General features: G+C 41.5%; 1 protein-coding gene across 7 annotated transcripts; it reads left to right on the forward strand.

Annotated features, from left to right (window-relative positions):
- Positions 1–26,220: 26,220 nt before the first annotated feature.
- pfkpa (phosphofructokinase, platelet a) lies at positions 26,221–48,762 on the forward strand. Of its 7 annotated transcripts, none has more exons than XM_044019195.1 (23): positions 26,221–26,478; positions 29,813–29,886; positions 30,493–30,570; positions 30,742–30,931; positions 31,246–31,411; positions 32,083–32,127; positions 32,250–32,358; positions 32,612–32,707; positions 34,836–34,928; positions 35,217–35,342; positions 36,621–36,685; positions 36,997–37,066; positions 37,981–38,127; positions 39,243–39,313; positions 39,409–39,496; positions 40,183–40,335; positions 42,930–43,094; positions 43,970–44,031; positions 44,824–44,935; positions 45,467–45,566; positions 45,818–45,823; positions 47,070–47,175; positions 47,926–48,762. In XM_044019195.1, the coding sequence occupies exons 1-23, from the start codon at positions 26,385–26,387 to the stop codon at positions 48,080–48,082; spliced, it is 2,373 nt and encodes a 790-aa protein (XP_043875130.1). In that variant the 5' UTR covers positions 26,221–26,384; the 3' UTR covers positions 48,083–48,762. The 7 variants fall into 7 exon arrangements, with proteins under 7 accessions (XP_043875130.1, XP_043875121.1, XP_043875165.1 ...); XM_044019186.1 differs by lacking the exon at positions 32,612–32,707 and adding an exon at positions 33,010–33,105; XM_044019177.1 differs by lacking the exons at positions 32,612–32,707; positions 40,183–40,335 and adding exons at positions 33,010–33,105; positions 41,563–41,715 and having other exon boundaries at positions 26,222–26,478.
- The last annotated feature ends 23,327 nt before the right edge of the window (positions 48,763–72,089 follow it).

Here is a 72,089-nt window from a genome sequence, read left to right on the forward strand (position 1 = left end):
TTTGGACACACTGAAGGTCTAGTGTGTAACAATTAGTGACATCTAATGGTGGGACTGCAGATTGCGTCAGGCAACTACGGTGGCCTCAACACACCAGAAGGGATGCCGTTATTCATTTTTGTGGTAACGAAAACCAAAATGGAAAACCAAATTATTCTAATTTCATAATAAATTGAAGCAGCTGTTGGTAGAATAGCCACAGATTGATAGAATATTTAGTCTCTGCCAATAAACCCTCCCAAATGTTACACACTGGATCTTTAAGTTAGCAGTGTATGTTGTGTTTATAGCTGGTTTCTGTTGCCCCCCAGTGGCCAGGACATTACTGCACACTGAGTGGCTATAAAATATTTAAGGACATTACAGTAGGTGGACGGAGCAAATGTGCAGCTGACCCTGTGTTCAGTCTGGACACACGGTCTTCAGCACTATTGAGTGCCGGCCCACGCCCATCCCTCTCCTTTACGGCCCACTAAAGCTGTGGCAGTTGTAGCGTTAAGTAGCTCTCAGCGATTGTTAGTCGAGCCCTAACTTCTCCCTGGTGCTGAGCTATTGATTTTGCATTAGTTTAACATGAATCTTGTAAATAAGAGGTGAGCGTGGATCCATTGACCCTCACCATTGTACTCCGAGGGAGTCAGTGAGAGAGAGAGAGAGAGAGAGAGAGAGAGCGCTTTAAATATCGGCCGACACAATGAGCGGAGCTTCATTTGAGGCGTAATTATCTTTCCCACTCAAGTGCAGTGAGGGGACAAATGGGAGCGCCAGAGGTGACTGAGATTCTTCACTGGTGGACAACAAAGGTCAAACCTCCCACCGAAAAGACTAGAGAGTGGAAACAAATAAAGTATTATGATGAATAACAATCACAGTTTAGGTTTAAGATAAAAAAAACTGTGATACAGATCAAGTAGCAGGAGTGAACAGTAGAAACTAACACCGATACAAATCCGTCATCATTTATAAAAGTAACACATACAAACACATAAACCGATATATATAAATGTATATTAAGTGGTTTGATGAAGCTGCTGTGCTGTTCCTTCCTCGCGGTGTCTCACAGCTCTCATTAGAGACAAATTTGCTTCATCTTTGTGTTACTGTTGTGTTACCTTACTTCTCAAGTCCAAATGATGTGGCTTAAAGATAGCGTGGGAGATTTTCTGGAGCATTTTTTTTTACCTGTATTGCTTGAAATCCGATTCAAATTGAAATTGTAATAATTATTTTGTTAGGGTTTGTCTCTGTTTCTTTCAAATTTCCCCCGACTGGCAAAGTGTGTCAGAGAGAGAGACTTTATATTTACTATTTTAACAATGTTTATTAATACATTAGACCTCAAGTTTTCTGTCTTGGCTCAGTAAGAAACACAGTTACATGTCAGTAGTTCTGAGATCATTGTGTTCCTTGTTCCGTGTGTCATAAAATGGAAAAAATAAAATACGATTCTGGTCTTTCACGAAAAATCTATTGAAGGAATCGTGCCGAATCATTCAAAAAATATCCTTCCTGAATCGAATCAAAGCCCATGTATTGTGATACATATTGGGAGAGATTCACACCCCCTAAGCACTGCATTTGAAGACTTTTATTGAATGACAGAACAGCTGTGTTTACTGTTTGCTACTGTCTGTTAACAGAAAACAGAGGAGAGGGAATCGGCCTTCTGGGCTTTGTAGTATAAATTATAAATCAATGTCTTTCAGGATCGGTTATGGCCCTCGATCTGATCCAGTAATTCATAAGCGGTGTGGACATAAAACAACAGGCTGGCGCTATGACTCTGGGCTTACTAGCACAGATTTACATCAGGGCTTTAATGGCACCAATAATGTCCCGAACGGCGCCAGGACAGAAACTCATTTCATCCATTTCAAGAGGAACAAAAAAGCCCTGACGCAGTTTCATCCATCTGTTGAAGTGGCTTTTTCTTATGTACTGAGGAATTTATGGAAAAGACTCCTAACAAGTCTGATTTATGTTTATAGGCTTCTAAACAGACAGGTAGTCAGTGGGGCTCGGGGAGCGCTAAACACGAGTACATAAAAACAGCAGAGAAGGGATTGGATCAGCTCAGCTGAAACGCATTTGTCCTGAAGGAAAGAGCCTCTTCGGCAGCAAAGAGAACAGCGGCAGGCAGAGACAGTATATCTGGGAAATGGAATCCTTTGACCCTTTATTAATCGATAAACACATTGGGTTGCATCAAAGCGTGACACATTTTGGTCTGCTCTCTAATGCCACTGATTAATTTTACCGGGGGTCCTTCGGAGCCGCAGACGGCTGACAGCTAACGATGTAGTAAATACCTCACAGCTGTGGGAAAAACAAGCATCAAAGCGGGCGACGCGCTATCAGCATTTAGATCATGTTTCTTATTCGAAAAATCCCACTGTAATTTTAAACTGTAGCTGCTCGGATGGAAAAAGAGACAAAAGTAGTGTTTCTGTGTTGTTGTTGTTGTTGTTGTCGTTGTTTTCTTAAACACATGCACGGCATAGAAAACATCCCCCGAACATGCTGCCTCTCCCTGCCTGCTGACATCCAAAGCCCCTCTCCTATCTCCTGAATCTGTCGGTCGAGGCATGTAAGTTGGAGGCTGGATGAGATTGAAAGTGAAAGCCTTCCAGTTCTATTTAACCCTGTCCCTCTGATTCAATATGAAGCCTGCCTGTGTGCAGATGATAACTGAGAGCAAAAGGTTGACATCAATAGGACTGACTGACTGTCTGTGCTTGTGTGTGTGTGTGTGTGTGTGTGTGTGTGTGTGTGTTTGAAGTCCAGATGCACACATGCATTTGTATGACTCTGAATTCACAGTTGCCCTTGTGGCTTGGGCTCTAGATGACATTTTCCTTTTTTTTTAACCATTTGATTCATCAAATTAGTATGCACAAATGTTTTTGATTTGACAAACTACAGACATAAATGTATCACAAAGGTGTGACATAGTAAGAGGAAGAGGTGTGGAAAAAAAATATTTAAAAATGGACAGTCTTCAGGATGTGAGAATATATTAAAGGGCCACACGGTGGTGTAGTGGTTAGCACTCTCGCCTTGCAGCGAGAAGAGTTTGCATGTTCTCCCCGTGTGTGCGTGGGTTCTCTCCGGGTTCTCCGGCTTCCTCCCACAGTCCAAAAACATGCAATGTGGGGATTAGGTGAATTGGACACTCTAAATTGACCGTAGGAGTGAGTGTGAGAGTGAATGGTTGTTTGTCTCTAGCTGTGTGTGGCCCTGCGATGGACTGGCTAACTGTCCAGGGTGTATCACCCCAAATGTTAGTTTGCAATGCTGCTCATCAGGTTTTTTAAATTTTTTCCAGCTCGCATTGTTGCCTGGCAGCAAAAAAATCACCCCGGGTTTGTGACCTGGTTGTTCGCAGTGGTAAAAACATGCAGAGATTAGTTGAACGCTCTAATTTGACCCTAGGTGTGAATGTGAGAGTGAACGGTTGTTTGCCTCTGTGTGATGGCCCTGCAATGGACTGTCGACTTTCCTGTGACCCTCATTTGGAGGATTAAGTGGTAGACAATTAACGAATGAATGAACACTTGGTCGATGTTTGTGGTCATGAGCGACGGGGTCATGACTGAACGAGATCACGGGTACAAGCAGCCAAAATGGTTTTGTCAGAAGGGTGGCTGGGGTCTCCCTTAGAGGTGGAAGTATAGAGCTGCTGGTCCAACATACAGTTTCAGTCTTTGACATATTTAAACATTCACAAAAAGGAGTGCAACAGTTCCCTGGTAACAAGTTAGTAACTCAGTTACCTTTTGGGAGAAGTAACTAATAACTAGTGCCCAACACAAATGTAAGTGAACGTAAAAAAGAAAATGATGAAAAAAAAGAATAATCAGAGCACTTACAATACGGCCTTTGCACCAGTTGGTGCTCACGTCCTGACAAAAATATTCTTCATATTTAATTTGTTTATTCATTCATATTAAAGGTACACTGTAAAAAAACAACTGTTGTTTTTACAGTAAAAAACTGGCAGCTGTGGTTGCCAGAATTCTACCGTAATAAATAGGGTAGAACTTGTTCTTACATATGGATATGAGTACTGCTGTTTTTACAGTAAAGGTTGGAGGTTTTTCCATATTCTATCATATAAATAACATTGTTTTTAATTGAAAGTAAAAGTATTAGTTAAGGATAAGTAAAGGAGTTCTCCATGAAATAAAACAGCATTTTTTAACATAAAATTCTACTTTATTCTGTAAAAAAAAACAAAAAAAAAAAACTTGTTTTTACGGTGGCCAGAAGTTTTGGCTCTTATAAATAAATAAATATTAAATAAATATTATGGTATTTTTACGTAAATTAACACAATGGTTAATAAGTTTAACAGTAAGAAAAAAACCCACAAAAGATACAGGTTTGGGATATATCTGTAATTAATACGGCGCAGTTATATAACAGTAGATTAATGTAATTTTTACAAAAAATGACTGTTTCAGCAACTATATATATATTTACGGTATTTCACTGTTACAAAAACTGGAATAAACTCTTTTTAAGTTTACGGTCTTTTTCTGTCATGGTTTGACAGTTTTTCACTGTAAAATCTACGGAGATTTTTTACAGTGTAGATGACATGTGTGCGTGTTACAGTCAAAGCACAGACAGACAGGACTGCAGGCAGAGAACCTGTCTGTCAGTCAGTGAGTGATTAGTCAAACCTGCTACACTAATAATCCTCCTGTAATAGTTTTCTCAGGAGATGGTCTATTTGATTATTGGAATTCATTGGGGTCTTTAATTACATGCAGCAGGCTTTTCCAGGCTAATTTGTGCCTCTGTCCCGTTTTGCATTTCACTGTGGCAAATCATTCCCAGCTCCGCATTAAACATCGCCAACTGCTGACGAAATATTCTCTGCAGCCTCAGGGGAGAACACTTAAGAGTGCATCTAATAATAGACATTTTTTTGTACAACACGTTTTCTGAAACGCCCGTGATTAAATGTGCAAATAAAAGCATTACCTTAGTAAATGTTCTAATTTGCATACATTTCGAAAAACATACCCTGATCATTGAATGGAGCCAGTTTAAAAATTCTTCTATTTACTGACATTTTAATCATTTTTTTTTTGTTTGGTTTTACCCTAACCCTAACTGCATAAATTGGAGAAACACTCAGTTTGAATAATAATGTTCTGGAAATCAGGCTGCAAATGGTTTATTGTATGCATGTATGACTTAACACCTTTGGACAAACTGTCACCATTATGAATGAGAATAAACACAAATATATACGCTGTGTGAGAAAAAATGATCTTGTTTGAAAAAAAAAGAAGGAAAATTAATAACTTAAACTAGAGCAATCATGCTCAATCAGACAAATATATCTGCTTTTAATTGCTATATAATGTGACCATAATAAATCATTTTTTAACACGTACATGTAAATGTACTGCCTCTGTTTTTGTGATACAACAAGGGAAATGATCGTTCAAAGTTAATTAATCCTGCAGTTTTACAATTTTTTTACAACCTTTGCATCCATTAAATATAATCATAAGCATGATTTATCCTTGATTACATGGTAACAACACCACACCAAGACCAGCAACCGTACAGGCTCAAGCTTATGATAATTACATGTTAATAATAATTACGTCTCATTGGAGAAAACACACAAAAACTAGTTTGTTTGGGGTTTTTTTTAACCCAAAATTGCCTTTGATGTGAGATAAAACTGAAGTAAACGTGCATCTCAAAAGGGTCTTATTGAATTGCATGTTCTCCCTATGAGCGCAATTTATATAACTTAGCGGGGAATCAAAAGCCGCTCGACACCCCGAGGAATCAAACAACGCTACGCAGGCTTATCAACCTCATCTGCTTTTGAAATTTTTATAAAAGTCTGCACTTGTTTCTTTTTCATTTACTTTTTCGCCTGGTTTCCAATCACCAAAGCCTCCGAGGCACGCTCTTGTTATGTTGGTTCTTTTTTTCTCTGTCCTGTTTCTCTAATTGTTCAACCACCGCTATTACAGCCATGAATTACTCCTTCTCCTCCCTCCCTCCCCTCCTGGACGTAGATGCTGAAATGATTCCTCTGCCTGCCTCCGCTGATAAGGTGTGGGGGCCTATCTGATGCCGCTTGCTGAGGAAGCACGATTAGATCTGAGCTATAAAGTCACTTCAGTGTTTTTCTGAAATAGCCACGAGGCAAAAAGTTCTCACCATAGGGGAAAAAAAAAAGAAAAAAAAATGTAATCTGTAGGACAAAACGGTCAAACAATCAACCTGACATTGTTGAGTGTGCCACAGGATATCTGGAAATACAGCATTATTTTATTCCCCAGCAATATTTACTCATATCAGTCTGATACAGTCAAATTATATTCTCCTGTTTCGCTTTTGGTTGTTTTTTTAACTCGTATTAGACTTCACTTTAATTAAACATAATTCATTTTGACCAATATCGGACAGATAACAATGCCAAATACAGCTCTTACCGGAAGGAACACTTGTGGAAGGGGACACTACTCCCATTTTTAATGTAGCGCAGAAGCATAATCGCACTATTTGGATTGTTCTTTTGTTTCCTCTCGTGTTATTTAAGTGTGTATGGTACAGTTGTGTGTGGGTGTGTCTTGAACTATCACCTGAAATCTTGCAACTCTGATAATGGATGTAGAATGTTCCTATTTACACGCTCACAAGGCAGCGCTGTAACTCCACAGTTATAATGATTTACAAATTAAAACAAAAAAAAAATCTCTATTTACATCACACAGTGAAGACTTCATCTGTTTTCATTATGTTAGGAGAAAATAATGAAGTGAAAAAGTAATATAATATTATAACCCAGTTCATTTGTTAATATCAGACAGGTATTGATGATGTATACCACATGAACAGTTTATACTATCAAAACGAGATCTGTGTAAATGACGAGTCATCATCAGGTGACAAAAACATGCAAAAGGACCTCTGCAGAGCTGTCAAATGAGACGGTGAACTTATTATAAAATATAGCAAAACACTGGCATTAGCACTGTTTTCAGCTCCTCATCCGTGAATATTTTCATGTAACAAAGACATCATTAAGACCGAATAATGTTGGTCAGTGGACGCAACACATTTTGAAAAAACATCATCATTTTCTCCCCTTTTAGAGACTAAAAGTTTCTTCTTCAAATCTTTCCATCATTTTTTTTCTCTCCTCAAAGCTTGTTGTTTCCTGTGCAGGTGCATCTCCTTCACTAATACATTCAGTGGCTATTGATAAGTGCCACCTGTGTGCAGTCTGACATTAACCACGCTGAGGTGAACGTGTCACTCAGCGACAAACCCGTACAGAATTATTGCCAAAGTCATTTCTCTCCTCCGCACAGCATTTAGCCTGCTTTCACTCATTGTTGTGGCTTTCCACGCCACAAACTTTACAGTTAAGTTAATTCTCACTGCCTAACAACGCCGTATATTACCTGCACAGCCTCCAAACTAGGTATTTAGTGAACGATTCAGCAGCTAAAGTGCTAAACATTTACTTCCTTTAAGGTGTCTGTTTGTCGTCTTGTCAAACATTCAAACCAATTTCCACCAAACACGCTGGAGGAAATGGACCTTGACCTTTAAGGCGCCATCTGCATTTCTCGGCAGTGCAGAACTTTCAAATGTTTCAGGCAAGCGTCTCCCTCTGTAGTCAGTGTTTGTGTGTCGCCCAAAGTGTGACTACTTCCTGTTGAAAACAATTTACGGCACGTTCAGGGAGTTGAAATCATTTTATATTATGTATGAAGTATAAAATAAATACATGTTTTGATTTTGAGAAAATGTATTTATTATTTATTTTTAATTTATAGTATTTTTTTGGTTTAGTACACTTAGGACAGTAGTTATTTAATTAAAAAAAACAAAAAAAAAACATGTTTTGTTCACCCATTCTGTGCAGATAAAAACAAAAGAGGAGGAAACTGGTGGAGGAACCAGTTACCATCTGACCAATAGTCAATCAACCTATCTTATATAGCACCATTTCCTTTTAACCTGCCTTTCAGGACAAGAGTCACTGACTTTTTATTACTTCTTGTGTCAAACTCTTGCAATAACGCTTAACAATAAAGAAAAATGTCTACTGGAGCCAATCCCAGGTGACACAGGTAAATGGTTTGTCTTTATATAACGCTTTTCTAGTCAAGATGACCACTCAACGCTGCTTTTACACACTACAGTTTTGACATTCAACCATTCACACCAATTCTCTCACACTTTCATTCAGCGCACTTTCAAAAAGTTTGTACCCATTCAAACTAGGGATTTTAACTCCCAACCTTCAAGTTGAAAGACGGCTCACTCCTCCACCACTGAGCCACCGTACACCTGAAGGTGAAGTTATAATAATATTATTTCTTGTGGGAGACAAGAAGAGAAGAGACAATGAATGACGGAGACAATAAAAATGATGACGCAGCTATCTGCATTCTTTTCCTGATTGGTCGCCACTCTAGTGACGTCATCGTTCCAAAAGGAAGAAGCTATAGCACTGATGATTGTAATAAAAGCAACACGAGGGCCCTCTGTCCGGCCGTTGTGCTTTATCTGCACAGGTCTCCTTTAACTTTGACGTAGTTCGAGCTTGTATTTGTGCGAGTAGACACACAATGGTGGTCTATCTTGTAGCCGCTGGGGTGGAGCAGCCAGACTTTGACTTCTGGTTCAAGGTTAATGCCTGTTGGCTCACCTCTGAACACACACAGCTGTGATTGATGCATGCTCAGTCGCTACGCCCGAGGGATTAACACTACCCCAATAACGGCAACGTTTACATTCACTGACCTCTCGCGTCACCTTCCCGCTCCGACATGGATTACTGTCACAAACACAGCCATCCATGTTTTGGTTTTTTTACAACTTTTGTTCCACAAGCAGAATACCAATTGTTCTTGTGAATCCTGGAGACAAAACCTTCCAAGACAGCGTCACATTTAGGATTCACAATCGGTGTGAAATCTTCTCGCTGACAGCCGGGTTTTTACTGTGAAACAGACCAATAGTGGCTGATGTGTAAAAAAATAAATGAATATGTTCCAGAAAGAGTCATGGAAGTCTGCGTTTCTCTCACCGCAGTGTACAATACATGTTTTAAAATAAGTAAACGGGGCCCTAGAGCGATGCACATGCTGCATGTGTGCTGCACCACATGAGAGTCGATCACAGGCCATCTGGTCAGGCCGAACCACAGTTCTGCCTCGAGGCAAACTGTGCAAGCAAGTCATTTATAAGTGTCGCAGGTGGTCCCCCGCGTCTTCAAACACTGTAATGAGTAATGAGAGTTGGTCCACTGAGGGTCTGTCTTCCAGCAGGGGCTGCAAATGCAAGGACACCCCATTCACCAGCAGGTAGACGTTTGATAATACAATATGTGAATATGACCAGCAGGCTATGCATTAATGGACACGGTGACCTTCATTTAAGGGATTTTTTTTTTAAATGCCTGTCCCTGTGGTCGTTTTCTCATGCTACTGACGATGAAAATCGAATATTAAAGTAATAATCTGAGGCACTTTGATATAAATCAAGTTTCTCTTGCCAACTTTGCAACTTTATTGTTGCAACGTAATATTGAAATGACCTTTTAAATTTGTTTTTCTTTTCCTAAAAAGCAAATATGATTCTCAGACACTCATGTACTTTATATTTGCAGCCGAAAATGCGACAATGTCCCAGCTATAGTTTATTATACATAAGCTTTCAAGCTGTCACTTATTAAAGTGAAATGTAAAAGTAAAGTAAAGTTTCCATATACAACACATTTATCTAAATGTACATGTTCTGTATTTTATATGGACACCAGTACTCTGATTATTGAATAGAGATGGACATGAATATTACATTATTTGATTGCTTGTTTGATTATAATCCATCAAACAGTTTAATTGAATATTCACAATTTTATAACAATTGGAAAAAGTTTATTACTGCTATTAATAATTGCGTTGATTAAAAGGAATTATTTGTACTCCAACGACTATAGTTTGTGGTCTATCTATCTATATATATCTATATGTATATATATACATATATAAATATGTATATATTACCCAAAGTGGCAAGCATTTAGTAAGTGGACTGCATGTGTGTTGTGATTTAAGACGTTTCTTGAATGCATCTCGAAGCTCCTTCTCAACACACTGTGGACTTTTCAGATGTTTTTACAATTTACCAGGATCACTGAATGCATCTCATTAGCTCCTGCTCTTAGGACAACAGGCTGTTAACCCTGCATTACACTCTCTAGCACTCATACATAGGGGGTTGTCTGGGTACTACGGCTTCCTCCCACAGTCCAAAAACATGCAGATGAGATTAATGGGACGTTCTAAATTAACCATAGGTGTGAGTTTGAGACTGAATTGTATGTTTATGTTGGCCCGGCGAAGGCCTGGCGACCTGTCCACGGTGCACCCCGCCTTTTGCCCTATGTCAGCTGGGTCTGGCTCCAGCCCCGCCTCCCCCATGACCATAATGGGGAGGATATAGCCGTAGAAAATGAATGACTCCAGTCATATTCCTAAAATCCTTGTTACTGATGTCACAGCCTGGCTCATAAGCCATGACAATAAACCATGAACACATTAAACGGAAGTTTAACAGATTTTCATATAGTAATAATATTAAAGCAACGCAAAATGAATATTGTACACAACTAACAACAACTTAACTGGACAGGTGATCCCAGTTGTGTTAATGAACTCCGCCCACATTGCGTTTTTTATGTCCACTATTTAGTACCACCCCGGCTCGCCTCTACATGGTTTGGTTGTTTTTCCATTTCAATATAGTACCTCCTCAACGGGGGCGGGGTCATTTCCTTGCTAAATATTGGAGATTAACCCACGTTTCCGGGATTGTTTGGTCTTTTTTTAACTTTGGCATTGTTCCTGAGATATCATTGTCATGAACACTCGGAAGTTTGGTGTAAAAGGAGGGGAATCACAGTGTTTCCCGTCGTGGGAAATGGAAAAACAAACAGGACTGGAATAGGCCTCGTCGTGGATGAACAGATGAAGAGAGACAGCGTTGCTTTCATCAACAGAATATCCAAGGGTAAGAGGGGACAGTGCCGTTTGACTGACAGCTGATTTCTGACAACTTAATACAGACGCACTGCAGCGTCTCAGGCAGCTTAGCTCTACAGATGGAAAAAAAAGAAAAAGAGAATAGGATTTAGAGGATTATGACAACTTCACCTCTACATTGGCACACTATAACGTCCATTTACAAAACACAAAAGTCTCTTCTGCACTTGTGCCCACACGGTGCTGAAAGTTCTGCTGCATAGATCAGAGAGAGAAACAGAACGGGATCACAGTGTCCTTCCCTCCTCTGCCAGTGTCCCAGCTCCCACTCTTCTATATCCGAGCACCTAAAGACTGCTGTCCCTGGCTAATAATTGCTGACACACCAAAGCCAACATAGCCCAGCGAGCCTTTAATAGTTTTCATTTTTCTTCCTTACAGGATGGCCTCTAAGGTGCCATCATGAATGATCAGTGCACAGCCGCCACTGCAGCAGCTCCCCGCACACACACACACACACACACTTTCTCTCTCTCTCTGATCTTATAGCCATCCCAGACCATCTCTCAGCTCTCTGGCCATTACTCCCTCTGTCTTCCTCACCTCTCATCTCCACCCCATACAGACAATTTATATAAAAGATTTTCCTGCCCACACCTTTCATCACAGCTCCCATTTCCATCACTGGTCCTATTTTCATTACAGGCTTTATTTCACAACATTAAACACTCTCTTTCTCCCACCAAAACCACCACAACATTAATTCATGAACTATTTCTGGGCTGTGATTTATCAGACCCTGACTGAGGTTTTTTGCACAAACATAAAGACAAAATGGTGGCTGGCTAGATTACACTGACCTGAAACGGTTTGAGCGCCTCAATGCTGCTTGAAAACTGACCATTGTAAGACGTTATGAATAGAATGAGTCGGTGGAAGAACTAAGAAGAAAGGCTGAAATAATTCATTTAAATTCTGCATGAATCAAAAAAAAAGTTTGTATTTTATTTTACTTGTGACAAATTATAACCACAAACCATCCTCGTCTGACTCTTTACGATTCTTTACGATGACAACTTGCATCTTGTTTGTCATGATTACTCTGCGTTAATATTCTACCCCCAACCCTCGCAGTCGACCGCCGCTCTGCTTCTCTTTCAAACACTTCATGATCTCACACCATGGCTTCCTCCATCTCCTCCGGCTCTGTCTGCTCATGTTTGGGGCGCTCCAGCTGTCAAATAAAGGGGGAGGCTGGGAAACAAGCGCCAATCTTGTGTGGCTGTTTGTCACCAGTGGGCTTCACGTCTGGCCTGACATAACATAACAAAGAAATGAATCAACACTAATGTTGCTTTTTGGAGACAAACTATGACAGATATCACTGAGATTAGATTGGGCACACACACATATATATATATATATATATATATATATATATAGATACACACACACACGACATGCTTTGTGACTTTCTGGTGTCAGTGCCTAAAAATAACCACAATGGCAGCTTGTGTGAGACTCCACTGTGTCTGTCTGTGAGTAGCCACACAGAAATTGTGACCAAGTCATGAGCATGCTCCGTCAGGCGTGGCTGAGCTAATGGGACAGGCAGTGATGCACCTCCCGTAATTGCTCATATGAAGTTTTACGTCACTCTCCATTCTCCAGTCTCGGAGAATGCCGGGGCATTTTCATGTCCGAGCGCATACACCGCCGTGATTTATCACTCTGCTTATAATTTCCTAATTTCCAATCCACTGGGGGACTTAACTGGAAGTAGCCATTTTTTCCTAAGCACCGACAGGCTCCCTTTTATTTCCGCACAGGGCTAAATGGGAAGAATCTTCCAGTCCATTAAGCAGACTTTCTGTGTCGTAAAAGTTTCTCTGTCTCCCAGCAGCAGCATGCAGCAGTCTGTTTGATCTGCAGGCTGCAGGTTAATAGAAATCAGCCTGCTCATCAGCAGTAGTGGATTGAACTTAACCACCCACCGCCACCCTGTCAATTCAGATTTGGGAAAACCCCACCAACACTGGCCATAGTCTCATTTCCCTTTTGTCAGATAATCAGTATTTCATGACGATCCTTTTCAGGAGTAAAATTGCAATGCCCGACTGTATATCCCCGGCTCCTGAGCCAGGATGGGGAGCTGGGGAGCTGGATTTTTGGGAACAACTGCCAGATGCTGTAAACCCAGAAAGCCTCCGGAAAAAAAATTGATGATGCGGATTTACAGATGTTATCACATCACATTACTGTACCAAACCCAACAGGGTGTCTAATTAAATAAACACTGTTGTGTTCAAACCCAATTTATGGCCCTAAAACAAGGACACAGCCTAGGGGGTACCCTGTTCTTGATGGTACCCCCTAGATGTGCTACTGAGTGGGTTATAGTTGAAGCACTGTCTTTAGACCTTTTTAAAAAAGGTCCATAGCTGCCTGCCTTAGTACACACTGTGTGCGTGTTTGCAGAAGTATTGACATTTAAGAGGTTTCTTGAATGCATCTCGTGTGAAATCTGAAATCTGGGTCTTGGAATGCATGCGTAATACATTTTTATATTCTGCACCATCTCGCAATGACGTTCCATGTCCATTTCAATGAAATGAACGCAAAGTATGAGTAGAAATGGGCCTTTAGCTACACACTCTGTGAACCCCACATTACTTTCACTAGTTCTCCTGCATTGGACTTTAGAATATTCTAACATTTGACAAATAATATGAACATTTAAATAGCATTTTTGCTTGAAAGGCCCATCCTTAATAGGTGTGCCATGCAGGCTTCATCAAAGCTATCCCGTTTCTGACTATTTGCCTTCATATTTCTTAAAAAAATGAGGAGCTCTGTTTGACAGGATGTAGCTAAATTCAGTTTTCACAATTAAATGTCTTTTTGGTAGGGATATATTCCATGAGATGTTTGACTGCACACAAATCAAAGCCTTGATGTGCACAGAGTCAATAACAAAAGGTGTTGCATGTGTTTTTGTTCCAACACTACACCTTTCCTGCTGTGTTGGAAGACTTTTCACTTGCACTCCCAGTGTTTGTCTAACTGTAGGCAACTCCCCATGTGATCAAATTCAAGTCTCCTGAAAATCCCAGAGCCTGATTTAGCATCACACAACATCAGTGTTGCTCAGGAGTTAAAAATGCCTCACCTCATGCAGCATATTCTGCATCTTGATGGCAATAAGGAAATCTTGCGTCTGTATCAAATGTGATGGAACTAAACTGAGACACATGAGTTTATCTGACCCCAGCACTCAAATGACTGGCCCATCAATCGTAGAGGAAACACATAGCTTTATGTAATCCGTCTCTGACGTGTTTTAAAGTGCTCATTAATTCAATACGGAGAGAAAAAGTGAATCTGATTCAAAATGTGTTATTATGTGTAGTGTGTTTACTCACCATTAGCAGATTAATTCAAATAAAGAAGAGCGAGGATGAGAGTAGCATTTGGGATGGGGAAGGGGGGGCGGGACCACTGCGTGTTTGCATGTTGTAATCAGGTGATGATTACAGACCTGATTGAGAGACTTCATTTATCAAACTAAATACATCTCCATAAGCAGTCAGGTGAGGGAACTTTTAATCATCATTTCATCATTAATTCATGATTGATGAGGAAGAGATGCGACGCCACAGTATCCCACTTAAGATACTGGGTTAAAAAAGGAGACTGAAGAATGGTGTGAATAGTAAAGAGGCTAAAAATACCTCCATAGTTGGGAATCTGTTATTCAGGGAAGGGGAAAGTTTTCAGTTTTGGTCAATATGTCACCTTTTTCTCTACAGCACTCCCCCTACAGTTTTGGAGCATATATTTATTGTCTTCAAATCTATCCTCTATCCTCCCAACAGTCATTGCTGATCTGAAGTTTACCCGTCTGTGGCCCCTCACTCGTTTCCTCTTCTTCGCTCCCTATGACAACAGTTTTCTCTGCTTCTTTGTCTGAAATAACTATTGCTGCCATAATCTAGGGCATGTGTGCAGTAGCAGAGAGAGACCAAGACGTAGATAGTTATGGGCAAAGTAGTTTATTACATTAGAATCAGTTCATTAAAATGATTTGTTCAAACTGTATGTAACTTTTCATGAGGATTTTAGAAATGGCCTTGCCAAATTTGGCAGATTAACGTAGGTTTTCAGGCTTTTTAATTCTGACAGTTTAAGCCTCTGAATACCAGGACACACGTTCAGTGTACAAGTGGGCTATGTTCACTGATTCACTGAGCGACTTGTGCTGGGAACGACTCACGTTCGTTCCCAGCGCTCTCTGAAGTCAAAGACAAATGATTATTTCAGTTCAGTTCAGATTGCAAAAGACAAAACACTACTTTGCGAGACCTCCTGATCTTGCAAGGCTGGTTTATGCACCCTAAGCTTGATAGGGGGGGGGAGTGGAGACAGCCACCAATCTCCCCACAACAAGCCATTTAACCATCGCAACGACTCCAAAGCTGTTAACGTAAAGCAGAACTATGCAATATTTTCACCTTTTCGCGATTCGGTAGCTTACACTCACTGCCTCGTACTTGGCCTAAATGGCAAAGAAGCAGCTGAAATAGACACCGTTTTGACTTAAACCTGTCATAAACTGATTGTAATGGTGATGAGAAGTAAAAAAACACCACCATCTGTGCTTATTGTTCTCTAAAAGTCTGGCTTCCACTACTTTTCATGCAGTTCATGCAGAAAAATGATGACTCGACTTGGGCCGTAAAGAAAGAGCATTATTCTGTATCCAAAACAATTAGGAGAGTAGCATTCGCCCCAATATTCTATTGTGTTTTGTCCATGCGGCGGTGCTCTGCGTGTGCCCTTACCAAGGTCTTGTTACTGCTGCATCTTTACAACAGTGTCCAAAAATAAAGTCCCACGGACTCCATTTGGTCTCTGTAACAGCATCAGTTCACTTTAATGGAAAGTGAAAACTTCAAGTCAAAGCTGCTCACCTCTTACCACAGACCTTTTCTTATTCACTATCTTTTCTTCTGAGTTTCAAACAGTTCTGGAAGGTTTGAGGGGGAGGTGATGTAACCTCCTGAAATTGTGTGCACCTATACAATCAAAGTAATCAATAATTACAAATCTTTCATGGTCTGGTTTTCCTTGCCTGGTACAGATGCACTGTTTGGGAAAATAAGCCTTTACTTGCCACTTAAAATAACCCTTTTCCTGAGTTCATTGTCTCAATCATTATTATTAGGTCTTCTTTAACAGGATGTTGATGTTAAGTATTTCAACTGAAGAAATTCACTTTGTTAGTTGAAACAAAGCTGGACTTGAAGTTATCTTGTTACTCTTGTTCTTAAGGTGGTATTTGAACTAAAGTTTATAAGTTAGACTATTTGCACAGAATATTGTCCAATACATGGAACTTCTGGTTTGAAAAACTGTTATTTATTACGACTAAAACAATTATACTGATGACTACATTGTACTGAGTATAACCAGCATTTCTGAAATATTGTGTATCTCCATTCAGCTACACGCAGTATATTTTTAAATTAAAATGTACAGAACAAGACCTTTTTTGACACTTGGCTTGTGTCTAGTCTCAGCTGACAAAATGATTAAAATGATTTATTAATGAACCAGACTTGATTTAAATATCACTTTTCATACAAATATAATAAAATGAACCGCCACCTTAATCCAAACCACTCCCTCAAGGACAAATTTCAGAGGACATTACCATAACTACTGGCCTTAACCAACCCTAAACCCCTAAGTACATTTAAGGGGTAAAAATAAGTGCAAGAGAATAAAATAAGAGTAAAGACTACCAATACTAAAATAACTTAAAATACCAAAAACAGACTAAAAAACAGGGTCCTTAAAGACACAATCTAAAAAAAACTTTTAAAAATAAAGAACATACTGATGTATTTTATTTATTATTTGTTTCCACATGATTTTGAATGTTTACTGAAATGCATCACATTGATCCCTTTATACAAAAACCTGATTATGATATAGAGATATTAAATCTGCACTGTGCTTATAATTCAACGTGTCTTTTAACGCTGTTTACAAAACAAGCGTTGGTCTTACTGTACTGTAGTGCATGACTCTTCAGTGATGGCGTGCGGCTTCATCCACTTTACAAAGACAATAACGTTCTCAGTGCGTTTTAGTTGTAAAGCCCGGGGCCTGCAGTGTCAGCACAAAGGCATTGTTGAGCACAACAAGCCTAGTTCACACACACACACACACACACACACACACACACAGTATATAAGATATAAACATTTTATACAGTCCACTTCTCCGCAGTATTGATAAATGTTCTTCGCATTTTCTGGGTCAATGTGTGACACCAAAGCAGATGCTGTTTTTTGAATATAGGGAACGCTAAATTGCATTTTAATGTGATTCAAAGACTGTGGAGATTTGAAAGGCCCGCATTATCTATATAGATAGATAATATAGAAATGTCTATGATTAGATTTTAGTCGTGTTTTTAAGATAACGTGCACTCCGCAAATGGTCAAGTGTGTGTGAGTGTGTGAGTGAGTGCTCCTCAGGACCTTTTCTGGCATACACACACACACACACAACCTGGTCCGAATGAGGCAGAACCTAATTTTTGCGGAACTCGTTAACTTTAGGGCTAAGATTTAAATTGAGGTTAGGTTAAAGTTACTGGTTATGTTAAAGGTTGGGGTTAACACCAGGAGTATCGATGGTTAAAGTTAGAGTAATGGCCCTTTTCCACTACGGTCTCAGCTTGCCTCGACCACGCCACAGCACGACACAGTTTAGTTTGGTTTTCCACCACAAATAGTACTCAACGTGGGCGGAGTCATTGCTGCATGAAACCCAAATTTTTATGATAACGTACGTTTATGATAAGTACTTTTAACTGATCTACAGTTCGGCATTATTCGGCTTGATTCGTGTCGGACGTCTCTTCCTTTGACATTTTAACCTTTAGTGCTCACACGGCACAGATCTGTGCCACAGGTGCACCCATGGTTAATTGGCGTAGGAATACACAACTCCTTATATAGACATCCTGGGGGGGGGGGCTTTAAAAAAATACATTTTTCCTTCTTCTTACGAGTTGAGTCGAAGTTATGATTCATTTGATATCGTGTTGTTAGTAGTGAGTTAGCAATAATTGTGCAGGAGTCACAAAATAGTCCTTTTTTTCCCCTTTTGTTCATACAAATGAGCCAAGTGAACGTTGAACTGTGACAAATTTCACAAATATAATCCGATTTTAAACATTAGGAGTACTTGGTGTGTTGTTATAGATGATGAAAATGAAAAATGAATGTTTAATCAGATTGTGATGAAAAAAACAAGGATATAAGACGCTTTATATTGCACAATCTTACAGCCTCTTTATATCTGTATATGTATATACAATGCTCTGTGTTAGGATTAGGCCAGTAGTAGTTAAGGTAAGACTAAGTCTCCAGGAAATGCATGTAAGTGAATCGAATATCCTCTGAAGTCATGGAAACCTCACCGAGTGTGTGTGTGTGTGCATGAGTGTGTGAGTGACATATTGCAGGGAAAGCAGACAGGAACACCAGGTGCTGACAAGCAGAGAACTGTGATTGTTCCAGAAGCTTCTCCAACAAGAAGTCACAGCAGATGCTGGAGATGACAGGAGCGGTGTGGGAGCGCCGTGACAAGGCTTCAGCGCACGTCACGACCCAGCTGCAGAACACAGCACCAGACGTGTTGTCTGCAAGCTGTGCCGCTCAGCACCACGGGACCACAAATCTGCACCGATCGGCCCAGCAGCCGTCCCCTGAGGACTTCTCCTACTTAGAGAACCCCTTCAAAATATGATTTAAGAGCAGGGATCAAAAATCACAATTTTGAAACAATGCCGTTACCAAATTGCAAAGGCTGCAATTTAATTTTTCTATTTTCCAAATCACGATATTAATCATGACGAGAACACATTTTTGCATAATGATGCAACTAATTTACAATAACTAACTATATCTAATCAAAATCATTAAATTTAAAGCATATACACATGAATCTTAACATAAAGGTTGGGGGAGTTTGTTTTGGGAGCCATCTGTGGGTTTCAACCCTGAACGTTTTCATAGTAATGTGTAAGTATTAAAAATTAACTTACCCTCAAATAAATCATATCGCAAATCTAATGTTTTTCGAAAAATCACAATTTGATATTTTCCAAAATCAGCTCTGTTTAAGATGCATTCAAATACTGTGTTTTTACAGTGTGTGTATTTATATTTATCTTGAATGTTTAATTACTGTCCCTTACTCCTACTTTTGTTTTCCTGCAAACCTTCAGGGACAAATAAATAAAAATCTGTGAAACCCCAGCATAATTAATAATAAATATGTCTTCTCATTAATTGCTCTTCTTATTCATTGTTTGGTTATTTTTGCAAACACAAAAAAAAAGGTGAATTATTTGACTAGACTGAAAAAAATACAGGACAAAGGCAAACTATCTCGTCTAAAACATATTCTGGTGTCTTGGGATTTAGGGGAGTCCAAGTCATGTGTTACATTTCGGTGAGGTTGTACTACCCTCTAGTGGCGACATCACTCTATTGCAGCAAAGTATAATCTCAAAAATCATTAAGCCTTTTCTAAATGTCCCTCTGCAAATTGGAGCCTAGAATTTTTACCTTCAAAATGTACTTTTCTGTCTCTCACATGTGATTCATGAATGATATTTTTGTGCGTTTCCCCCCGTTTTCCTTCAGCTGATGCTGTGAAAGCCTTGAAGCAAACGGGGATACATTCGGCGTCAGGCAGCTCCGGCCATTATCGTGTCCTAATAGCTTGCTCAATGGTGCAGTGTGTTATGTGGGTTCACTGGTCAGCCAAAGACACACGCCATTAGCCCGAGCAAACGTTGCCTTGCAGTGCCACACAAAGCATACCTTATTTGTATCACATTAGCTTTTTGATGTGGCATAGCATATTATATCAACAGCTGCAATTTATCAAACAATTTTGATTTGCACTGATTTGCTTCACTAGCGGCGTCGCAGCAGCAGCAGCAGCAGCGTCGTCGTCGTCTTCCATTCTTCTCTCTCTGTCCCTCTATAAGAAGCTGCAGCAGCAAATAAATTAAACATGTGTCATTGAGCATGCTAAATGGCTTGCAACACATAATCATCTAAATAATTATGAGGCTGCCATTAAAGTGAGCTAGACGGATGACACATGAGGCGTTACGGAAGCAAAAAAAAAAAAAGAAACTGGGAGGTAATGGTGCAAGGTTTGATATGGAAGAAAAGGGGGGAAATGGCACAGAGTGAGGGGATAAGAAGTAAATGCAGTTTCCTGTGGGATTCATTTTGCATGTCTGCTCTTCTTGGTGTTAAAACGAAAAAAAACAGACTCAAAGTGCTGAGGACAATGGAGTGATTAGCCCAATCAGAAAAAGAAGTGGGGGATTGTGGGTAGGCTGTGGCGCCGCTCAGTCGTCTTTTTGTCCTCCCACATTTCATTAATCAGCAACCTGAAGCCCCCCGAAATCAGTTCAGCGGACTGGCAGCTCGCTCATTTGTTCCCATGTGGCAATCAGAGAGGGAAAGAAATCAGTTCACAACCTTTATGCGATAACCTGACATTATAAACCATCTCTTTGTATTTCTTTTTTCCTCTTCTTCTGAGATCTGCTGTGTACCCGTTGCCAAGTCTGACCTCTATTAACCTCTTAGATGAGGCCTTTTTTTAAACATCTCAATTGAATACTAACAATGGAAATAAATACAACATAAGTAATGTGTAACAGTAATGAGCACTGTTAAGTAGAGCATGTGATCAAGCATCTTAAGATATATTGTATTTAGCCTCAATAATATTCTGCTCACGGGGGATATTATTGGCATTTTTTCATCCTTTATGCAAAATTAAATGACAATGCCCAATAGTTACATTGTTATATGAAAATATAGATGGCAATAAACTTCAAATAGACTGAAATGTGGCAGCAAATGAATCCCATAAATGCTTAAACGGCTTTAATTATATTACTGGCAGTATAAATGTTATAGATAATGCTTTAGATTGCAGTTTAGATCACTGTTGGATTAATTTGAAACTATTGTTCAATTAGAAAGTAATCTATAAGCTGAAATTTGTAAGTCTTGTCAGATACAAATTAGCTTTATTGCAATTTAAAAAAGGACAATATTTATTTCTTCCATTTTCCACGATGATTTATCATTTAAACCTTTAACACGTGTCAGTTTTTAGGGCATCGACTTGCTCCATGTGGCACCTGTGTGAGGCAGCGTTTCTTCTCCTGGGATGGATAAAGATTGAGCCTCATCCCTTGAGGTCACAGACAGTTGCTCAGACCTCATCCCGAAAGAAAGCACCAATCTGAATGACAACCCGCAGCCAATAAACAAACCGTCAGTGTGAGCCGATTGCACAAAACCAGCTCAAAACTGGGATAATTTCCCCTGGGAAACAAGTAGCAACAGAGCAATGCAATAAGGGATAAGGTTTGTGGTGTAAAATTACAAGCAGGAAAGGTAATTTGACAGCAAGCCGGGCGCTGGGTTATGAAACGGTGTCGTGAGTGACCTCTGTTGGGAGGGACCGGTTACAGTCGCTCTCATACACCTTTCATTAATGCCTGAAAGTGTATGAGGAGATTGTCATTTTAGCCGCTGATATACGATACACGCGATAGCTTTTAATAGATATCGCTCATCATATCCATGTCGTTACTTTCTATATTGCATTTGTATGAAATACGATACTTCTTTTTTTGGTTAATTAAGGATAATATCTGCTAATACTGTAAACTCAAGCGGGGGACAAAACCTGACGACTCATGTTATTCCAGCAGAATTAGACACACACTTTACACCATTCACGGCATATAGTGACAACCTAGGGCCATGGTTCTCAAACTGTGGTGCGTGTGCCACCAATGGTACGCAAGCTTCCTCTATGGTGGTACTTAGAGGGAAATCTGAAATACTGTTCTGCTGGCATGTGATCAGAGTGGACCTGGGAAACAAAACACATTTAAAAATAAAATAAATGATAATTAGAGTCGCTTCATCTCGCTCTATCTTAATCTAATTTGACAATACCAGTGTCTTAAGTATATGTGAGGAAGAGGATGATGAGCAGATTATCTTATTGGGAATAAAATCTGTAAAGTCTGTAGTGGATTTGGACATCAGGACGTTAATGATAATGGCACGATATCAAGAGCTAAATATTTTTAAGTGGTGTTTGGATTAAAGAGTTTGAGAACCAGTGAGCGAGGAGCCAATGAGTGTCTACTCTGGTCCAACGGGGGCTGGACTAGAGAAACAAAGACGGGAAACGGGACAAAACTGATATTCCATCATATTCATGATGACGCTTCATAGTATTTCAAAGTAAAAGTGCCTTTTTTTTGACATGGAATGATGTATACTTACTCGAGAACAATGTTATATCATTTGTTCGAGGACCAAACGGCGGCTGAACAATAACATCAACAATGAAAATCACCAAAAGTTATGTACTCCCACACTTGAATACATCTTTTTTCTAGACATCTGCCTCAATCATGTAATTTTTCTACAATATGCTGTAGTTGCACGATTAAGAACGATAAGCTTTATGCATTCAGTGTGTGTTTAAGCTACATTAATCTGTCATGTGAATTAAACTTCCCCTGCCGTTTGAATAGTGCCTTGTGTCTGCACACAGATGACATAACATGACAGATGCAGAGCTTTTACATTATGTGGCGCAAAAGAAAAAAAGAAAAAAACACTGCAGGCAAAAACTGATGAATGAAGATAAAATGCAAAATTAAAGAGGCTGTACTCGCGTGTCCAGCTGGCAGCTCTAGTTTTGACAGTTTCCAGCAAAGTGGACTTCTGAGCAACCCCTGTGGTGGGAAACCATATGATTGCTGTAAACGCCAGAGGGGGAAGAGGGCTTGCTGAAGTACAGGCATTAATCCCCTTTCCCAGAAGCAGGAGATTAAAAGGGAAAACCAGGAACAGGTAAAAATGCAGTGGCGTGTCGTGCAGAAATGATCAAAGTTTACTTTGACACAAATGTGCAGAAAGGTTTTGTTTCACTGATCATTTCTATTTTCCACCAACGCTTATCTCGCAAACAAAGAATATTTGTAACATGAGATGGAAACGTGCATTCAGATGTATTTTCTTACATTTTGGACAATGATTTGCTTCGAACTTTGAAGACCCTTTGCTATTCCGACATGTCTGTGAGCAAGGACGATAAAGACATGGTTTGACAAGTTTGGTGTGGAAGAACTTGACTGTTCTGACCAGAGCCCAGATCTCAACCCCAGGCCTTCTTGTCCAACATTAGTGTCTGACTTGACCTCATAAATGCTCTGCAGGATGAATGGGGATCAATTCCCATAGAAACACTTCAAAATCCTGATGAAAGTCTAAGAAGTGTGGAAGATGTTATAGCTGCAAAAAGGGGAGCAGCTCCATCTTAAAGTCATGTACGATGAATTTCATTATGTCATCACAGGCCCTGTAATGGTCAAGTGTCCAAATACTTTTTTCAATATAGTGTATGGTTGCATGATGGTGATGATGAAAAACAACAAATCCTCTAAAAAGGTTCAAAGACATTAAAGTTAACCTACCGGTCCAGTAGAAACGGAGCCACCACGGCATCACTTTGCAGCCCTTGCTGGGCTTTCAGTTGTCGCCACTGTTCAACCGCAGCACCGATGTTCACTCTGGTCTTGGCGCGCTCTGCATCAACCGTTTACTTGGCAGTAGCGTTCCCAAAAAAACAAAAAACAAAACGTCTTTCAATGCGACCAACACCTGTTGCTGGCACCTTTTCTGCCATAAAGTTGCTGCAATTGAAACGGGTGTAGTACGGACCCAAACGCAGCACAAGACAGTGGGTGAGTCTTTATTAGAACCACAGCAGGGGAAATGGCAAACAGGTAGTCAGGTAGGTAGATGCAGAGAGTTGAACCAAATGGGATGCTCACCAGACAGTCCAGGGAACAGGCAGACAGAAACCAGACACGAGGCAGAAACGTGGTCAGGAACAGGAGGCGAGCTGGAGTATAGGGACGGCTGATTGCAGGAGACGAGGAGCAGCTGCAATCACAGGTGAGTAGTGTTGGCTTGATGAGGAGGTGTGTCTTGGCAGGTATAGAGTGCAGTAGAGTCAGGTGAGTGGAAACTGCTGGATGAACTGTCTCAGTGGGTATATATATACATATATATGTATATATATACAAACTAACGATTATTTTCATAATCGATTAATCGCTTGGGCCATAAAATATCAGAAAACCTTAAAAAATGTTGATTGAGAATGATTGACTTTTAATTATTTTTTTAAGAAATGGAAAAAAATACTCACATTTAATAAGCTTAAACAATCGGAAACTTGTTTAATCATGAGAAAAGCTTCAAACCGATTAATCGATTATCAAAATAGTTGACGATTCATTTAATAATCGATTCATCGATTAATTGTTTCAGCTCTAGATGTAGTATTATCATGGATATATTGGTATTGTATATATAATATATTGTTACAATATAATATAATATAATATAATATAATATAATACATAGTCCATATTGTGTCTTCTATGTATCATCATATATATTATCATGCTGTAATGATAATTTAACAAGCTAGCCAGTAAAAAACACACTATGATCTCCCACCCTACCTTCAATGCAGTCACAATTCACATTTAATGTCTTTGTACTTGCAATTTGTTCTTGTTGCCACTGGATGGAGACAGAGGGACAACATGTTAAGTGTTGCACGTTTCATGTTTTGCTCCATGAAGAAACAAAAGGCTTATTTCTCTAAAAGTTGTTTCATGGATTTGTCAAAATCTATATTAGTGAGCACTACACCTTTACTGCAATAATCCATCCACCTGTTAGCTGTTACAGATCAAAGAGCACAATTATTGCACGGGTGAACTTTGGATTGGCCACAATAAAACTATAAAGTGCACTGTTCTTTCATGCAACACAATGATGCTTTTGAGTTTTAAGGGAGTGCGTTGACTGCAGGAATGTCCACCATAGATGTCACCCTGGTGCTGAATGTTTAGTTCACCAACATGAGCCACCTTCAGTGTCATTTCAGAGAATCAAATCCTTAAAAATGCTCTGTGGAGCTCTCGTTCATTGCCTAATGAAGGTGTGTCTTTAATATAAACTGAACATTTCCACACATTTATCCAATTATCCTGCTATTATATTATAGTCTAGTCTAAACACTGCACACATGTATATACATGTATATATACATGTGCAGTGATGATGATTGGGTGTATATACATATATATGCATATGTATATACACCCAATCATCTCTTCCATTAATTAATATAAGTACATGGAAGTATTATATAACATTTTCTATATATATGTATATATATATATATATACATATATATGTATATATATAGAAATACACACACACACATATAAACAACAAGTGTGTTATTATTCTGATCATCTCTTCTTAAACTAATTTCTTAAACTGCCCTCAGGAGGGCGCCAAAGAGCGGCTACAGCAACATCTAAAAGAAGTCTTTCACAGCCTTGTTTAATTCATCAACACCATTCCCACGGAGAGCATTTCCATTATCTGTGCCATGTTTTAACTTTTAATTATACTGTGATTCATGTGATGAAGTTTTGATTTGGCCTGTGAAACCGAAGCCAAATGTTCACATTCGGGGTGAAAACAGGTGGGCATGATATAAACAGTAGTATAAAGTAGATAACATAAGTCCACAAAACATAGTTGACATAAAATGTACAAAGAATAAATAAATAAATAATTAACTTCAACAAAAGAACCGGCAAATAGATAGGAAAAATATTATATATATATAATAAAATAGAAAACAAATCTATACAATACTATTTTATTGATACTGTGGATGATGGAAGAGTGAATGAAGATTACTAGTAGTAGTAGTAGTGGGAGGTGCCAAACACCAAAATAATTACTAAAGTGGCTCTTACAATTATCATTTTAGCGTTGTTATGGTGGTTTTACCCTTCAACTATAGCTCTGATTCCACCGGTGACGCCCCGCCCTCTCGTCTTCCTCAAGTTCTCCCATTGGTTCAAAAGCAAAGCCGGCCACATTCCCAGAGCTGTGATTGGTTCGCGGCAGCGTCAATCACTCGCTCCTCATGCTGCAAAATCCCACGAATCGATGCGGAACAGAGAAGAAGAGAGAGCGCAGTGGGCATCCAGAGCAAGAGGGGGCGGACAACCGGTGCCCTTAATCATTTAAGCACAAATTACAACCGTCGCAGTCCTGCCGTTCTGTTTTAAAGAACAGGACTGAAGAAAATAGGGTGAAAATGGCGCAACCGGACACTAAGAAGATCTTCTTCGAGAACCTATCGGGAGCTGGCAAAGCCATCGCGGTACTGACGAGCGGAGGAGATGCTCAAGGTAAAAACCGGCCGCACACACTCCAGCAGTCGGCGTGACAGCGCGGACCGTGGCCGAAAATAGTCTGTCCACGGAGACACGTCCTCTCACGTGTAAAGCGATGAAGACGAGTTGTGAAATGAAATCATTACATCACGAGAATTCATTCAGGAAGCCTGGCAGTTAGCATGCTAACAAGACACGTCCAGCTAGCGCGCTAACGGCTCCTCCATCATCATCATCATCATCATCATCATCGTCGTCTCTGTCTTTACGTTTATTGACACAGTGTTCATCAGTGACAGCGGCTTGAAGAGCTGTCAAGGTCGGAGCCGAGCCGAGCCGAGCCGAGCCGTGCCGAGCTCTGCTCTTTTCCTATTAAAACCACGCTTCAGTAATTATAACTTGAGCACGACGGGAGGAGTTTCGGTTCAGTTCACTTGAATTTAGAAAACGACACATTCTTGTTTTTTTGTTGAAGTTGTGTGACGCAGTGACTGACGCTGCACTGCGGCTTGTGCGGGTCGACGCGCACGCCGGTGCGGGGTTGCTGGGGATGGTGATGCAGCCTGGGGTTGCGGTGTGGGCAAGCGGTGGATGCCTGTATCCTGTGTACGTGATGAGCTGCATACAGCATCTCTGAGCCGGCTGTGAGTCAGGGCCCCACGGAGAAAAGCCCTGGTCACGTGTTGAAAGCGACACCAATGGTACACGCCTCCTACCTCAATTACTCAGTGTTGATGCTGGAGACGATTGATTTGTTTCTCTGAAACTCAATGTATGAATTTATATTAAAATGCCGTGGGCATTTTTATTTAAAATTTAGATTTTTGTCTTTTTAATAACATTGACATTTCACTGGTCACTGATTTAGGAGAGGCAGACATTTTGTCAGGTTATTGTTGGAAACCGTTGGAAACTAGAGAAACCACTTTTTAGTTTTCTCTCTCCCAAGTTTGACAATTGTAATACAAAACCTCATCATCGGGCCATAACCTCCAGCATCAATTTTTGAGTGATGCTGCTCACAAACAAACAAACAAACAAACAAACTAACTAATGCAGCCAAAGCACAACAACCATGGTGGAATGAATAATCAAATGAATGTTGGCCGAGTTCCATTTAGGTGCTTTAGTTCCTCCTGACTCATACCAACAGAACCAAACCATTGTTGTAACACCTGCGTTTCCTGCTTAAATGTGTCATTATTTATCTTTTGAATGAAGCCTATTATATTAATTGATCAAACAGTGCCAGTGGGTGGCACAGTGGTTGTCAGTCTTAATCTGCACGTGAACGAAACATGCACGTGTAATCTGTTTTTTTCATCCATGTTCAGAGCACCACCAAAATGGGGTCATTTCTTCCTTAGGCCATATCTACTGCTCTGTACATCCCAAGAAAATGTCATTTAAATATGCCCTTAACCACTTAGAGTATGCTGCCCACAGACAGATAAATGCTTAGGTAATTGTGTTCATAAATAGGCCATACCCTTGCAATTATTCTGATCTATTAGCAGGTCAGACTCACTCCATAAATATGGACAAAAGAAACCGAAACAGAAGAGGAGACACGAGGGCTGAATGGAGGTGGCGATCCCTAAAGGGAGAAGCTGAAAGAAGAAGAAGAAAGAGAAGTGAATTGTTTGTTATTACTGCTGCTGAGGAATAGAAACAGCTCATATACCCACAGAAACAACTTTCCAGTATTTGATAAAGAGGCATGTTGTATGTTGGGAATTCACTTCTAATCCTGTGTGAATTACTCTGGATATTTTGACTTGTCACAGCAGGAAAAGGACAAGTGGAACTGATATCATTATCAGTGACTCTGTTGTGCTAAGCTATTCTCGTAAGTCATGCCAGCATTACAGTGAGTCAGCACAGTACAAATCGATGCAGCAGAAAACAAATGTGCACAAAATACATTCGATTATTTGCCCCCGTAAAGTCGTGCATTGGCATGTGAACATGCCCTCCATGGAAAATGACCCATGCTGTTGTTGTTGTTTTGCTATTATTTCGAGCCATTTTGCACTTTTTATGCAGCAAAGTTGTAGCGTTTCCATGGCACGGGAGAAACGAATCCATCTGCAGTGAACTGGATTGATGTTGAGGAGTTGCTGTTCGTGCATACCTGAACATGTGCAAACACATTCAAACATACACACACAGGTGTGACACCACGGAGATTTTTGTTGATATAGACAGCCTAAATAAAGCGTTATCCCTACCCTTAACCATAACAAGTGAATGCCCAACCTTAACCTAACCACCATTCATATCTAAGCCCTAAACTTAGAACCAAATTTTGGTCTTGAAGTGGAATTCTGGTCCTGACAAGGTCAGTGTTGTCCATGTTTATGCCAGGAAAGGTCCTAAGGAGGTAACACACACACACACACACCACAGAAAGCCAATGAGGCAGTGGCATGCATGATAGGAGCTGGAACATCAGTGTCAGAGTTATTGTGTTGCCTCGGCTTAGTTCTTTCACCTCACCCGGTGCTGGAAAGGGTCAGTCATGCAGACTGAGTTTGGCAAACTTGATGATTGTCTGCTCCAATGAGGACTTTAGATTTCTTTAATAGGTTGTCTCTTGCTGTTTTGTTTTGTTCCCGACTGTGATCACACCAGCCTCGCTGCTGAGCCGCACAGCGTTATATAACATGATGTCACACACTGTGACACTAGGCAGTATGGTGAATAGTGGGAGGGCCTTTGCTTTTTCTGTAACTTTTCTGTTTATAAACATCCCAATGTAGTCTACCTTTACAGTTTGACCTTTCGTGCTGCACGGTGGCTTTCGTTGCCTAGTAACAGGACAGAGTTGCTGTCACGATATGGTAAACTGTGTTTCCCCTTCTCTCGCCTGCACTCAGCCAAGTTTCCTTGTTGTGGGGAAAGGATTAGTCATTCATCTCAAAGTCAGTGTTTGAATACAAACCTGTCATTGACATTCAGGTCACAGAGCTCAGTCCTGTTGGTTGGTTAGATTAATGGTACTAACCGCAGAATAACTGAGAAGCTGTAGGAGGAGCAAGAAAAAACCCTTTGACCAAAAATGGTTGCGTTTCTGTTGGGGAGAGGGGAAAAAAAGTTTGGTCCCAGCCACAGATAAACAGAATGAACACACACACACACACACGCACCTCATCAAATATTATTAATAATATGAATTTTTTTTATTATTATTATTTTTTTTTTTTTCACACCTATGGAGAAGCCTCTCCAATTTCCTTGTGTTTTTACCTGCATAATGACAAATAAAGGCTATTCTTCTTCTATCTGAGTTGCACTGTTTTGCATTATCTTTAACATTGTTGTGCCTCTTTAATTCTCTCTCTTTCAGGGATGAATGCTGCCGTACGTGCTGTGGTTCGAATGGGATTATACGTGGGCGCTAAAGTTTATTTCATTCATGAGGTGAGCCCCGTATTTTGTGATGCATTTTTATTGCCGGAGTCGTTTATTTCCTTTTAAAAGGGAGGAAAACTGGACTTGCAACTAAATAACCACAATATTTGTGCATAATCTTACATTTTAATAAGAAAATGTGAGCAGGGCTTTATCGGATTTGAGATATCTGAGTTAATGACTAGGGTTTTATAATATCTTTCCAGCAGCATTAAGCAGATGTTAGGGGAGCTGTGCTGCTTGCTCATTCTGTGATCCCAGCACATCTGTGCATGTGTTGGTCCTGCTCCCTTACTGTGATGTTACATAACTGAGTGAGGCCTTTGTGTGCATCTCCCCCCCCTCCCACTGAGGTATCACAGTGCTCTGGGTGTTATTTTGCAGTTTTCTTCAGGGGACTGTGTGAGGACAGAGTCATGCACATGCAATCATCAAGTGTCACAAACACATACTGTATTTGTAGCGTTGTTTAGTCGTGCATGCGGCTGAACTGCTCTTTGCATGCAACTGGAGTGCACTTGACCCCAATCCAGCTGTTGTCTCATGTGTTTGTTTGGAAATCTCTTGTATTTATTTACCAAAAGCGTATCTTCTTTTTTTTCTTTTTTCAAACAGGGATATCAGGGTATGGTGGATGGAGGGGAGAACATAAGGGAAGCCAAATGGGAAAGTGTCTCAAGCATGCTGCAAGTGGTGAGTAATTGTCGGCAGCATTCCGTACATACAATGAAATGACTGCAAAAAAGAGTTTTTAGAATAAAAATGAGGCTGTTCATGAGTCTTAAAAAAGCAACCACGTCTTCTAAAGTTAAAGAAGAAAAAAAAGGAGGTGTGATTGAAGATGTGTTGGCGCGTGTCTGTCAGGGCGGGACTGTCATCGGCAGCGCCCGCTGCAAAGATTTCCGCACGCACGAGGGACGCCTGAAGGCCGCTCTGAACCTGGTGCAGCGCGGCATCACCAACCTGTGCGTGATCGGCGGAGATGGCAGTCTGACTGGAGCCAACCTCTTCAGGGAGGAGTGGAGTGGACTGCTGGCGGAGCTTGTGGAGCAAGGTAGACTGTTATTCGTATAAATGATTAGTAAAGGCTTGCCTGTGAGTATTTACTATTTTAAAACTGTTGTGCATAATATTTTAATATAAACAAATGTCTGTTGCATTGAAACCATCATCACGTGGCACAAAGAAGGTGATTAGTTTTATGTGAAGGCAGAAGGCAGGGCTGCAGGGGGTGCCGTGGGGTACACCCTGGACAGGTTGAAAAAGAACCACAAAAATTTACACAGATTTTTTTAAAGATAATATTTGTCAACGAGCTTAGTTTACAGTACAGTGTGTGTGTGTGTGTAACTCTGCTAATCCTGTCAGGCGCGCTGGAGGCCGATGCTGTGCAGCAGTACTCGGCGCTTCACATCGTGGGGATGGTCGGTTCCATCGACAACGACTTCTGCGGCACCGACATGACGATCGGCACGGACTCGGCCTTGCACAGAATCATCGAGGTGGTGGATGCAATTATGACGACCGCACAGAGGTAAAGTGAGAGTGATAGGGGTAAGGATATCAGCGGCAGTGCATACAAATGTAACAGTGCAAAGTCCATGACGTCGTTATAGCATGAAAACAGCAGGTTGAACATGCAAAATGTTTAACTACTTGCAACTCCTAATGGAATTCAAGGTCATGCGCCATAGAACATAGAATATGACTTCATTTAAAGGAATGTAAAGGACTTAAAATAAAACCCTGACCCCATAGCTGGCATTTAAGATATGTTTATTTTCATATCTGGGTCTAGGAACAGAATAAGGAACAATTTCTGACCTTTTCCACTTTCCCTGGCTGAGAGTTCATGTCCAGAATGTAGGTTTATTCTTCTGCAGTTGTGATCATCAGAAAAATACACCTTATATATACCTTATGTATATATATGTATATATATACAGTATATATATATATATATATATATATATATATATATATATATATATATGTATATTCACATATTCTCGGTTGGCAGTTAAGGGGGAACTACACACACGCACACACTTTTGTTGTAAATTACGTTTGCCCCTTAACTGCCGACAGGGACGATGCAAATCTGGATACCAACTTCACCGCCTGTTATGAAGAGATCACTCTTGCTTTGAGTATGTTTTTATTATTATTTCAGTCAAAAATATAATTCTACCTTTTACTTTTCAGTCACCAGAGAACGTTTGTGTTGGAGGTCATGGGCAGACACTGCGGGTAAGAGTGTGTTTTTGTCAACGTATATTCCTGATCCAAAAATGGAGGCATACACCATTATCCCCTGTTTATATATACACACAAAGTTCTGAGTGTGTGTGTGTGTGTGTCTTTTATTCCAGTTACCTAGCCTTGGTGAGCGCCCTGGCCTGCGGGGCAGACTGGGTGCTGATCCCGGAGATGCCGCCAGAGGACGGCTGGGAGGAGAAGATGTGTCAGAAACTGTCTGCGGTAACCCTATCCTACTGTTCCCCCACACCGTAAATCCAATGCAGTATCACAGAAGCGTCCTTCATGTTGGATAACATTTCCTGTTCCACTCGCCAGTGTCACTGTTCCTCATAACGTTTCTGTCTCTCTCCAAGGACGTAATTCCTCTGTCAGAGAAGATGGATGAGGTTGAGAGTGATTAGTCCGCTGTCTCACTGTGTTTTTTGTTTTTCTTCGTCTCCTTCGACAACATTCCCGCCGTTCTATGATTCAGACCCGGTCCAGGGGCTCAAGGCTGAACATAATCATAGTTGCGGAGGGAGCCCTAGACAGACACGGAAAGGCTATAACCTCTAGTTATGTCAAGGATGTGAGTAAAAAGTGTAAAAAAAAAAAAAGGGGAAGCCAGAAGCATGGAGGCCCGACTGATGGAGAGCACGCGTCCAGCCACAGATAAGATAAGCCAGTGATTGTGCGGCGATGACAGACAGCAAGGCCTGCAGGTTATTGTAGATTACGTAGTGTTAACTCGAGCTGGACGATCTGCGCACACACAGCCGCGAGCATCGTCGTCGGCGCCCTGTGCTTCTGCAAAGCCCATGTCACAGCCAACGTCTGAATTTTTCTGTCATGTTGTTTCCCCACCACCACCACCACCCTTCCTCCTTATAGAACCGAGCAGGGATGAAAAGGCTGAATATCATAATTGTAGCCGAAGGGGCGATTGATCGTAACAACAAGCCCATTACCACTGACTATATTAAGGATGTAAGTACAGAGTTTTGTGTGAGTGTGGCCAGTTTGAGCCTGGAGCCCCTCCTGTATGAACTCTACTCCTGTACCGCTGCCCTGGTGTGGCTTTGACTCTGCTGCTGTGTTTCTGGAATGTTTTGTCAGATACACAATGCGCTAGTTTGGTAAGATGGCTTTCACCATGCTGCTGATAATGCTGTGAGACGCCCACACTTAACCTCACCCTCACATGTTCTTTGCTCAGTCAAATGTAATGTATCTCTAACTGCATTCGGGGAGCGCCGTTCACATGCAGCGCGGGTTGTGCTTCTGTCGCGTCCGCTGCAGCTTATTTTATGCATTTCATAAACGGACAATAGATTCCCAGGGCTGCTTTGCCCTCACCCCAGCTTTGCTGTTCAATATCTGCTGTTATTGAAAGAAAAAAGAAAACTAGGTCGTAGTCATCGTCATCGTCTGGCTTGAGTTAAGTCATTTCCCATTCAAGATGCCTCTTCAGTTGACTAACTGGTGTCAGAAGCCTCTTTAGTTCTGACTAACTGGTGTCAGAAGCTTATTGGGCTAGAGGTGAAACGTCTTTCTGAGTATGACTGTGATCTCTATGACTGAGAACCTTCACGTACATGCTGCTACGATGACTTTAGGAATCCCCTACACTTCAACCTGACACACAGACAAGAGAATCTAACTCCCAGCAGCCTGGGTTCTACAGAGATGAAAGAGTCCTCCACAGGGCTCAGCACCAGCTCTTGCATGAGAGGGTGAGGCAGATCTATTTTGACTCTCGGTGACATGAAGAGCTTGCATCACGTCACTCATCTGACGTCCTGGAAGCAGTAAATACAATTGTGAAAAAAAAAAGAAAAGGCACAGGCATTACAACACGGGTATGATGCAAAAACTCTTGGATTACACAAAATACACAAAATAATTGACCTTGTAAGAAAGGACGAAAACACAACGAGCCAGAAGTTCATGAAAAATGAAAGTGAAGAATTTGTCCAAAATAATCCTTGTCACCACAGAGTCGGTGATCAGAAACACTGTGTATCTCACCACAGAAGACAGGAGGACACTGAAACATGAATCTAAGTGTTTTATCTGAATAATGGATGCTTATTTCAGAGTCTGGAAAAAACGGATATTACATATATATATGTGTGTATATATATATGTATATATATGTATATATATGTGTATATATATATATATATATATATACGCGGCTCGATCGAGAATATGCATTTGTGCACACGCCGCTCCATGTGAACAGCCCCTCACACATACACCGCTGAATACATGTTTTGATACAGTCATCGCAAATCTGCTCACAGGGTTTATCGCAGTAGGATATAACATTCCACTCACTGTTTCGTTTTTGTGGTTAGCATTTCCTCTGCTTTCTCCAGTACCTGAATACCTTGTGTGTACTGCAATTCCTGTCTGGGATCCTGTGTGGTGTTAGTAGTTTTTTTTTACAAAGCATAGAGCTTCCAGTAAACATGACTGAAAAATTAGAATGGCTTGCCTGTGCTTTGTCTGTTTCCCCTTTTCTCCAGCTTTTCTCATGTGTCACTTGTTTGTTCATGTGTGTATGGATTTTGTTGCATGTCCCACTGTATTTACAACCAGGAAAAAAAAGATGTGCATGAGATTCATTGGTATCATTTCAAAGTAAGAGTTGTGTGGAGTGAACAGTAATTGCCCTGATCACTGCTAAGACCTGTACACTTCCATCCTCCTAGCTTGTTGTCAAATGTTTGGGTTTCGACACACGAGTGACAATTCTGGGGCATGTGCAGAGAGGAGGGACCCCATCCGCTTTTGACCGCATCTTGGTAAGTGTACAAGCTCAACTCAGTGGCTGCTGTTACTACAAACTCACTGTATTATTTATTGTGCATAGAAATTGAATATGATTTGAAGGGGTGCACCTAATTAAGATGTGATCAATCAATCGTGTGGGATATTTGTGTGTGCGTGTGCATATTGGAGAAAGAGAGCGAGCTGAAATGGCTCCAACTTTTAGACAGTGAGCTGCTTATTTACCTTATTTAAAACTGTGTTGGCAAACAATTATGATGATGCATTCTCTTTTTTTTTTACGTGTGTTTGTGGGGTCACAGGCCAGTCGCATCGGCGTGGAGGCCGTTCTTGCCCTTCTAGAGACCACAGCCAACACGCCGGCCTGTGTGGTCTCTCTGGTCGGAAATCAGTCGGTGCGTGTGCCTCTGATGGAGTGCGTGCAGATGGTAAGTCCTGGACTGGTCCACACACACACACACACACACACACATAATTACTAAAGCATAGACATTGAGGAAAGAGGAAATGTGGAGAGGGCAGACCAACACTCTGAGAGAGGCCGAGTCAATAGGGACGAGGCTGGAGGAGCTTAAGTACAGATTACAAACAGCACAGTCCACTGGGCCTGGAGTGCCACTAACATTCAGTGAAGAGTTGTATGGGTTCGAGAGGCGTTTGTGTCTCGTTAATGATTACCCAAAAAGCTCTAAAGCTCTGGGCAAGGTTGGTAATGGCTGCCAGCATCATGATGATGCAACAGCAGCCCAGTTCTGCAGGAACACACAGGAGCTTTGTTGTTGAATTAATTCTGTGTGATTGAACTGTGGCAGACAGAACTCTTATGTGTTCAGGTTTTTAAATTATTATTATTATTATTGTTATTATTATTATTATTATTATTATTATTATTGTTATTTTCTAAATAACTTTTTTCTTATGTAAACACATCTACATGACCTATATCATGAATGAATAAAGTTGTATATCATCGTCTTGCAGCTAATGCTGTGTGATACACAGGAGAGTTGTAGGTAGGGGAGTCAAGTGTGTGTCAGCTGTACATGTTGTTGTTTGTTCTTTCTGTAAAACCTCCATGTTCAATTTACAATAGCGGGTAAAGCAGATTATTTCACTAAAAGGCGACCAAAATTAAACAATCCAATACCTTGAAAGTACATTTAGATTGCAATGCATTTAAAGAGTGCTGGAAACATTGAGGCTTATGTAAGTACACTACTTTACAACATTAGCCATGACATGTTATATAGTGTAGCTTTAAACTTGACTAATCATTTCATTTTGCCACATGCTGTGATCTGTCACTTGCAAACCTACCGTCCTGCATGCACACTGCTTGTGTGACCTTGAATCTTGAAAATAGTCGCAGGCATAAACAGGCATACGTATTTGAAGCAGAGAAAATAGCCATGAGTAATTGTACAAGTTACAGAAAAATAACAGAGAAGGTGCAGCTAAAAGTCCACAGTTTCAGAGCTTTAATGAGGTATCAGTTAGACGTATAGACCCTCACTTTAAAGATGGTTTTATCACAGAACACAAGGTCCCACATTAGCTCTCTGCTCTGCACACATGGCTCCTATTGTTCCAATTCCTTTCTTGTAACGGACACATAAAAACAAGTCTTTTTACCAGATGAAATTTGACCTTACATAAACCCCCCCCCATAGGAATACAGTGTGTACATTTAATCATGTTTCTCTCAGACTCAGGAGGTCCAGAAGGCCATGGACGGGAAGCGGTTTGAGGAGGCTGTTAAGCTTCGGGGCAGGTATGATTGATTTTCTTTTTAGGACCAAAGCCATCACCTCGCTCGAGATTAAAACATTACTTTGACACTGTCTGCTCTCTGTAGACTTAAAACCTGAGCCGGTTGCTATTCTGGGACTCCATTAGATTGTTGTTGTTTTTTATATCTTTGAGACAGTCGACTGTCTGCAGGAAAAGTACATTCAGAATGAAGAGTATTGTAAACAGCATTAATCTTGTGTTATTATAGTAAAATGCTTATACATTAATACTGGAAATGGAGTGTGTGAATCTGTGTCAACATAACCATGAGGTCCCTGTGCTTCATTGCAGGAGTTTTGAAAACAACTTGAAGACGTACAAACTCTTGGCTCATCGCAAACCGGAGTCGGAGCTGCCAGTTGTAAGTCACCTCACGACATCATGACATTTACTGTGTGTTTTGACAAAGCTGAGGGAAATGTCAAAGGTCCCAGAGACAAACTGCTGACAGTGTCCACCTTGACTGGAGTGCAGGTTTTTTTCATTTTGGAGAGAGTCAAATTAGCCTTTCACAGACGCCGAGATGTTTGATTTTGAAAGAAGCTGTCCTGTGAACGATGACTCGGCCGCTGCAGACCAGATGCGCCGTGTTATTTTCAGACATCCAGCCAGAGAACAAGGCTCCCTCACTGAATGAGTGTTTTTCTGTAAAGAGATGCAACAATATTAAAGCCTGCATCATTCATTCATCCAGAAACAGGAAACAGGTTCTGCCTTTGCACGCGAGGCGCCGCTGCCGGTTGCTTAGTGATATCAGATGACACCTGACTCCCTACCGAGTGATGACTTGTTCAACCCCGCACACGGGAGGCAGTTCACACTGAGGCTCAGTGAGGTGTGGAGGCGCCATGGCAGACGCCATGCTGTGGAGTCGGCCCCGGGCCCCGGCTCCTGCTGTACCTGCGATAATAACCGCTGTAAGCCCAGCGTGCAGCTGAGCGCAGACCGGGAGTCGCTTATTGATTTGCTCTGCAGCGCTTGAACTGTCCAACAACAGACGGGGGGGAAATAAAGTTTAAAATCTGTTGTCAGCGAGGTCGGTTTGCCCAAGGCCGGGCTACATTGGATGTGTGAGCAGCACGAATGCTCGGCGGAACATCTTGCTTTATATTTCGGCTCATGATAACTGATTCTCATTCGTAGCAATCGGTGCACAGCGACATACAGAGTAGCACTAAACGACCCATCTTGTGACAGCTTTTTTACGATGGTACGTATTTTTTGTCAAATGCATCTTCAAGTCACATTTAAACGTACCGTATCCCGCATCCTCAGAGCAACTTCAACGTGGCAGTGCTGAACGTCGGTGCTCCTGCGGCAGGGATGAACGCCGCGGTCCGTTCAGCAGTGAGGGTGGGCATCTCCGAGGGCCACAAGATGTTTGCTGTCAGCGATGGCTTCGAGGGATTCTCCAAAGGACAGGTTGGTACCCCAGCACTACATGTCATTGCAGTCATTACATTTGAAAGGCACCAGAAATGAATCAAATCAGCCCGATTTAAAAAAACATTTGCACTACTGTCTTGTTGTAATCGACAATTGGTTTAGCTTCACGAGAGGCAGACACTGCACAATCTCTGTTAGCGCTGAGGGTAATCTCTCTCGATTGATGTAAGCCAATTTCCCACACTTGACCCCCCCCCTCCTCTGCCCTACTCAGCCAAAGCTGATGCAGTTACAAAAATGAGCAGACAGATGGCAGCAGAGTATTTCTGACAATTGCTCACACATTTAGATTTAGGTGAATTGGGGTCAATATTCACCTGACTCAACACTGAGATATGGAGTGGGAGTCTTTAGGGGACTTTGCTGTGTAAAGGTGTAACTGTGTCAAGGCTGTCACCTGAGACAAGGCTGTTGTGCAGCTCTGTGACTGGTTTAACTGGTTTCACGTTCTTCTCCCTGTCAATCCCCATTGTGACTCTACCTGATAATCTGAGCTGATAATCATCTCAGATTGTTTATCTCGTACTCCTCATTGAATGAACCAACTCTTTCCTCGTATATAAGTTTGCTCTGTTCCGCACACCTGATATCACACACACACACATACACTCTCACTTTATATGAGTGGTCTCAAACTCACAGGCTACATTCACCCCCCAGTTACTTGTATGTAATATCTGGTTATACTTAGTTATTTCTGTCTATTTTGTTATTTATAATTCATTAAATATCATAAACATATTTTATCATAAAATGCACGATGTTCCATACCAAAACACTTTTATTTGGATAAATATCATTATTGCGTACCATGTTTTAATGTTAAAGTCACATCACCCACCCCTACTGAACAGTTTCCTGATATCCATATTTCTTATATGGGGCAAATAAACCAGAAACAATCAGAAATCTAGTTTTAATAGTGAAAAAAGCTTCAAACCGATTCATCGATTATCAAAATAGTTGACAAATCATTTAGTAAGCGATCAATAATCGATGAGTGGAGTCATTGTTTCAGCTCTAAATAAGTCTAACAGTAATCGTTAGATTTCATACATTTTGAGTGCATGTTGCTGTTTTCTCACCCACAGATTAGGGAGTTTAAATGGGCAGATGTTGGAGGATGGACTGGACAGGGTGGCTCCCTACTGGGAACCAAAAGGTAACATTTTTTTTTCCACGTTTTGTCAGTCAGTGTTCATTAGTAAATATAAATCCTGGTATCTGTACATTTAAAAATCTGTTCCCTCTCTTCAGAACTCTTCCTGCAAAGCATGTTGAAAAAATTGCTGAGCAGATGAGAAAGCACAATATAAATGCGCTGCTCATTATCGGGGGATTTGAGGTATGTTTGAAAACACATCGCTCATATTTGTCTGTGCCATTTTACTCATTCTGATTTCATCAGTGTTATCTGAGCAACACTAAAAGAAACAACTTAAGTCTCAAATGTTTTTGACCTATTACAAATGATTACAAATGAACATTGATGTATGTTGTAGTTTACAATGTAATGTTGTTGTTTATTAGCCCATTTTATGTCACCATAAGCTTCCATGCATAGAGCTGTATACAGTCATGCTTCAGTAGAGTGAATGAAAAGTAGCTAAGCTGGTTGATCTTTAGGAAATATGCATTATTCAAAAAAAATGAAATGTAAATGAGCTATAACAAGCATTATTTATATATATATATTTATATTATACTTTGAAACAGATCGCCTGCTTTTTTTTTCCAGTCATTTCACGCTCTCCCAAGTAGATGCTCTCCAGCTTTCATTTTCTTGTAATGTCCGCAAGTTAATGAGTTTCATGTGTTTGCACAGATGTGTGTTTTTAAACCGTGTGCGTGGAGTGGTAACTGTCTGTTTCACTGCCGTCCGTTGTGATAGTTCTGGCTCCTCCCCTTGGCACCCTGTCCACTTTTTGTCTTACCCCTTCTTCCCTGTGGCAAATAGCACCTCCCGAATCAAGCCAGTGTGCCGTTGGTGCCACCCCCTCCGACACTAAAGCCCTTGGCTCTGCCCTGCAGGCCTTCCTGTCACTGCTGGAATTGTTAACGGCGCGCGGGAAATATGACGAGCTCTGTGTGCCCATGGTCATGGTCCCAGCCACTGTCTCCAACAATGTGCCGGGCTCAGACCTCAGCATCGGTGCTGACACGGCTCTGAACGCCATCACTGCTGTAAGTGATGGGGTTGGCAATGCAAATAAATGACCTCAACAACACACACACACACACACACACACACACTTAAGAAGGAATAGCCCAAAATCCATCCAACCAGTCAGTGTTTTGAGAACGGACACACAGGCCCCAACTCAGTCTTTTATTAGTCACCAAAGTAGCAGCGCTCCTCCCGTCCTGCTCAGGTAAGTAAGCGAGCGACAACATGGAGGCATGCTGTGGGATATGCAAGTGTCATGGCTGCCATGTTTGCTTTGCCTGCCCTTCGTTTTCCGACTGTGTTTCTGTGGAAAATGCAGAGTCAGCGGCGTTCAGCTGAGTGGTGTGCTGCATGCAGGTGTGACGCTGTCTTATGTCGTGTGCACGTGCTGCACCGCCACAACGCCAAAACAAAAACATTGGTCAAAAATGAGCTTTTAAAGAGTGATTGCACGGCGCACAAACATGATATTTATATATAATGAACATTTGTATTGTTATTGAATTATTGCCCAGCCCCAACACAGACTAACGGCTTTGAACTGTCAGTTGTTTTTAAATTAAAACAATCAACGACACAATTAGTAAATGGCATGTTCAATATTTTTTAGAATAGGCTTAAAGTAGTTCATGTTTTGATGTTGTCATGGTGATGCTCAGTAACATTTTCAGTCTATTACACGGTCAATATTAAGCTGAACCCTGACTTGTATTAAATGATATAAACCATAAACCACATCACAATTGCAATTTCTAGCTGAAATTTCAGCAGTTATATATTCATTTCCCCCCCAAAATCGTTCAGCAATACTATTAGAAGTATATATAAATCATTATTTTATAAGTCAAAATGATATAAAAGGTATGGAGAATCTGCTCCGTCGTCATCACCTCATCCCGTTGCGTGTGCGGACTCGGTCCGTCCTCGCATCCGGCTGCTGAGGCTCACAAACGGCTGTCCACGTCTGTCTCTATCTCTGTCCATCTTGTCTGTCCTTCCTCTCCTCCACAGTGTCACCGTCCCATTGCCTCTTTCCATCCCATCCTTTCACTTTCCCCTCCATCCCTGTATTCTGTCCTTTTCTGCCAAAGGGAAGCCATAGCTGCTATCACACGGAAAGAGCTGGAATGGCAGGATACTGCTCTATGGCAAAGAGAGAGAGAGCGAGAGAGAGGTTCACTCCTTTCTCTCGTTAGCTGGTCCTCTGGGTGGCTCTAACACATTTTCATATACTGCCGCTTCAGGCGTTTGAGAGTCTCCTGCAGCTGTTTGAGGCTCGTGGTACCTATGAGGAGTTTTGCATCCCGATGTGTATGCTGCCTTCCACCATAAGTAACAATATACCGGGCACAGATCTAAGTATCGGGGCTGACACGGCCCTCAATGCCATCGTGGAGGTAAGGCAGTCAACCGCTGGCACACACAGCTATTCAAGCTTTTGTACATGCTGCTTTTGGCAAAGAGCATGAAAATGACATGTTGTCAGTGGTGATAAAGGTGCAGTGTTTAGAAAAGACTGAGCAGATGTGTGGTCGCCTCTGAATTGAATCTTTAATTCCAGCTCAAAGCTTATCCTGACACCACTTTGGAACGTTAAATGAAACAACCCAAACGTTCGATATTTGGAGGTTATTAAACAAAGCACTCGGCCTCTCAGAAACAACAACAACCTGGAGGTGTGAGTCACTTATGGTGCATTCCATTTGTAGTCGGAACTCGGATTTACAACTTGGAAACTTGGAGCGACCTCACCAACCCTTCTGTCACATTTGTCGCACAATAAATCCGTCGTACACACAGAACGGTTTAATTTCTAACCGCAGACAGTCACTCCCATTTCCAACTCCCGAGTTCCGATGGAAATGGAACGCAGCATTATAATACATCATGAAGATAAAGGATCCAGGTCTTGTGTACTTAAAAGTCTGGATATGTGACCATTCCCCACATCTATGTTGGAGTGTCACTAAATGACTCCAGTGCCCCTTTAACACTGCTGATTATAAAATTCTAGGCTGATGTAACCTAAATAACACTTTATCCAATACTGATACTGATGTTTTGTTTTTAACTATGGTTTTATAAAACTTACTTACTGTACAGTTTTAAACTGCCTTTTTTTCCCCTCTTATTCAACTCCTCGTTCATTTAGAAACAAGGTGTGAACATTTCACTGCCATCTCACTCACCTGATATCAAACTGATGGTTTTTAAATGAGTAAATAAATCAGAATAACATGATTTAAAAAATGCAGCTGTCCTCTTTACATCCAGCATTACTTCAAATCTTTCCTATTTGATGTGCTCTCTCATCCTAATGCAGGACTCCAGTCTCTTTAGCCTGAAAATGCCTGAAATGTTTAAATGCAGTGGTTGGAAACTGAGCATGTCAGCCTTGTTCTGCTGTTGTTCTCATGTGGAATGTCTTCTGGTTTTCTTAACATGACCTCGAATCTTGCCTGCGTAATTCCGTTTGATATTTGACTTAAAACTTGACGGGACGTTTAAGTGGAAAGTAGCGTAAGGCATTAACAAGAGTTGAATGATTCTTAACTTACACTCTCTACTTAACATGTTACTAACATTGTGAGCTTGTATGCGTGTGTGTCAGACCTGTGACCGCATCAAGCAGTCAGCCAGTGGGACCAAGAGACGCGTGTTCATCATCGAGACCATGGGAGGCTACTGTGGCTACCTGGCCACTGTGGGAGGTCTGGCAGCCGGAGCTGATGCCGCGTACATCTATGAGGAGCCGTTCGACATCAGAGACCTGCAGGTGATTCAAAAACACACACAAACTCCAACACTGAAGAGCGATAGGAGTTCATGCATCACGTCATTTCCTTTCTGAAGCTCCAGGCTCTGTCCAACTCTTGCTATTATCACTAGAGGGAGCTCACGCTTGAGATACGTGTGTGAAGTATGACGACTTCCTGTCAAAACTGTTTACGGCAGGTGGTTTTTATAAAATAAATACATGCTTTGTTTAGCACTTATTCTTATTAAATGAAGTACTCGTTTTATTAGTTATTCTTGTCAGACAAGTACACGTTTTGTGTCATCTTTTGTTTTAGTAGTGGATCTAAACTCGTGCAGCTAAAAACAAGAAATGCGGAGAATTCTAAGAATTCTATTATTCTATTCTTTCAATTTCTTTTTTTTTTTTACATGTGGCCCTAATACTCTTCCAATCTTACATTGTACCAATTTCTTTCAACCTGGCTTTCAAAATAAGAGCCACTGACCTGGGCTTTTTATCACCTCTTATTATTAAAAAATATATATATATATATAATATAAATATATATAATATAATATAATATATATATATATATATAAAAAATTATGATTGGTGTGTGGAAATATAAAATTCACATTTTTTTATGCAATTGTTAGTGTTAGCAGTCATTCCACAACTGTGGCTAACAGGAACTAGTCAGACTTCGCACACACAGTGCTGCTTGGTAATAAATATAGCTTAGATTCATTAGTCTTACAAAATATAATACATAGCTTCATGTGTATTATACATATCTTTCATTGTATTGCAACAGTTGTGTATTAACTCGTACATTAGCGGTTACAGGAAGTGGTCACACTAAAGTACATTCTGGTCACTATGAGAACACATGCTGTGTTTTTTCCGCACAGGCCAATGTCGAACATTTGACGGAGAAAATGAAGACGAGCATTCAAAGAGGACTGGTCCTCAGGTGAGAACGTGGCAGCTTAAGAAGTCAAGATTTTACCGCCTCAGTTTGAATTTTATGGGTGAATATATCCAGTCCTCGTATTTTATCGTCATGCAGAGCAGCTTGTACTCAACAGTCGACAGATGCAGTATTATCACCTCAGCAGATGCTATTATTATGAACTCTACCCAGACTGTAATACATTGAATTTATGAATGACTGAATTCATTTTTACTTTGGAGAAATAAAAAAAAAACAAATAAAGGTCAAGAACAGTCATTAACATAAATATTATTTAAACAACACCACTGGGCAGTTGCACTGATTATCATCATACTTATTGAATTTAGTGAAATACACTAAATTCTACACATTAAATATTATACATATATTATATATATTTACTGTATGTTGATTAAAAAACACATGGAATAAACAAAAAAAAATGTATGTAAATAAAGTCACTTCACGTTTAAGCCTAATTATTTATGTTATAGCAGAATGTCACCATCTTTGTTTCTAACAAACAGAACTATCCTTCATTTAGCATCAAAAAAGCCAAATAAATAAACCAGTTTTATCTAAAATGAAAGGTAATAACGGAGTGTATTTAAAGGGGTATTGCCACTCTCCTTGAAAAGTGCAAACATCTTTAAAGAAAACTTCATCAGCCCAGAGAAACGACCTGTGAACAGATTAATTTATAATACTCAAATTGTAAAGATTATGTTGTTGTTTTTTCTAAACTGTTTGGTACATAATGATGCTTTGAAATGCTGAACGAATGTAAACTCAAGACTGTGATGTTTGCAGGAATGAGAACTCCAGCGAAAACTACACAACAGATTTTATCTACCAGCTGTATTCTGAGGAAGGGAAGGGCGTGTTTGACTGCAGGAAGAATGTGCTGGGACACATGCAGCAGGTAAGCCGGCCTCGCGACGCTTCACACTGACTAAATGGTACCAAAGAGATGACGCTGGTTAACCCCGACGCCTTTTAACTGAAACACCACATTCAAAACAAGCTGATACAATGAAAATGAACCATAACCAAGCATTGAAGGGACACTTTCTTCTTATAACGAGATACATTTGAACACATTTGTTTTGATTATCGCGTGACGTTTACATCAGGGAGGGATGAGTTTCCTCTGAGGTTCACAGCTGATCCTTAAAAAGTCTTAAAAGGCATTGAATTCATAAATCTCAAACAAGGCCTTAATACCAGGAAGTAGATATTCTAACTTTTGCACTGGATGTTGAAATAAACATTAAGGCAAATTTCCCTAACTAATGTGTTTTGGGCAGTTTTTTTTGTTTTTTGTTACTTAAATTTTACATTTGTGTGGCATTTAAAAAGTCTTAAAAAGTCTTAAGAAGTCTTAAATTTAACTTGCTTCCAGCAGTGCAGCAGTGTGTGTGTTGAGTGTCTTGATACGTGATTTCTCTCAAAGGGAGGAGCGCCGTCTCCATTCGACCGGAACTTCGGGACTAAGATCTCGGCCAAGGCCATGCAGTGGATTACCAAAAAGCTGACCGAGACGTTCAGACAAGGTAAAGTCACTTTTCTCCAGTGAGGTGACCCATAGTAGCCGATGCCTCCTCCCTGCGGAGACGTGACCGTTGTGAAGTAGACTTTTTTTAAACAGAACTTGTCATGGAGTCACTATGTCTGTTTATTTTTTATGTGTTTTTGTCCCATGTTTTCTTCAGATGATTATTTTATCGTCTAGGTGTGTAAAGTCTATCGATAAAGTAAATATTCCTCTTTCTTTTCTATTTCCTATTCACGTGGATGCCATAAGATGAAGGTAAATCTTTCCTCTTCTTCTTTTTTTTTTCTTCTCCATGCTGGCTCCATGACCATTTACTCCTCGTACATTTAGCTCCATATCCTCCATCTTGTCATCTCCACCTCCCCGTCCACAGAAGCACACGCAGCCTGCCCAGGCACGTTGGGGTGCAGCTACCTTGTGAAAGTGGCCAGGTTTTCCACTTCACGAATCATGTGGACTACTTAGATCGGGAAATATTCAAACATGGGCTGTATGAACGCAGCATAGCTTCTGCTTGTTCCCTCCCCCCGTTTCCTCGTGTGAATGTCTGTGGGAGTCTGTGTTGCTTCAGTGGCTTCAGTTGCATCGGTGCGTTGGTGTAGTAGTTTCTGTGGCCCACTTCAGACCTGGTCTCAGTTGATATGATAACAAGTGTACAGCCATTAAGTGAGTCGGTTAGCCTCTACTCGTGATCAGACTCACTTTACATACAAACACAGAGAAGGGACTGAATTCACTCTCTTGAAATAACCAACAATAGATTATGAATAGTGAACTTTGAGCAGATGACTTAAATAGCTCTTTATACAGTATATGTCTAAGAGATTGGAAATAGGGGTGTGTGTCTTAGATAATACAAAATAATGATTACAAAAAAGTGGAAAATAAGTGTAAAAACATCCCTTCTTGATCTTAAACTAAATAATCTTCATTATCACATGACGCGATATGTGATAATGCTGACACCAAGTCTTCTTTTCCTCCTAAATTCATGTGATTAGTTGTTTGTAAACTTAAACTGGGGCTAATATGAGTGTAGAAGGGTTTGGTTTAAATGACGCAGCAACAAAAAAGTTGCAGCATGACACGTCTGATCTACCCGTGACAGACAACTAATGTAGGGTAACACTGAGAATTCTAAAAAAACAACAACTTTTCATTCACTATGAAACTGCAGGGGACCAGGAGACATCACCCGAGTAGTCCTGAGAGACAACATGGCCGTGCACGTCCCAAACCCCGAGATTAGATCACAAATGTGTCCTCACTGTGTTCACAACTGTACTTGAAGCTGTGCACGTGGAATCAGATCACCTGAGTTGGATCAGGTGAAAGCACCAGGTCTGAATGGAACCGCTGTCATCACCTTTGTGACGTAATCCTCCTGTCAGTCTGTACAGGACCGTTACACACACACACACACACACAGCCCAGTGTCAAGAAGGCAGATAAAGTACAATCCCGTGTCTCCACCTCTGACTCCTGCTGTGTTTCCCTTCAGGCCGAGTGTTCGCCAACACCGAGGACACCTGCTGTCTGTTGGGGATGCGACGCAGGGCTCTGGTCTTCCAGCCAGTTGTACAGCTCACGGACGACACTGACTTCGTGTACGTATCACGCTCACTGACCTACTTCCGACAGGTGTTATATCTCAGGGGTGCGTCTGAAAAGAGCTGCTTTGCATTTCTGCACGCGAGCACGAGTCTACAGTTCCGTCCAAGGGTCCGCGTCAGTCAAGAGTTCTGCATGTGCTTATTCAGTCTCATGTTCCATTTCACTAGTTTGGATTTCTTACCAGGAAATTGCCCTCATTTGCTTGTCCTTGTATTCTTTAAGCACTGATTTGTACATGTGAGTACTGCTGGACTTCCTCATATTTCCTCTGGAAAAAAACAAAACATTGACTGCCCATGTGGCCATTAATATTTCAAAATGATGCATATTTAATGCCACGCATACAGTATTCTTAAATAGATACACGTAATATGGAACATCACACACAAGGACTTTTCATTGATCTCTGGAAAACAAACATTCCACAAACTGTAAACTGAGCAGGCAAAAATCAAGTTATTATAAACTAAATGAGAAAGAAGCAATGAAAGCCCTGCTGAATTAACCAGAAATACATAATGTCAAGTCCAACTCCTTTAAATTAAGACTACTTTGCACGCTTATCTCTTGCGTCAACTTCGGAATAAATGATGAAAATAAGAGATGAAAATGCAAGGCTCGGTCCAAATGTCACGATTCTCCGTTTATGTCAGTTTGCATCAGAATTTGGATGTTTCTAAGTAAAATAAAACAGTTCAGATCCACTGTGCTGATGCTACACTCCCCCCCTCCTCTGTCTGCAGTCACAGGATCCCCAAGGAGCAGTGGTGGCTGAAGCTGCGCCCCCTCATGAAGATCCTGGCCAAGTACAAGACGAGCTACGACGTCTCTGACTCGGGGCAACTGGAGCACGTCGTACACAATCGGCCGAAAGAGTTAGACGCTTCGGTGGCCATGTGAAGGCACGAACAGTGCTGTCCGTGTGTGTGTGTTAGTGTGTGAGGCATCCGTTCTGTGTTCTGTAGAAGAGCTCCAGTAACAACTAACGACGAAAAAAAGTAAAAGCGCGTTCGTTTTCCCCGTCTGTGTCATTTCCTCCTCGAAACCATAAGCAGTGTAAGCCTCCGCAGCGCAGCGAACACACATACATGCTCCCACACGCATGCCGTACACGACTGTCCCGCCACGCACCTCCGTGTACTGCTCCCCCTTGGATGTTTAGTGTCACTGGTGTTTTCAAATTGCACTTTTACCTGTCTGCAGTTGCACAACGACAGAAAAGACACTGTATTCTGTGTAAAACCAACGTGTGTGTGTGTGTGTGTGTGTGTGTGTGTGTGTGTGTGTGTGTGTAAGTACACTTGCCTAGAACCAGTGCAAGATTCAGCATATGATAGAGATGAGACGGAAAAACAGCTCTTCTATCGTTAGAAGTTAAGAGATCTACATGCTGTGCTTCACACAGGAAATAATATTTATCTTTTTAACATTGTTTATTTTTTTGCTTGTAAAGTTGGAATATAGTTTATTAAGTGTCAGCACTCCTGTAATGAAGTAGATGTTTCTCCTACTGCACCAACGAGTTTGATGTGTAAGAGACTAATGTTTCCCGCACATTAAAACCAGACTTGAGAAGTGGACCCCGGTCATTGGTGTGGTTGGATTTGTTTATTTGTTTATTTATTCATTCATTCATTCATGCATTCATGCATTCATGCATTCATTCTCTATTTTCCCATCTGATTGAACTAAACATGATGTTTTCTGTCAAAGATAAATCAGTAAATGAAGTCATCATCATATTGGAATTGTAAATATTATTTACTGCTTCATTTTTCAACCTTGTGATTGAGGTGATGTGCCATTAACACCAAGTCAAACATTAAATGTCAGGGCACTGGATATAATGTTAATTTAATGTGCAATATTTGATTCACACGTGGAAAAAAAATGCTCTTAATTAACAAAATGGGTTCATTTACTTAAAACCGACACCTCACTAAAGTTAAAGTGTCAAGGCTGAATCGGAGTGTATGAAAAAACACATAAACGTGATGTTTTATGTCAAAGATAAATCTGAAAGTGAAGTCATAATCGTATTGTGACGCACTGGGAGTGAAAAGCAGGCGTAAGAGTTGACACAATTGTCATGTTCGTGCTAGTATATTTATTTGCTTAGTATGTGGAGTTACATGTAAAATCTGTTTTTGTGCAAACCACTCAATTGCATAATGTTACATAACAATAATAATAATAATAATAATCATAACGATAATGAGACGGCAATAATTAAATAGTGTATTTTAACTTTTTTGTCCGATTAAAGTTCACACTCCAGTCGATGTAAATTTGTGAATTTGACTCATGAGTCCTTCAATAATCAGGTCTTACACAAGTTCACGTATTGGACTCCTGAGTCCTCTTATTCACACATAATGTGTGAAGGCTGAATCGGAATATATGAACATCTAAGAATATTATGTTTTAATAAGTAATAAGAATAAAGAATAAGATGAGTTAATGTGTTTCTGTTACAGGTGTTTTGTGTTATGCACTACTGTGGTTCAGCTGAGACTTATTGGGGTGGGATTGTCTCGCGAGAAGAGGAGAGACAACGCGAGGTTAATGCGGTTGCTCTCGTGTGTCGTTGTGCGGCTAAAATGCACGGCGTGGTCACGGCCAACAGTGACCGGAGTTAAGTGAAGCTGTGTTTTTGCAAATAAATATACAGACACGCGTTAAATCACAGTATTGTGGGTCTTAAAACCATAAACTTTGTATTTGAATTGAATGGCGATATCACATTCCAGCGCTTTCGTGTTTTTTTTCGGCCAACGTCTCAGAGCAAACACATGGCTACTTAATATGCGGCTGCTGCTGCTGCGAGGCTGCTCACTGCTTCCAGAAGCTGTGTATGTGTTTTCACTGTTGAATGAAGATGAATAAGGAGAAAAGACATTGCAGAAGAACTAAATCGTGACTGTTACGGCGCAAATCTTCAAATCGGCGCTGTACTCCTTGAAGGCAAAGACTTCTGATCATACCAACTTCTGCTATGCTAGCGGCTACGCATTAGCATCTAAGCTAGCGGACTTTATGCTAACACCTTAGCATTTAAGATAACGGACTTTCTCCAGAGTTTATACACAAACGGATTATTTTGCGACTGAAAGAGAGTGGCGGGACATGGAACAGACACAGGAGTGACTTCTGAGATGACGACATGACGCCAGCGATGAAAAGAAAGTACTCCGAACCTCCAACTGTCTACTTATGGGGTGAGTTTACATTAACGTTATGTTAGTGTTCATTCGAAGTCACGTACAGTGATAAAAATGTCTTTTCATGTTAGACAGTCTTTCATTAATCCACTGTGCGTTTGTTGTTGTTTTAAAATGCAAATGTTACACACATCCAAACGTGTGTTTGGTCAGATGATCATAAAGGGAGCATATGAGCATCGACTATTAATATGAAAAACAAACCAACCTGATGTGCTTGAATAATGTGTGAATGACACAGCTTTGTATTGACTGTGATGCTAATGGTTTAGCAACTCTCTGAGCACATCATCATCATTCAGCTCATTCAGTAACACACTGAACCATCCATGAAGTCAGTTCAGAGTGAGATTTTGTCAGGAAGAGCAGGGGCTGTCATATTTGAAATAGACAAATGTAATGATTAATATATGCATGGCCAGGGTATAAAATCTAAAAATGAAATATTACAACTAAAAGTAGTCTCCTGACTAAAATGGACTCTACAACGCTAAAACTGTATTTACTGCAACTGCACTGCAAACTGTTATTTCAAAAAGAAAAGAAACAACAACAGCAAAAAAAGATGATGGGAATATGACTACAGTAGTGTAAGGACAAGAAATGATAACAGAATAAGCCACCCCCACCTTCCTATATATTTTTCAAGTTATTTCATGTATGTCCAGTTTTGTATATATCGTATATGTATTGTTCTGTGTAGCAGTGTCGCTCACAAAATAGTATCTGTGCTCCAGCTTCTGTCAAGAGAAGTAGCACATATGTGTTAGACGTTGATGGAACGCTTTCAGAATCTGTAAATAACTCAAAATGTCCCTACTTGATCCTGGTTTTTCCATGGCTGGTTTACCACTGTGTGATGGAATTGTAAATATGACTTTCTGCTTCATTTTTTTAAACCTCTTGAGTGAGGTGATGTGGCTTTGAGTAAAACATGAAATGTCAGGACATTTTAAATATTTCTGCTTTTCTATTTTCTATTTCTAATATTTCTATTTGATTCATACATGAGGAAGAAAATGGTCTTTAATAACAAAATAGGTTCATAGTTAGTGCTAACCACCAGTGAGGTGGTGACCATGAAAGATTTTCTGAAAGATTAAAGGCTCTGGGCCACTGTGCTTCGAATTAACTAATGGAAAGTTGATGATCAAAAGGACTCAACAAAGTCTTTCATGTCTGGGTGTCTTGCTCTTTTAAGTAGGAGACCTGGGGGACCCTGTTTTTGTGTCTTTGCCCACAGCCATATTGTCTCAGAGGCTGTCCACATTAGAGGGCTTTAAAAATGATTGATGGTGGTTTATTGTAGTGGCATTCGACTTGGTAAAGTAAAGCCAGGCAGAGACAGAAAGAAATCAATAGAAAATTTAAGATTACAATCCATTAGAAATTGTTAAAAAAGAAATAAAAAGATTAAAGTCTGATAAGAGTAAAAATAAGTTAGAAAGAAAAACATGATTAGGTTATATGTGTATGTACATATATATGTGTGTATATATATATATATATATATATATATATATATATATATATATATATACAAATATATATGTATATATACACACATATATATATATATATAGATATATGTATGTATACATATATATATGTGTATATATATATATATGTATATATAAAATATGCAGAATAAATACATACAAATGCAAGAAAATCTTGATGTTTTTGACAATGAGGCTGCTGGTTCCAGTGATAGTGGCTAAAACCTGCTTCCCCTTGTTTGGATACCAGTGACCCCGGTGCTGTCTCAGGCTTATAAGGCATTATTAGATCTATAATGTACTGTGGACCAGCTCCAGGCAGGGATTTAAAGGAACAGGATGTAGGATTTAGCACCTGCTATTAGGGAGCTGTTGCTGCTGAATATAAGCTCCAGCCTCACACTTCCCTTCCCATCATGTAGGGAAACATATGGTAGCATTCAGTCGTCGTTAAAATAAAAAATAAAAAACCTGCTCATTGTGACACCTAATACACGGTGTCCAACATGACGGCCTGCGAAGAGAAAACCCCGTCTTGGTGTATTTTTAAAATGTAACCTTTTTTGGTTTTCATTTCAACATATATACTTATATGTAGGTGTACAGAGGTGGAAATAGTACTGGAATATTCTACTCAAGTAAAAGTACTGTTCTGTACTCAAGTTAAAGTACAAAAGTTTGTTTAAAAATGTACTGTAGTACTATTTTAGTCACTTTGTTTCATTTCATATGTTCTTAAAATGACCAAACGGTTTTGTAACTGCTGTAATGTGGCTGTTAAAACTTGACTCGGTAACCAAACACAGTAGATGACCACATGAGGGCAAAAAAACAAAACAAACCCCACAAACTGCTGTATATTTTTAAATGGCACAAAAGTCTCAATGGAAAGTGCTTAGTTTGTTCAAGGAGCTGATGCTGTTGAGCAACAGTCAATGGTCTGGAAGGAATTAGGCCAATTTTACACACGCGCAGGCATCCAAGAACTGACGTTTAAATCATGAAAAATATGAATGAAAGATGATCACAAAACTCCCAGATGGCTTACTATTCTGCACCTCAGCCAGCAGATGGCGGCAGAGCACCATCTCATGCCCAGTGTGTCCGGGTTCATTGGGTCCACTATGACACGGATTCCCTCCATCACTTTGTGACCACTTCTGCTTTTCACAATTTCAGTGTATTGCGGCTTATTATTAAAGTTGATTAGCTGTGTGAGGCCTCCTGTGTGTGTGTCACTGTGTGTGAGTGCCATAATTAGGAATTAATCTTATCATTTGAAGGAAATTTTCCATTTCTCATGGGCATATTAATTGTGTATAAATGTAATTGGGCTGCTTTTTTTCCCTCTCAGCCCAAATCGACCTCTTTTCTTTCTTAACTGAGAGTAATTACATGCGTATATTCCCGGGCTGAGGCCTTCGCTTGACGACAGTGCAGTGACGTGAAACATTATTTGGAAAAAAAAAAAAAAAGAGCCACCTGAATCACCTTTACTCCCCACAGACCCTCCTAGAATAATTATCATCCTTGACTTAAACCAGTGTTTTTAATTCAGCCTCTATGCCACACGTCTGCACAAAACGACCCCTCGCTTCCCATCGCTGTAATTTCCTCGGCCCCCGGTGGGAACATGCCTCATTGTGGAGGCATTTTCATGTCACTTGCTACTTCTCCCTGAGCATGAAATTAGTAAATCCAATAATTTGGGTTGATTTAAGAATGCAGGGGCAGACTGCAGGGTCATATGCACATAGGTAATCAATACTAATTACCATTTCAATCCCCCCCCCCCTTCCAGAATCACATGTGAATCTCATTGGACTGATTAAAAGCTGCGAATGAAGAGCGATTCTGATTCTCTTCAAACGGCGAGACCACACGCTCTGTAACTTTGTCTTCATTTAATTTTACATCATCTTCACACAAAGCCCCGCAGAGTGTCTGGCAGTAAATCTCCAAAATAGCTTGCACACTTTGACCTTTTTAGATTAAAAGCACATTCGCTCTCTCTGTCCCGGAGTCCCACGCAGTCCAATTTCACTTCTAATGAACCACGGTGGTCAGAAAAAAAAAAAATCTGCTGCAGTGAGAAGAAGTGAAGAGCAGCCGTGCTAAAATAGACCACTGCAAAGGTACTGTGATAACAATAGCAATGAGAGCCAATAAATCCTGGCTGGCTGAGATTGAGAAAGCAATATTTCTTTTCTTTTTTCTCCCCCCCCCAATAAATCACATTCAGAATTAATATTCATGAATAAATAAATCCATGCAAAAAAATAAATGAGCACATAATGCATTCCAGGAGCGAGTGCGAGATGAAAAAGCGGGGAACAGCGGAAGTTATAGATTTCTGGATACAACTCCACTGCAGTCCAAATTGACTGCATTGGAGACATGGACTTTGTTGGTTTGCCAAGTAAACAAGGGATTTGATCCACTTCGCACACACAACGGCGCACGCTGTGGTTTAAAACACGTCCAGTGAGCCGCACTCCAATTTAGGCAGCCCACAATCCGACAATCCAGCAGACCACACGTCTGCGAATCTTCCTTTGACAATTAAGACACCCATGGAGGCATGGAAAGATCTCAATTCCATTATCCTCGGTGCTGTCTCACCCAATCTGTCCACTGAGCCCGAACTCACTTATTAGTACAAGCCTGCTTGTATTTGGTTTGGGAAGTGATTAGTGAAATCCACATAAAAAAAGAAAAAAAAAAGGCAATTTCCGACTCCTTTTCTTCACCCTTTGCTGACTCACACTTCATTGGGAGCAGACAGATCTAAAGAATGGCATTTGAGCACTAATGAAATTCGCTCCGCATCATTTCCGATGTTAATCTCTTTTACGGAGGCAACTTTGAGTCTTTATTTACTCGTTTGTGCGCGTGACAAGCGGTCAGAGTTGACGCGAATTTCAGCGCCGGCCGGTGTGCGCACCCCCGGTTCGACCGCAGCCTGGGAGCATCGGCTGGCAGTCAGCATCCAGACTGCAGCTCCACTTTGATATATTGGAGTTAATATCTTCCTGACATTTCTCAGGACAGATTTTCATCACTGGTTTCATCTGTACTTTTGGGGCTTTGTGATAAATGAGTCAGGACATTCATTTTCCTCCTCTCATCTCTCGCCTCTGTGGAGGAAAGATGTGTGTCTGAGAGTGTGTAGGTGTAAATATGTATCTGCTGTTGATCTGGCGGGGTGTGAATCTTTGCATGTGCTTTGGGGTGCTCATGTACGTGTGTGTGTGTGTGTGTGGAGCCTGGCACCAGCGTACTTATGACACAAAATAGACGGCGCCATTAATGGGGCTGACATTAATTTGACAGAGTGCTCACTAACATGCAAAGTCACACGCAGTTCATAAGAATAATATTAACTCGGCATTAACATGCAAGGCTGTCTGTTGCACCAGATGCCAAGGGTTTTTTGGGTTTCTTTTTTTTTTTTTTTCCCTTTTGGAGAGCGCGCGGCGCTGCAGCCTGCCACTCTGGGCCACGAGTGGATGATGGTTTGAGTTTATGCACGACAAGAAAAAGCCTCATTCTTACTGTGGTGCAGCAGTGCTGCTGCTGCTGCTGCTGCTGCTGCTGTTGCTGCTGACACACTGAAACTCCACTGCTGTGGCTGCAGGGAGACACTCTGCAGCACAATCATCCGTACCAGCATGCTCAAAATAGCTACGAGCGACCGGCACGGTGGACAGGTTGCGCTTTAGGAAGTCGGTTTAGACGTAAAACGCGTTAGCGCCGCACAGAAGGTATGGCTTATTCAACTTGATAAATTGTGAGCATGCCCTTGAGGAGAGCAGCACATACACACACACACACACACACACAAACACACACATTTAAACTGTGTAGCCAGTGGAAAAGCTCAGGGCTATTTAGTCCAGGCCATTAACACTAATCAAAAACCACTTTACCTGATAAGAACTGCAGGGATCATATACCAACTACCGGCACCCACATCCCTCTTTGCTTGTATTGACCAGACCCGGACAAGGTGCCACTAGTAGGAACCATGAAGGTGATGAAGAGATAAGAGGTGCGAGAGAGCTAATTCGTAGCAGAGCCAGTCAGTTGCTGACCCGGACGATTGGAACACGATCTGTCGTAGACTAAACAGGTGAAAAGCACAATTTACTGCGCGGGACGTGGCCTACATGGACCGACACATTAATGCAGGACAGAGAGGAAAAATGTGTCGCTCACACACGTACGCAGGTTTGTGTATGATGGATTGGACATTGACCAAGCCTCATGAAAGATGCAGTTATGCAGATGCACTGCATGATGGGATGTGTTAGTGGATGCAGGCCACAGGGGGCCACCTCCTCCGGGTGACAGAAACCTTCTGGTGTCACACTGACTCACTGAAATACAATCATGCATAATATTCCATCAGCAAAAAAAAAAGGACAATTTTTCACATTTTCCCACCAGGAGGACAAAAGAAAAAGAGGTGAAATGCAGAATCGGTTGACAAAGAAAGTTGGAAATAAAAGCCGCGATCAATAGTTCCATATTATTAACAGATGAGTTATCCACTGAGAGGGCTGCTCATGAGGTGCTTTAACAACAAATGTGAAATCAGTGTTCAAGTTGCATCATTCTGGCTACAAGATCAAATATGTCCATATGCAGATATTTGCCTATTCTGTTCCAGGAAAAAAAACATTTGTATCATGATGAAGAGCACAGATTAAATTTGAATCAAAACATTGCAAAACCTCCCCCAAGCCATGGCCACCTCCACCCCCTTCGCACCCCCTGCCCATGATCTCTCCCTCTGCCCAAAAAAATAAAAAGAGAGCGATGTCTAAGCGGCGTTTTCTAACGTTTCCCCTGATCTCTCGTGCAGAACCATGCAGGATTTTTACACAAATGTAACTGCGTCGGAGTCATTGTGATGGTGAAAAGATTTCTGCAGAGATTGGGAACGGTCTCCACACCAAAAACAGCCTTGCAAGATCAGAGATCTTGTGAAATCTCGAGTCTCACGAGAAACGACTACACACACACACACACATACACACGTCTCCCAGCCTGGTTCAGGCTATTAACGAAAGTGTTATTTTAGACGTTCCGTCGTGGCAGACCTGGTGAAAAAGAAGCAGAGAAAAACGTTGTCGGAGGAAGAGAGGTAGAGGAAATGTCGGACCGGCTTTTTCGGAATGGTGACAAGTGAAAAACAGTTGTAAAACTCCGCTTTAAAATCATTTGTGGCCCAAAACACAACACTGATTGGCTTTTGTGACCTCACGTCACACAGATTCACATGTTTGAAATTTGCAGTTATGCCATATTTGTCTCTATTAGTTACCGAGTTGGCAGGACTTTGGTACTGTGATGCTGCAGATTCTGGCTCCAAATGACATCAAGATGGCAGCATCAGTCCATTATGTTCAACCGCATCTCATCCCCTTTGAGCATGAGTCAGCGTTTTGTCTGTCTGACAGTTCTCAAAATTGACTTTTTCCCCCCCGTACACAGTTTTAAGACACTTTTTTTATTATGATTTTGCTGCTGAATATCTAGATTTCAAGGGACAAGCTTTTCAAATGGTAGCGCTGCAGTCGGACCCTCTGAGACTTTCAGTGTGGAATTAAGGTTTTTGTGAAGCGCATTTAATCAGCGGGTCAGTTTGTTTTGGAGAGGAGGAGAAAATTCAGCTCTCATGAACCGTGAGCAGTGAAGTAAATGGCCAGTTTGAGTCAGAATGATGAATTCGAACCAAAAGGCGTTTTTAGTGCACTTTGATTAAATGCCTTTTCTTTGTCAGCGATCACAGATAAGGTTTATTTATCAGCTAATTTATTCCCGAATTAAACGTGTTCCCAACTCCGACTACAATGAGCGCGAACTTAAAGCTCGTCCGCCATGACACATAATGATTCCCTGCCATTTTATTGTTGTTTTTTCCCCAACAATAATAATACAGATCGACAACATCCTCGAAAGGAAGCTCAAAGAAAAATTTCCCTGAAAGCCTTTTTTTTTTCTTTCATCCCCTCAGCTCAGCGTAGGCTTCTCCACCTACACAACCCACTCAGCCAGGCTGTTTTGTGTCTGCGCTGGTTTGTGATGTATTCACTCTTTCACAGTCCCCAGCGTAGGAATCCTGTCATTTGCCGTGTAGCAGGACGGTCTGCAGCGTGTCAGCACCCACACGGATGCTGGAGGCTGCTGGGCCACAAACCAGGAGAGGAGAGGTCGCGGAGAAGGATCGCGTTGCAGGAAAAAGACAAGGGTGAACGAGCGTGGTGTCCTACTGCAGATTCCCATTGCTTCATGCATGCATAATTCAATTTAATATATCCCCATTTTATATGGCTCTAAATATTCATGAATGATAAAGAGCTCAGGGCAAACTTGTTCAAAACTTGGTGGAATCTGCGGAAACTTGCTCCTTCGCGACATGTGGCTTGGCTGGATTTGTTTTGGTCGGCCCTCTGTGCTTAAACAAGATCAATATCGCAAACATCGCCGTGCGTGCAACACACGGTCGCTGTAGCTACACCGTCACCCGGCGTATGGAATAATGAGTTCGCCGCGTGACACAAAGGCGGATGACGGCATATTTGAACAGTCAAAGAGGGAGCGAGGGGAGAGAAGAAGGAGAGAACATTCCCAAAATTAATTTTCATCTCCAGGGTTCATGCATATTTAATAGAGAGCGCTTGAATATCATAGAGTAATACTAGCCCGGCATGCATACAGAGGCTGGGGCTGCAGAGAGAAAATAAACGACCGTGATCGTTGTCATGAGCAATAACTCTCTGTAGAGCTGAGAAACAAAACAGCCAGAAATGCTTTGATGAAGGGGAGGAGGAGGAGGAGGAGGAAGGGGGTGAAGGAGAGCGAGAGACAGAGAGAGAGAGAGAGAGACGTAGCAAAGCAAAGGGAAGCGAGTTAGACAGAAAGAAGCTGTAGCAGAGGTTAAATACTGGTGGAGTGATGGTCCCCTCGGATACAGCTGCAAAAGCTGCCGCTGTCTTTGTTTTGTAGGGGAGGGAATCAGAGCGAGGGAGTATGGGATACGGGGACGGCGAGGGGGCGGCTGATGACTGAGTGACAGTAGTTGACAAGCCCTGTGGATGACGTCCCAGGAGGCTCTTTGTTGTACCCCCCACTCCTTCAATGAGTAAACACATCACAGAATCGGCACATGCAAGCAAGGAGTGCAAGTGTATACGCTTGTCTCATATGTCTGCGCATGCCGACTCTCACACGTACACAAATCCTTGAAAACATGCTCTTGCAAACAAATACAATTTTTTTTTTTTTTTTTTTGGAGGTTGTCAGCAAGGAACTGAGTGAAAACAAAGCTGCAGCCAGAAAGCGCACCATTACACATTAAGGACATCTGAGTATAACATCAGCACCAGTGTTGCTGATAAGCTTGCAGATTTTTTTACGTCTTGTTTTTACACCCGCGTCCTCCAGGTGGACGCATATGTCTCTCTTTACCTGTTAAAGTCTCCACTGCTGATCCCACATTCATCCCACGTGTGGAAGAAAAAATGAGGCATGAAACAGCGTTGTCATGCTGAACAGAATTTTAATTACCGACCCACTCCTCCCTTCCCTGTGTGTGCACTCCCAATTGGTCTGAAATAACAGCGGGTAAAAAAAAAAAAGAAAAAAGAAGAAGAAGGAGAGAGATACAATGAAAGAAGAGGAGGACTTTCTGAAGAGTTGACAGTGTCATTAACGCACAGCACTATCAGAGCATGCAGGAAAAAGCCAATATCACAGCAGAATATTAGTGGCATGTGGAGCAAATCAGCCACCTGAACGTAGACGGCACAAAATGTCATTCTTTTTATACAAGGGGAAGGAAATGTGGAGAATTACCAAAAGTACTTACAGAGCCAATGTGTGAAGTAACATTTCCATGGGGAATTGGTTTATTGAATGAAAGTGTGTCTGCCTCCACGTAGCTTCTTTGTCTTCTGGCGCGTGTCCTTAGACCTTCAGCTCTGTCGAGACAAACCAGTCCACGTTTTTGCGTTGCTGCCCTGAAGCGTACCAACCTACTCCTGTCCTCAGACAGTTGAGGGTGGTTTTTGGGGCAGGTGATGGCCAGGAACATCTGTGGGGTCTTCAATGACGTGGTGGAGCCTTGATGGTTCTGCTGTTCACTGGTTCCTGTGTCTTACCTTGACCCAAAGCCAAAGACATGTTTGCATGTCTGGGGCCATTCCATGTCTTTATCCATTAACTTCAAAATATGTCATTCTTAAAGCTGACGGAGCATAAATTCAGTCTCCCCATCAGTCCAAAAGTTTGGGTTCATCTGAGCATATGCCCAGTAGTAATTTGACTCCCAATAGATTGTCTGACTTGTATTTAATTGATTTACACGTAGCAGGTTCTGTTGTCTTCTTCAAAAAACCAGGGCCTTCAAACTTCCACGTTGCTGATATCTGAAGCTGTAGACTGACACTGATCTGAGAAACCATGCTTGATTACGATGGCTCTGCCCCAAACCCTCCCTTTTCTCGCTCTGATCCCCAACCCCCCCATGCTGCCCCGGCAAGCTCTCTGACAGCTCAGGGAACACCACTAACTCATCTCAGCCCCCGGAGCTGCGACACCCTGCTTGTTTTATTTCCCACCCGCTAAATTGAGTCGTAAAGACTTGTAAAAATAATGACGGGAGCAGACTGGAGCCGACGGGATGCATATCGCTCTTTACCCCCCCTGCTCTATCTCCCCTACCTTTCGTTTTTCCCATGAGTCCCAGGTGGGCTGTTTGTCAAGCCATTTAAAAGCTGTGACAGGTTAACAAGAGTGAGAGGATATTTATGGAGGGCTGACCTCTGGTTTGGCTAAACTCTGCTGTTTGATGCAGGTGTGTGCCCCCCCCCCATCCAGTCATTCATGAGGGCAGATTTGAGACACGCAGATAGATGTACGAGGCCTGTTCATGCAACATCCTCCTACGTCACAGATCGAAGCATATGGATACAGCAACAACCTAGACCTCTGCTAAGTGTTAGAGATGGACTTAATCCTTGGGCCCAAGCGTGAGAACATACCTCATAAATCCCACTTAGGACAAAAGCGAATCAATCTTTCATATTCCCCCCATCTCTCACTCTTTACTCATTAACCATTTCAGCATTGATTGGTATTCCTGTGGCAGTTAACCCGTGTTTAACAAAGGCACTAAAACGAAGAGGGTGTTAAATTCCGTCAGAAGCGATACAATTCATTAGATGTAATTTGTTGAGTGTGTACCCCATAAATCATACTCTGCTGGGGTGGTAGCACTGCACCACTGTACAGTGTAAGGGTGGCTACAGCAGACTAATGCAACCTATTGTGCAAAGTCCTTTCTCCCTGACACATGCTCCTGCTCTCACCCCGATAGAGCCACAAGAACAGAGAAGGCACGTTATACAACCCTGTTAACATGCATAAAATGAGTCCTGCAGCATTTAATCGTCTCCCTATTGAAGATTTTTTTCACACAGCTATGATTTCTCCTCTCGGAGCATACACAGTCTGAAGACGAAATTGAATGTCCATTAATCTTATTGTTCAGGGGGAAGAGAGATTCCACCAGAGCAGTCTGACAAGTGTGAGGAAGAGTAGGGTAGACTGCTTCTGCTCAAATGGTCCCCTTGTGGACTGATGGAGTGTGCGTTTTTGTTGTAAAGACTGATGTCCAGACCCCGGCTCCTCTCCTGGGATTAAGCCATCCTTCTTGACCGCGCGTGTGTGTGTCTCTGTGTGCGCGGAACATGCCTACCCACAGTCAGGTAGCTCGCACTTTCATCACCTTCAGGATTCGGCCATGTGTGAAGGAGGGACGCACTCGGCCGGTGCCGGTAAAAGCTTTATGTGCTACTCCTGTCACTATGGATCTCTTGTCACTCATCTGCACTGATCAAAAAGGACACCTGACGGTTGTTTCCATGGAGAGGTTTTGAGGTGACGTCCTGCCGCACTGCCCCCGCAACCATGTTGGAGGTCAGTTCCTGTTAGTTACAGCTGACAGCAGTTCATAACTAGGCTAAAATGGAAGCCTTACCTCTAAAAAAAAAAACATGTGTAAAATGCAATGGAGTCAACATTATTTTAATTATTAATACTGCATTTGGGGGTTTTAGTTGATGTGGGTAGTTTTGCACTTTCAGCATCATGGACAGCTCGACATATGCTAGATTTAATTAAGAAATGCTGTTAAAGCTGCAGTAGGCAGAATCGCTTGAAAAAAAGGTTGATTGTTCAGTTTTATCTGCAGGTTATTGAAATACTTGCCTTTTTTTCTAGATTTTTTCTGGTTCTCTGTCCTGAGCTCCTCATCAAATGATCATACACAGACGCATCATTTCAAATGCGACAGGTGAGAGAGATGGGCAATCGCTCTGAATCTCTGAACCTCTCTGATGCTGGTTTTATTGCTTTATTGTTTGACTCTTTAAGATTCCTTTTTTTTTCTTTAGAATTCTTTGCAGCATAGAAGGTTTTTGTTGGTGCTGCAGCTCATTGGTCAAAGGTAAAGGCCCTGTTCAGACCTGGTATTTACATCCGTCCTCAGTGATCCAATAATGCCCAGATTGCGCCACTGTTTCATCCCGACATTAAAATGATGGCTCCCTTTTTAATCAGGAACTGAAATGCCATTTCTCTTTTTGGCATGAGGAGAAACCTCACCCTTCTCTGTAAATACTGCTCATCGTTGAAGAACTAACAGTGCAATCAGCTGACATTAGACAGCTTAAAAAAATATCTCAAGTTAAATAAACCTCAAAGCAATATTGGCATAGAGAATATACCCCTGCAGAGCTCAGAGTCATATACACTGATCAGACATAATATTATGACCACCTACAGGTGAAGTAAGTGACATTAATTACTTTATTACAATGGGACCTGTCAGAGATATACAACATATTAATCAGCAAGTGAGCATTAAGTCCTCCACGAGGTCTCGATAGTGATGGCTAGAAAACTGCTGCTGCTGGGTATTTCTGATTGGCAGTGTTTAAGACTGACTAAAAGTGGTTTAAGGAAGGACAGCTGGTCCATGGGCATTAAAGTGCTTGCTGATTGAAGGATACAGTTGCACAAACTGTTAAAAGGTAAATACTACATCTGAAGGGTGTCACATCCTACTGCATTTAGAGGCCATGTAGCAGCAGGCTGTCCATGCTGACTCATGTCCATCACTTAAAGCACCTTCATCCATCCATCCATCCATTTTTTACTACTTTATCCTCCACAGGAGGGTCGCGGGGGGTGCTGTGCGCTGTGGCGGGGTACACCGTGGACAGTTTGCCACATTTAGAGACAAACAACCATTCAACCATTTCACTCTCACACCTACGGTCAATTTATAATGACCAAAAAAACTTTTACCAGTAGTAAAACTAGAAGCACAGGAGTTTGAATATAAAGGCTACGTGAGGAAACGCCTTTGAGAACTGAGGCTCATCCTTCTTTGCTGAAATGTTTTCATCGTCAATACCAGTGTTTAGGTGCTGATCTGGGAGGACCAGCATTGGACCCTGCAGCAGCATCCATTTTGTTTTCCCCTCTATACTCACCTGCCACTTCATTAGGTATTAAATGTGGTATTCTGATGCCGTGGCTCATCTGCTTCAAACTTTGATACGTACAGTACATTCAGAGATGGTTTTCTGCAGACCTTGATTGATACGAGTGGTCAAGTTGCTACCATCATTCTCCTCTGACCTCATCACTGTATATTTAAAAAGAATATTGGACCCTTCGCTGTACAACCTAGACATAGTTGAGAGCAGATCATCTCAGAAATAGATAAGATTGTACACATTCAAAGTCACTCTTTTACCTATTCTGATGTCTGCGTGCCTAAATGCTATGATCTGCCTTGTGATTAGCTGATTAGTTGAATTTTTACAGAAAAAAAAAGCCTGACGAGAGTATATTTTTAGTAATACGATGTCACAAGGTCTGTTTTTGTCTCATGTGCATGACGGCAAACATCACTCACATTGTTGTTATTGGCAAGTCATTAAGTGAAGTCATGTGCTTTTGTCATTTGCCCACTGGCTTGTAGGCTACAACACACAAAAAAACAAAAAACGCCAGTGTTTATTTAAGGTAAGCGATCCAATGCTTATTACCCTCCAGCTACAGTGTGCACTGTTTTGCACTGAGGTGATGATCAGGATCAAAGACACGACACAATTTACTGTGCTCCAATAACAAACCCTGTGTTTGCAGACAGACCTTATCACACTGTTGACTACGGTATCCTGCAGCAACACCACAGGGATGTTTCTCAGGTTATTGTTGTCCCCTGTTTTACTCTGGATATTCAATTTGGAAAAAGACAGAAAAAAACCCAACTATCTGGACTTCCACAATGGCGGCTGGCAGACTGGTTAAGCAGATTTGTGGGACGCCAACAAAGCCTTGAAATATGGTAGGAGGGGGAGTAAAAACAGGAAGAAAGGAAGACTGTCAACTCCGGAGCCTTTCATTGGTCCCACAGAGACAGACAGGTCTTATAGTTAGCATCAGCGAGTGAATAGTCGGCTGTGTGCTCCTTTCTTCACTCGAAGAAAGCAGCACACATGTGCGATCTGGAAATAGAAAATAGAGTATCATCCTGAACTCCAGGAACACTATTCAAAAGACCTTGTAATATTTTCGGCACTCGAAAATCTTTGATTTAATCTAGAAGTAACTCTTTTCATCCTGTTACCATGGAAACAAGTGAAGTTGGGGCAGGGGAGAATAGGCAGGGGGCCTGATAAGGGGAGGAATAGAGAGGAGTGTAAGGAAGGAGGTGTGTGTGTGTGGGGGGGGTGTTGATGAAGGAGGGGTAGTTTCATTTAGGAATTGAGGCAAGGGATGAAGGGATGAGGATTAGCTGTCACGATGAAGAAAAGGTGTCTGTCTGTGGCTTTCTCTTCATGTCTCTGTGGTTTTTCAGACTCCCTCCCCATCACCTCCATGTCCTTGACAAGCCTGCTCACAAAAAAGGTATTTATCCGCTTCCATTCCATTAATTACCATCCAATTAGCTACTCCCACACTGGAAGTGTCGCAATACTACACAGTGTCAACTCAGTTTACTTGGCAAGTCCTGACACCTTCATGTTTTTTTTTTTTTTTCTCCCCCTTTTCAGTCTCACAGTGATGGGGCAAAAAGAAAGTTGTCACAAAGAATCCGTTTGGGTGCGCTAATGCGTCCATTAAAACTGTATTCATCGCCTTCCTTGTACATTAGATGCGGTTGCATTACTGAGTTGGAAGATTTGTCACTAAATAGCTAGTTTAGCTAATTGGGAAGGCAGCGTAGCTTTGTGTATTTGATGTTTCTCGCCTGACATCTTTTAATATCAGTGATACAGGCTTATTAACACACACACTCCTCTTGGACTTCCTTCATTCAAACGCCTCCAAGAGGAAGGAGGGGCTGACAGACTCGGAGACAGCCTGGCTAATTGGTTCGCTTTGAAAATGGCCCATGTGGGCTTTGGACAAGAACGAGTATGTGGCGTCGCCGCCGACTTGTTAGCGTGGAATTAGCCCGTAAGAGTGAAAATAGTCCAACCGCCTCCAGCCACTCGCCGTCACATGAGTGTATCGCACCCCCGTCTTCGACGAGCACAAAAACAAACGCAAGTGCTGACACAAACGCTGACGCACACATGTGCACGAGACACATTAATGCAGCCCCGACTGCTCGCACACATAGTTATGCACACTCTAACTCATTAAGCCTATAGCCAGAGACTAAATACCCCTAAAGCTTTTTAGCTGTGTGCTTTGCACTCACAACAAATCAAATTTGAGTTTCTCATAACGAGCTCCCACTCTCCAGAATCTTAACCCCGGTTGAAAAAAAACCCATCCTCGTGGGTAACAAGCACATTTGCTGGATGAATGCAGACAGTAAGCATGTTAATGTGTGTACAGCCGGGTCCATGATGATGATAGTGTGTACTCGTGTGCATGTGTGAAAGTGGGTCCATAGAGGAGGGGGTTGGTGTTCAGGGCTGAGAGGCTGAGTCTGCAGCACATCATCCCACACACCAAGCACTGCGCCTGGGGTTGTTGATGAGTTCTTTAGCCATGCTGTGTGGACCCCCCTCTTGGACTAGGAGTATGCTGACAGAGCAGCTGCTCACACACACACACACACACACACACACACACACACACAGAAGTCTTGCCATTTTCCTCTTTGATCAGGCAGACGTATAGTGTGCGAGTTCGGGAAAGATAAGACATTGATGTGTAAGGTGATTACAAGCAGACTGTCAGCTTTTATTCCGATATAGGTCATTGTCAGTTGTATTGCACTTCAAATAAGTGTATTAGCATCAGCCCTATAAAATAATAATAAAAGGAAAAAAAAAAACTCTTCTTCTGTCTTTCCATTAAATGCACCATATTAATAGCTTATTATAGTCGCCATCACTTTACTCTGTTTGTGGAACTCGGCTTTGAACTTCATCAGTTGTCAGTTCGAAGCTCGGAGATGACTGGCAATGCGTGATGTGAGTGACGAGTGAAGAAAGCTCGGGGCGTCTTTGTGCAAAGTATGTACCTCTTAATAAAGTAAATGCTTACACAAAATGTATTACAGCTCATCCAATGGGAAGTTCAGAAATATAATAAATTCAGGCAAAAGTACAACGAGGCAGGAGATCACAGTAGGGTTCATCCTCCGGGAAACATGACTGTATGAACCGATTTATCTTAGTGAATGAGAAATTGGGGGCAAAAGGAATGTTGCCATATTGTTGATATTTAAATGTATACACTATATAACTACAATGACGTATTCAAATACATATACAGTACTTTAGTGTGAGGTCGGTTTCCCTTTTTGCAGCTGTAGCAGCCTCCACACGTCTTGGAAGACTTTGCTCAAGATTTTGGAAGTGTTTCTTTGGGAATTTGTGCCCGAGCATTTATAAGGTCAGGCATATGGAGAAGAAGAAGGCCTGGCTCACAATCTCTGGTCCACTTCATCCCAAAGTGCTCGACGGGGTTGAGGTCAGGGCTCTGTGTGGGCCAGTCAACTTCTTCCACACCAGACTCATGAAGCCATGTCTTTACAGTCCATGCTTTGTGCACTGGGGCACGGTCGTGCTGCACATAGAAAAGGGTCTTCCTCTAACTGTTGCCACAAAGTTGGAAGCATAGCATTGTCCAAAACGTCTTGGTATGCTGAAGCGGGAAGATTGCCCTTCACTGGAGATAAGAGGCCTAGCCCAAAACCGTATTGAAACACCCAAATTCAATACTTAACAGTGACCAATACCTTTGTCCCTATATTTTGCATTTCCATTACGAATAGTACCGCAATGATGTGTAGTGAAAGTGAAAGTTGAAGGTGTTAAGTGCTGATTTTAATTGCTGATTTCTACCAAAATCCACCAGGGAAAGGTAAATCATGGCAGCAGTTGAGTGGAATGCACTTGGCTTCAGTGCTGCTCGTGGATATGAAGTGAGGTAACTAATGGTTTAAAAGCAGTTCGACAACATTTGAGCAGAGAAAACAGCTTCAGATGGCAGTGTTTTTTGTTTTTTTTTTCAATCACAGCTGATTCAGCAGCTATGTCAGATAAGCGCGTCGGCTACAGACTTCACTGACTGCAGTCTGGAGTCTCTCCAAGTCACAGAACAGATGTTGAATAAGAAAAAAAAAAGCGTCTTACTCATAAAGAATGATCCTAAGAGTGTATACATAAGGATTTTTGCCGAGCTATTTATAAACCACTCGATGCCCGGGAAGCTTAGGTGTCCAACACGGTTGTTGCAGCGTTAGTTTAGAAGTTGTCTTGGTCGAAGACTGTGAAAGCGAGCTCATTTGTCCCCCGTAGATGTAAACTAGCAACGGTGGGGCGGTATAAATAAAAAAAATAAATAAATAACAAAAAAGTAGGAGAAAAGACTCCTCAAAGGAGTGATTACAACTGTGACCTTTTATCTGATGGCTCACTAATTGAATCGCGTAGTAAATAGATGATGATGGCGGTGGCGGCGATGACGACGATAATGAAGAAAATGGCTATTTTCTTTCTCTTTTTTTTTTTTTATTTCACCGCAGGAGTTTAGGAGAGGTAATAGTAGTAATTGCAATTTAAATGGAGGGAGCTGGATGAAAAGTCAAAGACACGAGAATGACATGAATAATACAAGAAGAAGCCAGATAAAACCAGAAGCCCTGAGCTTGCACTAAAATAGAACTAACCTCACAATTATTACTGACACAGAGTGAAAATGATCATTATGGGGACCGTATACAGGCCGTTAGTAATTTAGAATGAGCTACCGAGCTCAAAAGGTAATAGCGCTAGAGGCGAGCAGAGCATGAATTTTTAAAAAGTTTTTCCTACTGTAAAAAGAGAGAATATACCTCAAACAACCATCACACACACACGAGGGGAAGTAAAAAGCGAGCGGCTGGAGCCGCTACTATTTGATGCCACACGGAGCAGTGAGTGAAATGATTGACATAATCAGAATCATAATAATTGCCACGGAAATAACACTGCCAATCAGGCAATCATGCTGGTGTGCAGGCTATGGTAATTGGAAAACATGGTGACTGACAGTATCGGTGTGATCGGTCCCCGCCAAGACCTGCTAAATTACAACTGGCACAACACAGCCGCAGCTCGAGTCGAGTCACGCGAAGACAGGCGGGGCTAGCCTTTTCATAATCACGTGGACAAGGAGTTGCATTTGTTCCCCTGAGACAGATTGGACTGTGTGTGTGTGTGCGCGTGTGCAGTCTTTATTCCCAAATTAGTTCACATTCCCGTGCAACTCTGACATTGTCCGACTGACATCGGTGCACATTCTGTGGGCGCTGGAGAGCTCAGACACCCCGGGGGCAAGAATCATGCAGTGGTTTGACTCTAACAGAGGAGGAAAAACAACTTAAGAGTCAACTGTGAACTGAATCTGTGTTAATTCCCAGGCGTTAAATAGGGATTTGTTATGTGGGCAGTGTGACATTAACGTCAGCCTCACAGCAGGATACAGCTGTGGTCGTGAACAGTCTTGTTACTACAGAACACGACCATGTGAAATTTCGGCGATTAGAGACGGAATGAACGGCGGCGCGGCTGGGCTCACGGGAGAATGATGAAGCAGCAGATAGACGGGAAAATGCACCGGATTTGAGATGACGCAGGGGTTTTAGAGCCGTCGTGTGTCACGTTTAAATATAAACAAATGTCCGCCACATTCACACCATTGTCAAATGACAATGCTGATTAAGTCCTTCAGCTCCACATGACTCTTTGTTTGTCTTTTTTCTGTGTCTGTGGTGACATTCCTGCGCCGCACGCAGTGCGAGTGACTCACTTTGTCATGACTGAGCGAGTAAAGTGCAAGTAAAGCTTCGGACTCTCGCTTTATGGCTGAAAAAACAAAGAAACGCCCACAAAAACAAACAAACAAACAAACAAACAAACAAACCTGGGTGTTCAGTTAGACTTCATGTTCACATTTTACTCACAATCAGGAATTTCTCTTCTTGTGAAAATGATTGTACAATAGGATAGGCGCTTGCTCTGCCGACAGAACGCGAAGCATATCGAGCACTCCCTAAAGAGCTGTCTGACGATGTGCCTGCATGTGCCAGTCAGAGCTGCTGCCGTTTCCTTTACCACACAACTCCCACGTGTCCTGGATGCTGTCTGGCCAGGTAACACTACGTCACCTGGCCACTTCGCCTCCACTCGCTTTGTTTCTCTGTGCATATAAGACTGAGGAGTGGCACAGCGAAGAAAACCAGGAAATCCAGACTCAGACACACACATAGGGTACAACTTTAAGAAAAAGGTTGACTGCAAATATAAATATAATTAAGTTAGGATTAAAGACAGTTGCAGGTAGTTTCAGTGCCAGAGAACGGGTGAAAGACAAGTTTTTGGACAAACTGGACCCGAGGGATGTCCATGGGCAATGACTCACTTTTTTGATTGTTGTAACAGTGGTTCTCAAACTTTTTATACCAAGTACCACCTGAGAAAAATACTGAGTTCTTGTTGGCAACAGAAAAACAGCAGTGGTGTAAAGAGCAACGTCAGCTACAGTCTTGTGACAGGAGGGAGATTTATTCCCAATAAGATCATTTGCTCTCTCGTCATCCTCCTCTTCCTCTCATATACTTCAGACACTGGGAAAATGAAATTGGATTGAGATGGAGCGAGAGATAAGGTGACTTTAAATAATATTATTAATAGTATTATTTTCTATGCACACCAGTCAAAATTCCTCGGCTCCACGCCGATCACATCATACCCCTGTATGTACAGTAGAACAGCATTTGGTACATACACCACAGTTTTAGAACCGCATTTGGAACACATACACATTGGTGTCTTCAGCTTCTTATCCCTGCATCAGAATATTCTGATTATGTCATTTGGTAACGCTCCATCAGGTTTTCTATTACAGAGTGAAGAACTGCTGCTTGACTTGGAATTATATCGCAAATCAAATTACAATCACTGTCAGGGAATGTTTTTCCCCTAAATTCTGCAACCACCCCCCCTCCCCCACACACACACACACTGATCCACGTGGGTGAGCAGTAAACCTGAAGCACATTTAGATAGGAATAACAAAATGGTACAAGCAGATTTGAAAGGCGACTGAGCCCTCTGTCCGAGTCTGTGAGTAGTAGGTCAGCAGGCTTTTGGAGCTGATCGTGCAGTATGGCTCTCAGGTGTGTGCAAGTGCAAACAGGAAGACTGAACGACACACTCGAACGGATCCAAGGACAAAACACGGAACGACATGAGAACTATTTCCTAGTTCTTAGTTTGTTTGCTTTGGAAAGTCCGGTTCTTTTGGGGAACCGAACTCTGACGCGCACCAAAGAAGCGAACTCTGGTCCGCCTAAAAACATAGGTCTCGGTTCGCTTCAAATCAACCAAGTGCAGGAAGTGAGAGAAATGGCTGTGTCGATAAAAACGATAGGATTCCATGTCGCCTCAGGCGAGGAGGGGAATACGTTATTCAGAAGTTCTGGTTTGTTTCACTGATGTTGCAACCCCCAATTGAGCCGAGTCTAGTGGACAATTAGGTGTAAAAACAACCTAAGTCTGCATCCGTACCAATACGTCTGCTTTAAAACACTTAAAATGATTTCCTTCCAGATAAGCAGTGTAGCTCCAGAGGTATTCTGCGTCCTCACCATGCTAAATTCATGTCACATTGATGGCGCCTTTTTCACAGACAGTGGTAGTGCATGTGTCAGCTGGGAGGGAGCTGATCATTAACTCCGCCTTTGTTTGAAAATACCGATAAACTGATATGGTGAAAAGGAAGAGCAGTGACGTCTTTTTAGTAGAGACTCGCTGATAGCAGACATGAAGTTGTTGACCCATCAACGGAACCAATAAGGAAGCAAACAGAGCTATCAAACTACAAACGGTGCCAGCTTGAAAGTTTCCAGTCTTGCGTGTAAAGGCTTGAAAGCACTAGTGTGGTGTGGATTACAGGCCTAAATGTGGCAGATGTGTTCTAAAACCACAGTGTAGTAATGCATGTAGCCAAAAGCTTAATTCATAGTCTGCTACCCAACACTTGTGCTGGCAAAAGGTTTCAGTTATATTCATGTAACCACACACCTCCAGCTGGCTGATGTAGCTGCCAGGCTTGTACGATGTACTACTACTGCTAAAAGAATTGTATTTACTTTTAAAGACAGCTAAAACAATGAAAGTTTTTTTTTTTTACCAGTCCATTTCTGTTGCAGGGAGTATAGATCGGGCTTAAATCAGTACATCCTCACGTGAAGCGCCGTGGGAGGCTGTGAACCTGTAGCACAGAACAGGTTCTGACAGAGAACAGAATGAGCTGGCAGAGAGTGGAGTCATCAGCCACAGCCTTTATACTACAGCAATGATTACTGGGTGAGCTGCAGGTGTGAATGGGAACAGGAGGCGGGCCAAATCACCACACCCATCACACACACACATACCCACACACACAAAAACGCATACACACACACACTTGTGCCTTTCATCAGTATCCCCCTTTGAACTTTTACACATTTTGCCACGTAAACACAAAAATAGTGCATCGTTTTCTGAAAATCCAAAGTGTTGTGTGAGTGTATATGTATTTACCCTCCTTTACCGTGAAACCCCAAAGTAAAGTCACATAATCAGTAAACAGAGTCCACCGGTGTGCAATTAA

This window comes from Solea senegalensis, linkage group LG1 (assembly GCF_019176455.1).
Source record: "Solea senegalensis isolate Sse05_10M linkage group LG1, IFAPA_SoseM_1, whole genome shotgun sequence".
Taxonomy (NCBI): Eukaryota; Metazoa; Chordata; class Actinopteri; order Pleuronectiformes; family Soleidae; genus Solea; species Solea senegalensis.

Coding starts and splice junctions, on each gene's coding strand:
- pfkpa (XM_044019195.1), top strand. CDS start 26,385: ATGGCGCAACCGGACACTAAGAAGATCTTCTTCGAGAACCTATCGGGA. Junction 29,887..30,492: donor AAGTTTATTTCATTCATGAG/GTGAGCCCCGTA, acceptor TTTTTCAAACAG/GGATATCAGGGTATGGTGGA. Junction 32,359..32,611: donor TGTGTCAGAAACTGTCTGCG/GTAACCCTATCC, acceptor TCTATGATTCAG/ACCCGGTCCAGGGGCTCAAG.